At 35.8% G+C, this 72,089-nt stretch overlaps 5 protein-coding genes across 8 annotated transcripts in view; 2 read left to right on the forward strand and 3 right to left on the reverse strand.

The window, feature by feature from the left end:
- Positions 1–9,257: 9,257 nt before the first annotated feature.
- LOC144452722 (protein O-mannosyl-transferase TMTC1-like) lies at positions 9,258–27,243 on the reverse strand. The gene is made up of 18 exons (XM_078143868.1): positions 26,882–27,243; positions 25,823–26,000; positions 24,997–25,070; positions 22,532–22,708; positions 21,919–21,991; positions 21,205–21,308; positions 20,668–20,866; positions 19,346–19,467; positions 18,704–18,874; positions 17,951–18,064; positions 17,319–17,468; positions 15,467–15,681; positions 14,952–15,087; positions 13,922–14,066; positions 13,002–13,139; positions 12,364–12,489; positions 9,723–9,800; positions 9,258–9,549 (listed from the first exon to the last, which is right to left on the reverse strand). Exons 1-18 carry the CDS (start codon positions 27,241–27,243, stop codon positions 9,418–9,420), a joined length of 2,694 nt encoding a protein of 897 aa, XP_077999994.1. The 3' UTR covers positions 9,258–9,417.
- Positions 27,244–28,326: 1,083 nt separating this feature from the next.
- LOC144452723 (uncharacterized) lies at positions 28,327–33,607 on the forward strand. The gene is made up of 6 exons (XM_078143869.1): positions 28,327–28,377; positions 29,535–29,659; positions 30,624–30,758; positions 31,366–31,477; positions 32,174–32,296; positions 32,901–33,607. The coding sequence occupies exons 1-6, from the start codon at positions 28,327–28,329 to the stop codon at positions 33,003–33,005; spliced, it is 651 nt and encodes a 216-aa protein (XP_077999995.1). The 3' UTR covers positions 33,006–33,607.
- Positions 33,608–38,619: 5,012 nt separating this feature from the next.
- On the reverse strand, positions 38,620–47,469 carry LOC144452883 (deformed epidermal autoregulatory factor 1 homolog). Of its 3 annotated transcripts, none has more exons than XM_078144083.1 (8): positions 47,003–47,464; positions 45,786–46,062; positions 45,108–45,313; positions 43,926–44,040; positions 43,109–43,239; positions 42,532–42,663; positions 41,983–42,141; positions 38,620–41,231 (listed from the first exon to the last, which is right to left on the reverse strand). In XM_078144083.1, exons 1-8 carry the CDS (start codon positions 47,201–47,203, stop codon positions 40,995–40,997), a joined length of 1,458 nt encoding a protein of 485 aa, XP_078000209.1. In that variant the 5' UTR covers positions 47,204–47,464; the 3' UTR covers positions 38,620–40,994. The 3 variants fall into 3 exon arrangements, with proteins under 3 accessions (XP_078000209.1, XP_078000208.1, XP_078000210.1); XM_078144082.1 differs by having other exon boundaries at positions 45,099–45,313; positions 47,003–47,462; XM_078144084.1 differs by lacking the exon at positions 42,532–42,663 and having other exon boundaries at positions 45,099–45,313; positions 47,003–47,469.
- Positions 47,470–47,667: 198 nt separating this feature from the next.
- On the forward strand, positions 47,668–60,309 carry LOC144452724 (protein PAT1 homolog 1-like). The gene is made up of 17 exons (XM_078143870.1): positions 47,668–47,706; positions 48,230–48,319; positions 48,809–48,893; positions 49,670–49,803; positions 50,363–50,467; positions 51,081–51,269; positions 52,094–52,390; positions 52,785–53,086; positions 53,424–53,498; positions 53,794–54,013; positions 54,850–55,083; positions 55,470–55,678; positions 56,220–56,376; positions 56,719–56,874; positions 58,128–58,225; positions 58,778–58,927; positions 59,309–60,309. The coding sequence occupies exons 1-17, from the start codon at positions 47,668–47,670 to the stop codon at positions 59,322–59,324; spliced, it is 2,556 nt and encodes an 851-aa protein (XP_077999996.1). The 3' UTR covers positions 59,325–60,309.
- A 4,625-nt stretch (positions 60,310–64,934) lies between these two features.
- LOC144452977 (phosphonoacetaldehyde hydrolase-like) overlaps positions 64,935–72,089 on the reverse strand; it is an 8,068-nt gene continuing 913 nt past the window's right edge. Inside the window, exons 2-7 of one of the 2 annotated variants that reach the window (XR_013482384.1) lie at positions 70,857–71,059; positions 69,455–69,611; positions 66,840–67,072; positions 66,176–66,247; positions 65,508–66,054; positions 64,935–65,256 (exon numbers count right to left, since the gene is read on the reverse strand). Coding sequence is in view for 1 of the 2 variants with exons in the window: in XM_078144223.1 (XP_078000349.1) it covers positions 65,866–66,054; positions 66,176–66,247; positions 66,840–67,072; positions 69,455–69,611; positions 70,857–71,059 (854 nt within the window). In the remaining variant the exon portion in view is untranslated. Of the gene's footprint in view, positions 66,055–66,175; positions 66,248–66,839; positions 67,073–69,454; positions 69,612–70,856; positions 71,060–72,089 lie in introns of both variants that reach the window. The other variant, XM_078144223.1, reaches the window with a different exon arrangement.

Genomic DNA, 72,089 nt, shown 5'->3' on the forward strand with positions numbered 1-72,089 from the left:
ATTACTGTACTACATACACACACCTCTAATTAACATGTACAATGTCAAAAAAATATTCAATGTGTTGGTTGTCGGATCGAAAAAATAACCTCGGTTACAGCTTTTACTAGGTATTGAAAACTATTCTTTAAAAATCAGTTTTATGCGCAATACCACGTGACTTTATCATGATACATTACATTCTACTATTGCCCACACAGGTCGTTGCAACTTGAAGTTACGTTTGTTTCTAGCCCATAACTCGTCTTGAGGAACAACACGCTATCTATTCACTCTTGTTTGCATGAGCTCTTGCTGTCTCATTTGTCTATCTTTTATCGCAGTTTGTTTGTTGTTGAACTCGTTTACGTGTTTGTAAATAAGGCCTACGTCAGCCTAGTATTGTTAGTACGCCAGCTAGAGATTGCAGCAACATTGATTTGGCCCTTCATAATGTTTTTCTCGGTCTGCTAGGGCAGAAAAATAAATCATTGCACAGAGAGAAAAACATTACGTGCCGAGGAGCCACGGGCCGGTGCTTCAAGCATGTAATTGTCCGATTGATCGATCAATCAATTACATCCTATGATTGAGCGGATCGAAATCGCGATTGTGAAGAGATGAAAACAACCCATCTCACTGGTCGGCGAAAATAATTTCGCCATCAATTCTAAGTTTGACAGTAGTTTTGTGGATAAAAAAGTTTTGAAAAGTTTTATGAATAGAAAACAACAAATCCGGAATTTAATAGTTCCTATATCATGTTTGTACTTGTGTGAGATATTCCGTCTAATTTGTTCAACCCAGGTATTTCCGTATACACGTATATGAACTGTTTTCCATTCTTGAACCATTTAAGTCCAGACTACATCATACACTATTTCAAGTCTCTTAAAGGGGAAGGCAACTCTAGGAAATACAGGTATTTTCATAAACTTTGTATTCTTGATAATTATTTCATGATTTCACATTTATTAGGTGAATATATTGCATTTTCATGACAATTTCTCTGAAGGAAATAAGCATATATTTAGGATTCATGAATATTAAATGTTCATCTAATCCATATTCATAACTGCAAAGACCAATGAGTGTACTTCTTCTGAAAGAATAATAACGTTGAAAAGGTGTTCTGTTTGGTGTTTCCTGGCAACCGAATGAAATTTATGTGATGTGAAATTAATGAAATAACTCTCCAGTACCTACAGTTTATGAAAATACCTTTGTTTCAGGCAGGCAGGCAAACCTCACTATCTCAACCTCTTCACTTACGTAATTATGAGCGAAAGGCATCATTTTCTCTTGATTTCTCAATTTGGAGTTGGGAAATAAAGTAAAGAAGAACTTTGTTCAACATAGAACTGTATTAATTCACTTTGGAGAAAATACAAGTAAAGTGCTGGTTATTTTCCTTCAATGTTCACTCTATCCATTGTGTACGTAAAACCATTGAAAGCAAACTCCAAGACGGAACCTCGATATCAAAAAATAGTCTATTTTAGTTCGTTTACTCATGATGAACAAAGATCTGAAGGTCAGAGAACAATACTGCTGAAAGTACAGTACAGTGGCAGGACTACGTTGTCAAGACAACGGAAACTAGATGCCTCTAGCTTTTCTTTAAAGGTTTATTTGACAAAATGCCAACTTCTATTCACCTCGAGCTGTGCATGTAGACATTTGTGATTGTGGAGTACCTTGACTGTGTTTGTGACCTAACAAAAGAGGACAAGGGAACGATTTTTTGTACCCTGGGGATTTCAGTGACAGCTTTATGAAAAAAGTCAACTATTAATCTTGTTTGCAGTAATAGCAGACAGCGGATGAATTACAGAGACTTGTAGCTTTTATGTATCACCTCAAACATTATTGCGTTCGATGAGGTATGTCTCATTAAGAATCAGGAGAGAAGCAAATAATTTACTGGAATTGTAACTAATATTTGTATTTTGGGCCGATAGCTTTCGACTCATAAAAGTGACTTATATGTTGACAGGAAGTATATGTGATGTATGATCCGGGTCTTAAATTGTTGTCGTGAGACAGACACGCTGTAAATAAAGTCATATGGTCCCTCGAATAAACATTTTACTGTATTTCGTAAGTGTAGAAAACACAGAATGCTAAGCCTATTTCTACCGTCCCTGCCTTGCACAGGTGCCTCTAGCTCTGCTAAGCCAAATGTTCACCTGAAAAGTTAAAAACTTAGACTTTCGCTGTAACTTTGTTCCTTTAAAGCTTAAACCTATGGCCAAAAAGAAGAAGAAAAAAGAAGTTTCTTGTCATCGCGCGTCACTTTAAATACCTCGCGTCGGTCTTTTTTTTCGTGTTTGTGCAGTCCAAACAGTCTGCAAATCCGTGGGGAAAAACAAACATAACCTCCCTCCTTCAGTGACAACAACTGCAGAGTCAATCATGAAACAAGCAAAAGACATCTGTCTACATACACACTTACTCTAAAGTACTAAATAAAACGAACAGTCACTGCCATAAATAGTAGATTGAGTGACAAGTTAAGTTTGTAGAGAATAAGAAGAAATCGCGTCGTCGCACCAGAAATAATTCGCCTATTATCAATATATATAATCAGGGGCGACTGTACTTTTTTAGTCGAGGTAAAAGCATACTAGAAGTTAGAGTACAAATGATTTCTTACAATAATACCTTTTATTTTCCTTTAAATATCTGGTTCAGTTTTTGAGTGCCTCAATTGCATATCGTTGTGTTAATAATACAATATACACCATCGCCACCCCTTTGAGGAGTCTTGAAGTTATTCATCCTTCTACCGTCTAGTTTTGCAAATATACGCTCACGAGATCATACCAACAAGTTGGAGTTCTGGCTAGAAGCGCTTATTTCCAGATCTAGCTATTTCATGTAATATATGTTTGTTCCTCTATCTCACCGCAATGTATAACAGGGATACGAACTTAACACAAATGTATTCAACGTCTTGATCAAAAAGTACTGAGAAATCACGCTGTATTTTTTGGTTCTTACTTCCCCATAGAAATGTCTTCTCTGCATTGTAAGCTTAATTTCTATTCCAGTTTATGACCCGTGACCTTATACCAACTATACATACGTCACCATTTCTTTGTGTTTAGCAGTATTGAGCACTTCAAGCTTGCGACCTTGATATTAGTTCCGGCTTCAACTTCCCCTTTTTGGAGAAAGTTTCCCAAGTGAATTATTTGAGATTCTACTAAGGAGAACAACATTAACGAAGAGACATTTTATCCTAGCTCCATTTCCTTAACATGTTCAGGGGATCCGGGACAGTCATTTCGAAGAGCCCTACATGCGCGACCTCTCTAAAATACAATTATGAAAATCTGCAAAAGGTCTACTGTACATGTACACTAGATGTTGGTGTTGGGGTAAGGTGTCGAATCCGCAAAGTTGTTTAGTTAGCGGTTACGTCTCGCCGGGTCGTAGAAAAAAAAGTGTCGAGAAACACCAGAAACCGTTGAGGAAGAAGGGAATCGATAAGTTGACAGAGGTAAAGAGAAGGAACTCGAGAAGAAGAGATATAGATCAAACACTTTTGGAAATATATTGTAATACTACCGTCATACTGGCAAACCAAAGTATTTTTTTTCCACTAACGCGCGACGAAACAAGGTAACAGACAAACTTAGCACGTATGACCGAGTGTTTTTAAAGGAGTAAACGTTACTAGGACCGTAGGAAATAAACTGTAGTTGAATTAAAGTTGTCCGATCCCTAAAAGCAGTGTTAAATGCCAAAGTTTTGAGCGCAATTCGTCTGAATTTCTTTCATTTAATCCTACCCGGGAACACATTTTTAACTGCGTTGTCGGGCTCAGACAAAAGTTTGTCACTGATGCCACGCCTGCAGTTCAATGCAAAGGTATACATCGCGAAAATAGTTTTTCGGGGGAACTACAAAAGACAACTTTTATCTGTCCAAAAACACTATGATTCTACCACATTTCAGTTATTGTGAAAATAAGTTCAACTTTTTTGACAATTTATAACTTTACTCACCTTAGCTTCTCAACGCAGTCGCATACGGAGTCTTACAAAACTGTCTGCGCGACGCACACAAGGAATGTAGGGAGATGGAAAAAAATATATTAATTTGTCTTGTACCCCAACCAATAAAGTTTGACTACGACATTCCGTTGCTAAACTCTGATTGGTCAAAAACTTTAACAAATGTTTATCGCATCCCATAATATGTATAGCAAATAATGAGATGACGAGATGCACAAATATAGTAATTTGTCTTGTACCCCAACCAATAAAGTTTGAATACGACATTCCGTTGCTAAACTCTGATTGGTCAAAAACTTTAACAAATGTTTATTGCATCCCATAATATGTATAGCAAATAATGAGATGACAAATGCGCATGGGCAGATACACTTCAATGCTGTTCTATGTATCGTCGAGACTAGCACCAGTCCCCTGGGAGATTTTTCATTCTTCTTCTTGTATTGAATATTGAAATGTTTTGAATTTGTTATTCATTTCCAATTTTTGAGACGGAAAATGTGAGTAACTATTCATATATTTCCCAGTTCGTTGCTTTGAGTAGTAGTCTTCCATGGGTTTAGTGTTCACCTGGCTGTTAGCAATCAGGTCAGGTCGCTATTTCACACAATAGAGCACTATTGTGTTAAAAAATTGTTCTCACGTAAAGAGTGAAAAAACGCGTAGAGACTTGAGCAAGTCGACCTCTACGACCATCTCTTTCACCCCAATGTGACATATGGTTGTATAATCATTTGCTTTTTACAATAGACGTATGAACTTATCTAGTCTCATTGCATGCAATCAGTCAGTACATGTTTAACACCGAGATGTGTACTGACACACACACACACACACATACATACATACACACATACATACATACATATGCATACACATACACACACACAAACACACACACACACCCTTATAGTGCTAAAATGGCACATATCTCTAAATAAAGCACACTAGACACAATTATAAATAATTATATATTGTGTAATATTTAATACTACGTATTCAGAATAAAGAAAAACAAAAATCCCACTTGCACAATGACAGAATTCCTCCAAGCCACAAAATCTATTGATAAGAAGTGTTAAAAGGGAACAACACTCCAAGGAAACAGAGAAACTTTCATAAAACTTAGGGTTCTGGAGTGTAATTTCATGATTTCACATCACATAATTTTTGCTTGGTTGCCAAGAAATTGAAACTCTCTTGCACCTCTATTGTTCTTTCAGTGAATATCATTACTCATGGATTTTAGCATACATGAATATTCATTAGATGTACACTGAATATTCATGACTATCTGAAAAATAAACTTTTAGTAATTTCATTTTAAGGTAGAATGTACCTCGGGAACCGAAAAATCAAAGTTCCTCAATTCTCTCAAAACTTTACCATAAACCTACTAGTCGTGGTCCTTTTGAAATAAAAATAGAAGAAATTTTGGGTTTTAATGTCTTGTTTTCAAAGAAATCACCAATCATTTATTTCCCACAGAGTTCACACAGTATTTGGTGGCCATATTGGATTAGAGAACAAATTTGGGGTTTCAATGTCTTGTTTTCAGGGAAAATTGCCAATCATTTAATTTCCCACAGAGTTAACACAGCATTCGGCGGCCATATTGGATTAAAAAATGACTAATTTTTTAGGTCATTTTATTGAGAAAATTTGTACGGTAACCCCAGATTTTGAAAATTCATTTTAACTGAGAATGTGCTGGAGTTTTCATGAACACAGTAACAGCAAAAGTTTATTATAGAGTATTTCCGAGGTAACATACTTTTGATAAAATACAAGCTTTGCTACATTTTGTCTCTAGAGGGCATCATTTGTAATAAACGCACAGTCCTGACTTACCAAACACATAATACATGTACACAATTCTCTGATTTTACATTCTTTTAGCTTAGAATGACAGTAAATTTACAGTCCACAATATATATATACTTCAAATTTGTATCTCTATTAAAATTCAATATCAATAATAATTTCGGTTTTTGTGCCATTTTTATTTTTGACACTTATTTAATATTTCACAATAGCTTTATCAATGACACTTAACCTAAGACAAAATTGGGCAATTTATTAAAATTTGTCAATGTATGTTATCCTTGTTTATATTCTCAATATCTTTTAAAGAGGAACACCACTCCATGAAATTAAGTCATGTTAATAAACTATGGGTTCTGGAGAGTCAGTTCATGATTCATCTACAATTGGGAACTTGCAAACCTGCCATGTTGAATGTTGCACCATGGGAAATATGATAATAAATGCTTATCAATTAGTATTATGAACAATATTGTTGTATTGTTTGTAACCACAAATAATCAATTCATAGTCACCCTGACCATTGTGGGAGGTTTATTTTATCGGTAGCTCCAGATTAGGTATTACGATAACCACAGATAATCCCACACTCCTTTGCATCTGAGCATGCTCAGTCTGGATTGCAAGTTCCCTATTGCTTGTAATTTCATAGAAACATCAAATTGATCTTGCACCTTTCTAGGGTATCTTTACCATGGGACATTGCATCATGGGAGTTAGCAGAAATAATATATTCAAGTTGCACACTGAATATTCATGAATCTACAATTCTAGTCTACAACAATTCAAGCAATAAATGAATTATAATATAAACATGATTTTGTGATACACTAAAACTATACTAAACCATTTCAAACATCATAAAGGCAGTGTGTCTGTCGTGTAATATAATATAAGTTAATTATAACTTTTTAATTTTAAAGGGGCACAAGCTGATTCTATACATTTCGGGCGAGATCTACATTTATGTTGTGGAGAATATATTGTTCATGGTTCCGTAGTGGACAGATCGAAACGTCGTATTCGTGACCAATTTACCGTTCCAAAGTAACTATATTGCACTGTCCTACATCTATGCAACATATTTAAAAGTCACACGCAGTATTCTACTTACTGAAGGATACATAACTATCACTTGCAATTGACTGATCTCAAACCAGGTATTAAGAGATAACATATAAACGTTCTGATGACATAATTTTTGATACATACCAAAAAATGTCGAATCCATACTAGGCAATCAACTGTTCTAAGAAAACCAGAAGACAATTGTAATGTCATCGAAGGCATGCATTGACATTAATATTATACTAGAACTGTTTAATCCAGGCAAGTATTTTCACTCGAGTAAAAAGTTTACAAACTCAGCTTGTGCCACTTTAATCTTTTAGCATAATATTAATACTATTATTTGCACAGTAAAGCTTTTAATACATGGGATGGTAACTTTGGCTTTTACAAGTCCAAAACTACCATATAATTTCCCCTACAATAATAACATACGCATTGTACTTAGTATTGTGGGTTGGTGCAGTCAACACAGTGGAAATACTGTATTCAAGAGTTGATTAACAAAATAGAACAAAACTTTGACCTAAACAAAACAATATATTGTTTGGTTCCGGTAACCCGACCCCACCTAGCTTTTCACTGCCAACCCTAAACTTTTTTACGTATTCGAGTTTCGAGAAAAAATAATAAAATCGCAAAGTCTCACAAGAAATAGTGGATGCGGAAACTGCCATAACTTAAAAGGACAATATAAAACTGTTCTTCCAATCTGGGCTGTACATCTGATAGGAAGAACTAAATAACACAGAGACCATTTGGAAAACAATGGAAAACCTGAACTAGACACTCACATAGAAAAAAAAAAAAAAATAAAATAATAATAAAAAAAAAAAATAAATATGAATGAACAGAATAATGTAAAACATAACGATAGATCATCACCCCAATGTATCACAGTATGGAAATGTGGACTCTGTGACTTTGTTGTAAATAAAGAAATAGTTGCAACATATAATGACATGATTTCTTATAAGTTTTTAAAACTATATTCAAGGGGAACACCACTATAGGAAATAAAGGTATTTTTTATAAACTTTGGGCCTTGGAGCACCATTTCATTATTTCACACAAGTTTCGCTTGGTTGCTAAGAAACACCAAATTGAAACGGTTTTTCATCTGTTATGGTTATCGTTCTTTCATTGGAACACCATTGCATCATGGGTCTTAGTATACATGAATATTCATTAGATGAACACTGAATATTCATGACTCCTAAGAGATTATTTCTTTCAGATAAAGTCATGAATTTTCATTGTTCAGCTAATGAATATTCATATATGCTAAGACCCATGATGCAATGGTGTTCCACTGAAAGAACAATGGAGGTCAAAAAGAGTTTCAATTTGGAATTTTGTGGTTACCAAGTGAAAATTATGGGGTGTGAAATCATGAAGTGAAAGAACCCCAAATTCTGAAAATACCCTTATTTTGGTGGAGTGATGTTCCCCGTTAATTTGTGTTCATTAAAGTGTAATGCACAACTTAAAATGTGATTAAATCAATAAAGTTTGGGCAGTACTTTTGCTAAAATAATCTTTAAATCTTGCACTTATTGGATTTAAAATTTATAATAACTTCAGGTAAATATTTATTATCAAGTTGTTGCCCATGGCAACAGACTGCACCTAAGGAACAACTTGGCAATAATTTTATAATCGTCATTGTTTTCATTGCAGTTGTCAAAATATTTTTAAATAAGGCACTCTTTAGTTTTAAGATTCAGGTGGTTTCAAAGATATATATTAGTACTGGACAGACATGCAGACAGACAGACAGACAGATAGGTGAACATATAGATAGACAGGCACACACATATATGTATATATATATATAGAGAGAGAGAGAGAGAGAGAGAGAGAGAGAGAGAGAGAGAGAGAGAGAGAGAGAGAGAGAGAGAGAGAGAGAGAGAGAGAGAGAGAGAGAGAGAGAGAGAGAGAGAGAGAGAGAGAGAGAGAGAGAGAGAGAGAGAGAGAGAGAGAGGAAGGCAGGCAGGCAGGCGGATACAGACATGCTGACAGATCTATTAGATAGACACACACACACACACACACACTAAGGCATTAAACCTCTGAAAAATAGAGTTGCTTGTCATAAAGGCTTCATAATTAACTAACACCTCTCCCACATAAAGCTCTACACCCTCACCTGCATACATGTATACATGTACAAGCTGCTTTGTACTAATTATAATTCCATAAAATTTCCTTCCCCTCAAACTCCCCCCCCCCCCAACCAACCAACCAACCAACCAACCAACCAACCAACAATTCCACTCGTGGAGGTCAATGCCCTCCAAGCAACTTGGAAGACGGTTTTTGGTTATAACTTGGAAGTTGTTCATATTTTGTCATCTCGGAAGTTAAAATCAAAGTCTTTTTTATTTCTTCTTATTTTTCCTCCTCTGTTTCACACATTCCTTGCTTTCTTCATCTCTTTTTCTTCATCTGTTTTCTTGATCTATTTTACGGATTCCTTGTTTTCTTCATCTGTTTTACGGATTCCTTGCTTTCTTCATCTGTTTTATGGATCCCTTGTTTTCTTAACTTGTTTTTCTATATTCGCTAATTTTCTCATGTTTTCTTTTAAAATAGAACTATCTGGATCCAGTTTCAGTGCAGCTTCATAGTACTTTCTGGCAAGGACAACATCATTCTGAAAGAAATGAAAAAGTGAATATGCCTTATTCTGGTTACCAAAGGTCGGGTCATTCCACATGTTATGACCACAAGAGGGCGCCCCCAAATTGCTCCTAGATTCATCTGTGCTACTGCAAACTTAGGATGTTTTCTCACAATGTACTTCTCTCATAAACTATGTATACATACCTTCATGTGATACATTGCGCCTAGATTCATCTGTGCTACTGCATACTTAGGATGTAATTTCACAGCTTCTTGATAGCACTGAAAGTAATCAGGACATAAATGAAATTTAAAATTAAAATATGTTTACAAATAAAAAATTTCACTCAAAAGTCAAAATATTTATTAAGAAGCAAATTCCAAATTTGGCTGACATCCCAGCATCATCAGGGATGTACTACAATAAACCATATTTCGGTTATAGGAAAGGTGAAAGATTTCCTGGTTTGGCCACTAGGAGTGCTGTTCACAAGCCATTTGTTGACAGGAAGTGAGGGCCAGATAAGTAGAGTATTGGATCATAAAGACAGCAGACACTAAATTACCACTCATTCTCTATGTTGTTCCCACAATACTGTTTTAGTAGTGACTACCAGTAATCAACACATGCCTAACTACTACTGTAAACTCTGTTATGTACATTCAGAGTTCTTTTACACACATTTCATTCACTGCTTCATGCAACCAGTGGCCATAGCACAAATTTTAGCCCCCACTTTGCAAAATCTGGTGCGCCCTGTTTTGGTGCTTACCTGAGAAATGGCTGGAACTTCAGTAACCGGAACATGGCATATTCAGAGGTTATTCCCCAACATATTTCTTCATTCAGCCAAGGAAAATACAAGTGACCTAAGGGGTCTTTGTCACTACGAGTCACTAGACGAGTAGTGACAACCCTTACTTAGGTCACAAGTATTTAACTGGCTGAATGAAGAAAAATATTGGAGAATAACATAATTATACCAGCACCAGTAATATCAAAGAAAGATCGGGGAAAGTTTGGCAATTTTGAACGTTTTGACTAATATTTCGAATGCAGCTGAACCAGTGACGTATACACGCATTGCCGTGATATAGATGCACGCTGTCATGACGTAGAACGACCAGAATTTACATTCCATATTTTTTGTTGAACCTGGCTCGAGCATAGTATAATGACTATATAGTCATGTGTCTCAGAAGAGAGTCCCATTGAAATGAGACAAACAGCTGGGATTTTGATGCTGGTATGAAGTAATATCTTGTATAATCTATGACTGTTATATCAAGTGGCAAAATGTTTTGTAAGTTACAATAGCGGAGTAACTTTCTCAAAATAATTACGGCCCTGTTTATACAGTACTAAAACATCTAACTTACCTTAATGGCTTCCTCTTTATCTCCTACATCCCTGTAATTACTGTCCTGTTTATACACTACTAAAACATCTAACTTACCTTAATGGCTTCCTCTTTATCTCCTACATCCCTGTAATTACTGTCCTGTTTATACACTACTAAAACATCTAACTTACCTTAATGGCTTCCTCTTTATCTCCTACATCCCTGTAATTACTGTCCTGTTTATACAGTACTAAAACATCTAACTTACCTTAATGGCTTCCTCTTTATCTCCTACATCCCTGTAATTACTGTCCTGTTTATACAGTACTAAAACATCTAACTTACATTAATAGCTTCCTCTTTACTTCCTACATCCCTGTAATTACTGCCCTGTTTATACAGTACTAAAACATCTAACTTACCTTAATGGCTTCCTCTTTATCTCCTACATCCCTGTAATTACTGCCCTGTTTATACAGTACTAAAACATCTAACTTACCTTAATGGCTTCCTCTTTATCCTCCTACATCCCTGTAATTACTGCCCTGTTTATACAGTACTAAAACATCTAACTTACCTTAATGGCTTCCTCTTTATCTCCTACATCCCTGTAATTACTGCCCTGTTTATACAGTACTAAAACATCTAACTTACCTTAATGGCTTCCTCTTTATCTCCTACATCCCTGTAATTACTGCCCTGTTTATACAGTACTAAAACATCTAACTTACCTTAATGGCTTCCTCTTTATCTCCTACATCCCTGTAATTACTGCCCTGTTTATACAGTACTAAAACATCTAACTTACCTTAATGGCTTCCTCTTTATCCTCCTACATCCCTGTAATTACTGCCCTGTTTATACAGTACTAAAACATCTAACTTACCTTAATGGCTTCCTCTTTATCTCCTACATCCCTGTAATTACTGCCCTGTTTATACAGTACTAAAACATCTAACTTACCTTAATGGCTTCCTCTTTATCCTCCTACATCCCTGTAATTACTGTCCTGTTTATACAGTACTAAATCATCTAACTTACCTTAATAGCTTCCTCTTTACTTCCTACATCCCTGTAATTACTGCCCTGTTTATACAGTACTAAAACATCTAACTTACCTTAATGGCTGCCTCTTTATCCTCCTACATCCCTGTAATTACTGCCCTGTTTATACAGTACTAAAACATCTAACTTACCTTAATGGCTTCCTCTTTATCTCCTTCATCCCTGTAATTACTGCCCTGTTTATACAGTACTAAAACATCTAACTTACCTTAATGGCTTCCTCTTTATCTCCTACATCCCTGTAATTACTGCCCTGTTTATACAGTACTAAAATCTAACTTACCTTAATGGCTTCCTCTTTATCTCCTACATCCCTGTAATTACTGTCCTGTTTATACAGTACTAAATCATCTAACTTACCTTAATAGCTTCCTCTTTACTTCCTACATCCCTGTAATTACTGCCCTGTTTATACAGTACTAAAACATCTAACTTACCTTAATGGCTTCCTCTTTATCTCCTACATCCCTGTAATTACTGCCCTGTTCATAGAGTATTTCTGCTTTACTGACAGGATCAAGGCTGTTATCAAGTTGTAGAAACTTGTCAAGATAATGTGCTGCCTGAAAGACAAAAAGTATTCATTAAAAAAAATTAAAAACCAAGATTGATAGTCATCAAGTATTTGTTTAAAACATTGACTCAAACTTGTCTTTAAGATGTTTTGCTTGGTTTGAGAATTCAAGCAAGAAAATGCCATGGAATTTCCAGTTTTCAAACTTTTCATTGATTGCAAAATGTTGAACTTGAGCGAAATAACATAAAATTAACCTGGTCACGGTTCAATGTCGTATAGTATAACCTGAGAACATAGTACTGGACACTTTGACTTCATCTGTTTATGAGCCTGATAATGCACCACTGGGTGTTTATTTACTAGGGACTATAAAACAATTATCATATAGCAAAACTTGAGAACATAGTACTGGACACTTTGACCTCATCTGTTTATGAGCCTGAAAATGAAGTTCACCAATCGCATTGATGCCAGACCCCCTCCCCTCCCCTCCCCCTAAACAAACAAAGGTCATGTGTTGTGTGACATTGTGCGACAGTCCCTTAGTGTAGGACCTACCTGTCTATGGTTCTTCATCATGGCATATACACCAGCTAAGTGTCGATATGCCAATGTATAGGTAGTATCCGTTTCAATAACACTGTGCAGAATATCTAAGGAATCTTCAAAGTTGTTAAGTCTTGCCAGGACTTGGGCCTAGAAGATAGGTACATACCAAACTTGTTAATATCACTGACATGATTTGGTGTCTAAAATCTTTAGTACAATGATCCTCTAAAATTTCAAGTTTGCCTAACATTTTGAGCAGTAACCATTACTGGGACAAGCCATTAGCCAAGCAAGTGGATTTGTTATCAAAGAGTACCAATATTTACACATGTGATGATGGGCTCTTACATAACACAAGTAAACAGCTGTAAAAGTGTAGTTCACAGCGTAAGATCATTTCTAAGGAGTGAGTCAATTGAGGCAAACCTTATCTCCGTCTTATATCAGTTGTTATCAATTTATTAGGCTATTATAAGTAATGCTACAAAGAGCTTAGAGATGCAAACAACTTTTATGACATCCGTTTTCGCCAGGCAAGCCCGCGGGTTTGTTGCACTTGGACCGCTCATGGTTTGTGACTGTCATGTCTTTATTGATCAACAGCAAAGGTTAAGGTTAGACAGCTAGAAAGGAGGTATGTAAGGATACATAAAATGTCAAACAGAGGCCATGAACTAGTCTCAGTTTGTAAAAAGTGCCATCTGAGACCAGTCTCAGTTTGCCAGTCTCAGATGGTGAATAAACCCATCTAGCTGAGACTAGTCTCAGTTTGCAAAAAATCATGTACAATTTTGCCAGAATAGCAGAGCAACATCCCGTACGAAAGTCACAAGTTTGCTACATGCATGCGAAAGTTTGCTACAAGCTTGTAGACAGCTTGTAGGGTCTAGTTGAAGATTGCACCTTGACATTGGTAGTACACTACTTACATAGTTAGTTTTCATTTCTAGAGATTCTGGTTCTAATGTCAATACTTCTTTAAATACATGTTTAGCTTTGTGTAGTCTCTCTGTGTTATAATACAAAGCACCTAAACTCTTCAGAGTATCAGCTTCATATTTCACTTCCAATGCCCTGAAAAAAAGTGACAAAATGTCAAATTAACCAATCTATGTACGATTGGATAGCAAAATAGGGACTTTGGAATGGTGAGTTAGAAACACATGTGACATTTTGATCTGTCAGCTATATTATATATGTATGTATGTATGTATGTATGTATGTATGTATGTATGTATGTATGTATGTATGTATGTATGTATGTATGTATGTATGTATGTATGTATGTATGTCTGTGTATGTATGTGTGAGTATGTGTATGTATGAGTGTGTGTGTATGTGTATGTTTGTGTGTGAGTGTGTGTGTGTATGTTTGTGTGTTTGTTTGTTTGTTTGTTTGTGTATGTGTAGTGTGTTTGTGTATGTGTGTGAGTGAGTGTATGTATGTATGTGTGTGTGTATGTATGTATGTATGTATGTATGTATGTGTATGTGTATGTATGTGTGTGAGTGTGTGTGTATGTGAGTGCGTGTATGTGTGCATGTATGTGTATGTGTAGGTGTATGTGAGTGTGTATGTATGTGTGTGTATGTGTATGTGGGTGTGTATGTGGGTTTGTGGTGTAGCATAACTCATTGTCACACTTTTCTAATAATTATTACCAATTATTACCTTACTCTAGGTAAAGGTTGGATAAGTTGTGTGTTAGGGGTAGGGGTGGGAGAATGGAAGTGGGGGTGAAATGTAATTCATCACAGTTTACTAATAATCATTAGTGAGTGTGTGGATGGGAGGGGAAAAGGGTTGGGTGTAACATAACTCATTATCACAGGTTTCTATAAATTATTACCTTACTTTCAAGATTAGGTTTTGAAAGTTATTTGTAGTTGTTGTTGTTTTTATACAGCTACAAAGTAACACATTTTCAAAAGAATGGAAAACACAAATAATTTTCTTACCTTTTAAACATATTTTCAGCTTCATTAGTTCTACCTAGTTTCCTTAGCAACCTTGCTGCATTTACCAAGGCAACAGTGTGGTGAGAGTCAAGTTCAAGGCACTTCTGGTATTGCTCAAAGGCTTCTTCACGTTTTTCTGTAAAAAGAATATTCAGACATTTGTGTATTTCTTTCTCTTACATAAATGGTAGATGAGTTACTGGGAAAAGGACAATAATGAGGACATTGAATTAACACTGGTACAAATGCAGAGATTTGATTGGTCAAGAAATAACCATGCTAAATTCATGTTACAGCACAGTTGGCATGAGTCCAAGTGGCCCTGAATGAGAATATTACACAGATATTTGATTCCAATATTCAATTAGAAATGTCTGCAACATTTTCCAACAAACAATCCACTATAGTACATGCAGCCACAAGAGGGCACTATATATTGGAAAGATCTATACCCTGTTTGACAAAAGACATAATTGAGCCACAAGAGGGCGCTATTTATTCAAAAGGTCTGTTACCTCTTCTAACAAACAAGGCACCATAGTTATTATAGGCATTGGCATCATTTGGTGTCATAGTGATAACTTTCTTGTACAATATCTCAGCTTCATCATACTGCCCTCGATCTAGAAGAATACCAGCCAGACTGGTGTAAGCGTCGGCGTAGTTTGGGTCAATTTCTAGTGCTCGCTGAAGTAATCTCATTGCTTCTTCTTTTCGGTTGCCATGTTTACTGTGAAACAAATTTGAACTTTAGTTTTGAAAAATCAGAAACTGCATACATGTGTGTTAAGTATGTGTGAGTGAATGCACATATACACTGTGTATCTAGCCTCACCAGCTGACTGGAAGGTTGACCTGGCAAGAATTCTCTCCATACAGCCTGTGAACTCAGTAATTCAAATTTCCTATCAGACAACATACATGTTCGATCATTTTCTCAATCTTGACTTCCTAGCTGTATGAACTCAGTGCATGTACAGCTGACCTGGTGATACTCTGTTAACATGGCAAAAGCTAGTCAGAATGTTTGGAAACCCTTTGACTTGAGTTTTGTTGAGACCATCCAGTTACGTTTTCATTTGTGATATATGTACAGCATATTTAATTTATTTCATAAGAATAGCGCCCTCAACCATCATTCAACAAAAAAGAGGATAAATAACACAGTAACTTTTGGAACACAATGACAAATAAAATAGATATTACAAAGATAATAGTATCTTCTCTTTGAGTAAAAAGCTTCGAATACAAAAATAGACAAACTAAAAATTGTAAGTTGATTTCTGGTCGAAAGAAAGGTTATTGCTTTTTCTGGTGTTGGGTTCAGTATAAAATAATTTGGTATTAGTTCATTTCTAAGAGACTGATACAGCATACATACATACTTGATACAGCATACATACATACCTGATACAGCATACATACATACCTGATACAGCATACAGCATACATACATACTCGATACAGCATACAGCATACATACATACCTGATACAGCATACATACATACATACCCGATACAGCATACAACATACAGAGGTATGTAATTCGCCCAAAACTGACCAAGTACGGGCAGAGTTACGAGCTCGTAAGTCTCAAGTATGAGTGACGTCTGAACTCGTAATTTCCACATACGGGTGACGTCATACTCTTGCAGTTGGCCTAATTTTCGATGAGTATGCAGAGGACTCACACTTGTCGTATTCTGCGAGTACGTGGCGAATATCCGAATTGATCGGTCATCCGAACTGACTACGTGTCCCCCGAAAAAATGAGATGCAACGCAACCATTGATGATTGACTGTGATACCGAAAAGATGATAGTCGGTCAGAAGTGAAAGGAGTTCCGTTTCTTTTTCCATGGCCCAATAAAGATTTTCAAAGGTGTAAAACCTTTTCAGCTTCGGCCTACCTATAAATCTGCGATGTCTAGGAAGGAATCTTCACTTGATCGTGAAACTTAAGATAAAGTCGAAAACGATGTCCCGTGTGAACCAGTACCATTGCACGGTGAAGCGGCAGCTATACTTTCTCCATGTTTGTTATGGCTAGAGTCGCAGCCTGATTGTGAACCTACCCAGTTGTTATTGCTCCGTAGTTTACACAGAAATGCAGCAGACAGCCGTGCAATGAAACAGGAACCCCTGACGTCACTCGTACTTGAGACTTGCGAGCTCGTAACTCTGCCCGTACTTGGTCAGTTTTGGGCCAATTACTTACATGGCATACATACATACCTGATACAGCATACATACATACCCGATACAGCATACAGCATACATACATACCTGATACAGCATACAGCATACATACATACCTGATACAGCATACAGCATACATACATACCTGATACAGCATACATACATACCTGATGTGATTTGCCAGGTTAAAGTGTGCTCTGACGTGACTTGGTTTGATCTCTATGGCTTTTCTAAACAATTCTTCAGCTTCAATATTTTGAGATTCTTGTAGCAGTGTTCCTAGATTATTACTAGCACTAGCATGTCTTGGGTATAGTCTATAATTCAATGTTATATATGATATCAATAACCCAAAAATAATGATGTGTGGCATCACAGGAAGAAGATATTCTGGAGAGTTTTCCTTTTACTGTAAATTCTTGAAGTTCTATATATACAGTAGTGGATACCAGTGGTCAACTCTGGTAGGGGTGTGCAGCCAATGGCACCTATATATACATTCAAATAGAGGGAGTTGCCACCCCCTCCCTTCCCAGGAGTCTTTGACCCATGTTTTAGTACTAATCATTTAGCAGAATTATGATATTGTAGTTTGGTGTAATCAAAATTCTTTTTGATTGATTGATTGATACATACATACATACATACATACATACATACATACACACTACATACATACATACATACATATACATGTACGTACGTACATACGTACGTACATACATACGTACGCACGCACACACATACACACATAAACACAAACACACACACACACACACACACACACACACACACTTACTGTAAAGTTGTTCTGTAGTGTTTGATAGCATCATGTGACTGTCCTGTATCTTTCAGATAGTTTGCATAGTTGTAATGTGCCTTAGCATTGTGTGGTAATGTATGGACACCAGACCTACAGGCAAAGTGATAAACCAGTTTGAAAATGAAATTTACATAGTATCATGATAATAGTTTACCATAATAAACAGTAGGTCATGAATGAATGCATTACACCCGCAGTAGCTGCAATCGTGAAGTCTTTGAAACTGTTTTGTTACATAAAATACCCTGCACAGTATTGAGTCACATGTCAATAAACTTATTTGTATAGCTGTGCACATAATATGGTTCTTAATCATTAAATCCAATTAAAGTGAATTTTCAGTCTGCACCCAAAACTCAGTGCCCCGGATTCAAGTGCAATTTCAACTAGTTACTGCACTGCTTATCAGTGGATAAAATGAGCCTCTAATAGGGAACTTGCAAACCCGCCATGTTGAATTTTGCATCATGGGAAATGTGGTAATAAATACTAATCAAATAGTATTGTAAACAATACTGTTACATTGTTTTTAACTACAAATAATCAATTCATAGGCACCCCGACCATTGTGGGAGGTTTATTTTATCGGTAGCTCCTGATTAGGTACTACGATAACCACAGATAATCCCATAGTCCTTTGCATCTGAGCATGCTCAGTCTGGATTGTAAGTTCCCTATTAATATGTACAATGTCCTCAACATCTTAAATTCAAAGTTGATACAACTTACTTGAACAATGACTCTCTAGTTAACCATACTGGATTTCTAATGATAGTTCTCCATGTAAACAATACAGCTAATAACAGAACCAGACCTGTACACAACATAGACAGCGCCCTCTTGTGACAAGACTTACATATATTATCGATACCATGGGTGACAAGAATACAGAAGCCAAGACTGAAAAATACAACATGGTCAAATCATTAAACGGTATCCATGGCAACAAATGTAACTTTATCAAATCGTAAAAAAGTGTTCAATATCTCAGAGTGATTGAACTGAATTGACATTTATTTCCCACAAAAAGAGATAAACATACAAGTAAACATTAACATCCAAAAAAGAAAATGATTTAAAGTTGTGGTTGAGAGACTCGAAAATAGTTTTGAGAAAATTATTGACTATATATATAAAAAAGGAATGTCTACGTACAATATTGTTAATTTATAAATCTTGCTGATCATAGACAGTTGAAAATACAAACAGAGTGGTATACAGTACAGGAAGACTATACATATTTGGTTACCAACAATCTCATAGTGATAATTCTAAATAAATTTCACAGCATAATTTTTGTGATAATGTGAAGATTTTATTTCCATGCTCTACTGCAAAAATTAGCATTTTGTAATTTATTTCCTAACTTACCTAGGAATGTAGAGAATTCTCTCTGCAACAACAAAACCCACTCTGATAAATAAATTGGTAGCTGGTAGGAATGGAATGATTAGAAAAGCTAACCCAGTTAAAATAACTTTCAATTGATGTCTCTGAAAATAAAACAAAATATAATATAGAATGAGAGCTTAGCAAAAGTCTGGTTCGGAGTATGTATTTTAGTTATCTTTACAGCCCAGATACTACCAAACTAGAGTGACTATAGAGTTTCAATTAGGCAGCACAGTGTTACTACCAAACCAGAGTGACTATAGAGTTTCAATTAGACAGTACAATGTTACTACCAAACTAGAGTGACTATAGAGTTTCAATTAGACAGCGCAATATTACTACCAAACCAGAGTGACTATAGAGTTTCAATTAGGAAGCATAATGTTACTACCAAACCAGAGTGACTATAGAGTTACAATTAGACAATACAATATTACTACCAAACCAGAGTGACTATAGAGTTTCAATTAGGTAGCATAATGTTTTTGACTACCAAACCAGAGTGACTATAGAGTTTCAATTTTTTGTAGGTAGCATATTTTTACTACCAAACCAGAGTGACTATACAGTTTCAACTAGCTAACACACAGTGTGTTTTGCATCTTGCAGGTTTTTTGTTACAAATGACATAAAACAAAATACAGACACTGATAGCGTGCAATCATATAAAATGATACATTTGATCTCGCTGTGAATACAAATCAAAATCACTGCTAGATCAAACAAGGAAGATTCAAACACACTTGAAACTCTTTATTTGTGTTCACAGGAGATAAAATGTTACATTTTATGTGCATGTGCACTATTTAGTGCCTGTATTTTGTTTGTGTTATTTGTAACAAAAAACTTTATTATGAGATATAAAACCATATATCGTGCCACCCAATAGGGAACTTGTAAACCAGCCATGTTGAATGTTGAATCATGGGAAATGTGATAATAAATACTAATAAATTATCATTGTAAACAATACTGTTACATTGTTTATAACCAGGAATGATCAATTCATAGTCACCCTGATCTTTGTGGGAGGTTTATTTTATCGGTAGCTCCAGATTAGGTATTACGATAACCATAGATAATCCCATAGTCCTTTGTGTCTGAGCATGCTCAGTTTGGATTGTAAGTTCCTTATTGAAACTCTGATAGTAGTATAGTTGTACAGGTGTCATAGTAGAGCCCCCCCCCCCCCCCCCCCCCCATTCCAAAAACTACTTGAACTGCATAATGTAATCTGTGTTTATGAGACGTGATATTTTCCCTGCACTATATATGAATACTGCAATCAAGTTTCATTTTACCTTTTCTTGGAATAAACATCGTAGACAAAATACACAAAGGATCACCATGGTAACAAGAAAGAAGACAGTGGTCATATTTCTTGGATCTGTAAATGACTCCACCAATGGTATACTTCCCATCTGCCAATCATAGCAAAGGATTATGGGAGCTAGTAGTAACCATCCATTGAAGACTAACAGGAAACAGTATGTAAGAAACCTAGAAAAATAGAAAGAAATAGTCAAGAGAGGGCGCTATAGTTTTGTTGCTGGTGATACATTGACATACGGCTAATACAAAGCATTGGAAGAATCCTACTGATTAGCATATACAACTTTACTGTGTTGCAAACATTACTAATACATGCAACTGCAAAGGATGCTGGGTATAGTGTACTGATGCCAGGTGCAAAGCATGTTTGGTAATGGTACCTTGTACTGATGTCACAAGCAAGGGATGCTGGGTAATGGTACCTTGTACTGATGTCACAAGCAAAGGATGGTGGGTAATGTTACCCTGTACTGATATCAGGAGCAAAGGATGTTGGGTAATTTTACCTTGTACTGATGTCAGGAGCAAAGGATGCTGGATTGTCTTGATCTGTGAATCCAGGTAACTGACCATGCATCATTTTGATTCTGAATACCATTAGTACTGCCAACTATGAATAAAAACAATAACAATAACAACAACAATAATAACAACAACAACAACAACAACAACAACAACAACATAATTTAATTACTAAATATTCCATTACTGTGTAGAGTATCATTATACTTGTCCAAAATTGCCAATTATGATGTAGAAACTAACTTAGTCAATTATCAACAACCCTGGTCCCAACAATGTCATCAAGAGTATGCAAGCTTATCTAGACTTTGGGAGTTCTGGCCTTCATCTCAGCTAATTAGGTCCAAATACAGGTATTGATTACTGCACTACCTTCACATAAATTCTCTGTGGTGGTGGTAGTAATGGGAAATAACCATTACCTTTAAAACTATCAACGTGGTGACAGCGGTGGGATCAAGTTCTCACTATTGATCAGTATGATGACATTACAAATGTAGTGGTGCTAATGAGAATGTTTAGTTGACTGACACAGAGGGCGCACTTTTGTCCTGATTCCCAAATTTGATCACTCCCGAAAATTGCACCATAATACCATCTATCCCATCACTTTAAAGTTATTACACAACGCTGTGTCTCATAAACAAGCTGGTAAATAGATGGTGTGAATACATTGTAAATGACTGGATTCAACTCACCAATAGCAGTATTACACCAAGTCTCTTTACCAATGGATAACATGACTTGGTTAACTTCTTACTTTGAATAAACCTAAAAACAGACATGGTAGCATTAGTGAAATTCTTCTTACCATTATTAGTATTCAACACTTTCATTTTTGTTGAAATTCAAGGTGACAATTTTCAAACATTTTCCCCTGGTGATGGTTGCAAGTAGCACATATAGCACATGTGTGTGTGTGTGGGTGTGGGGGGTGTGGTTGTGTGCCGAGTATGTGTGTATATGTGTGTATATGTGTGTGTTGTGTTGTGTCTGTGGGGGGGGGGATGAGTGGTTACATGAGGGTGCATGTGTATATGTGGGTATAAAGTCTACTGACTACGTCTTACTATTGTGGGTTAACAATGGCTAACATAACATGAAATCTGAGAAATACCATGACATTGGACATTACCCTAGGCTATATCATAACAGTTTCAACAACTTCCCCTACATCTGTTTTCAATAACCACTCATTTAGATAAAACGTACGGCAATTAATATTCACTTAGAGTCTATATCTATACACTTACCTTTGAATTCCAGTTCTACACACCACCAGTAAATCATATACCATATAATATATCTTACCTTTGCATTCCAGTTCTACACACCACCAGTATATCATATACCATACATACACCAAGGACTGTTATGCCATGTTCTTTGATCAACATATTACAGGCACCCAGTATAAGTGATAACCCGAATAAATACGGTGATGTAGTACTTGGGAAGTCTGTAGACGGATTGGGCTGTTGTATACTCCTAGATCAACAACACAGAAGATAATATTAATTAAGAGAAAATACTCTGAGCAAAACGGCATATTACAGTTGCCGAGGTTCTGACCATTTTACACATATGGATCACAAGAGGGCACCCAAGATTTGTGAGGACTAAAATTTGGTCATGGCCACTAAAAATATGGCGATGATGAAGTCATGAACAAAATGTGTATAAAAGAACTCTGAGTGTTCTGAAAATAGCATTACAGGAGTGGTTAGATATGTTTTAATTACGGGTAGTCACTAATAAAACAGAGTGACTGGTTATTTGAGATACAGACCCTGAAATCAATTTGATTGGATTTATTTACCATGTATTGCTACATGTACACAAATATGTTTATCAACAAGTGATATAACGAACTAATTATAATCTACCTATTTATATATACTGGTATCTATATATAATCTAACCGGTGATATAATTTGCCCACTGATTAGCTCTGTGTTTGCTATTTGCCAGCCCCAACTCCCCCAGATTTCAAAACTTAACTTGCGTCTTTTTGTTCCATTTTCATTTTTATTGATGTATGAATTTTTTTTTCTAGTGATGTAAGTGTATTCCTTTGAGTGTGTGACATATAAATAAAACAATACTGTGAAGGGTGTACAATATGCCAATTAAGTCAATTATATCTAACAAAACAGTTTCAAACAAGTCATTGAGAATGACATAGTCCCCGCTATGATTGGGTTTTAAGGAATTATCACTACTCTGATCACGCAACAACACTTGTGAACCTAAATCAAACAGACTTAGATATGTTGTGTCTGCTTGTTGGACATGGAAAATTCGCAAACAAAATGGTTGCCAGGCAGCCATATTGGATCGTATCGTGATGAAAATGGATATGCACATGTATGTCATAGAACACTGTCCTAATACCAACTTTGAATGAGATCTGTTCAAGCATGTCTGAGTTATGGCATTGGACATGGAAAATTCGCAAACAAAATGGCTGCCAGGCAGCCATATTGGATCGTATCATGATGAAAATGGATATGCACATGTATGTCATAGAACACTGTCCTAATACCAACTTTGAATGAGATCTGTTCAAGCATGTCTGAGTTATGGCTTTGCATGGACATGGAAAATTCACAAACAAAATGGCTGCTAGGAGGCCATATTGGATCATATCACGATGAAAATGGATATGCACATGTATGTCATAGAACACTGTCCTAATACCAACTTTGAATGAGATCTGTTCAAGCATGTCTGAGTTATGGCTTTAGACAGGGAAAATTTGCAAACAAAATGGCTGCTAGGTGGCCATATTGAATCGTATCATGAAACAAATTGACGTGCATATGTATGACATTGTATTGTTACCCCTGTACCAAGTTTGAAAAAAATCGGTCCAGGCATCTCCAAGAAACAGCTGCAGACGGACGGATGGACGGACGGATAGACGCACGGACGGATGGACAGACGGAACCCAATCCATAAGTCCCCATCACGGACTTCGTCCGGCGGGGACTAAAAACATTCCAGTTACAGCAAGTACAGGAAACAAGTTCAAATATATATATTAATTGAGAAAAGAAAAGTGACACCGTGTACCGGTAGGATTTGAACCCACATCCCCTGAATACTAGTCAGAGTGCTCTAACCAGCTAGGCTAACATGTCAACTGGTAGATTTCTGTGTGTACTTTTCTATTCTGCAAGGCAAGTGAGAACCTGTACGCATTAACTTATATATAGTTCTTACACATAATGGAATGGAATAGGAAAAGAAGAAAAAACAGACAATACTGTTGCCATAGAAACATACAAGTCAGAAATGATAGAACATTACTAGAAAATTAATGTAGAGAAAAGATAAGTTAAGTTTATGCAAATTAACTTACAGGTAAACTAATGTTAAATTAAAGTCAGTCAGTCAGTGAACACTTAAATGTAATTCCCCAATATTTTTCTTCGTTCAGCCAAGGAAAATATGAGTGACCTAAGGGGTCTTAGGGAACTCCCCTTAGGTTATGAGTATTTTCAGGTTGAATGAATTCAAAGAAAAATATTGGAGAGTAACATAATTATACCAGCGCCAGTAATATTTTTAAAAAATCAGGGAAAGTAATGGCAATTTTGAATGTTTTGACTCATATTTTGAACACAGCAGAACCAGTGATGTAGACATGCATTGTTATGACATGGACGCGTGTTGTCGTAACGTTGAACGACCCGCATACATAGTGCATAGTTTTTTTTCAACTTTTCTCGTGCATGGTGTAATGATTTTAGTCTGCTTTGTTTGGCTCCTACCTTAAAAATGCTATAAATGAAAGTAGAAACAATAAACATGCCATGACATCAGCTCTACCAACGATGCCTGTCACCTAACAAAGTAAATCACAAATGACAACATAAAATTACAAATTAATTACAACATAAATTAAAAATTAATCTAAGCATTAATTAAAAATTAATTACAACATAAATTAAAAATTAATTAAAGCATTAATTACAACATAAATTAAAAATTATTTACAACATAAATTAACAATTAATTAAAGCATTAATTAAAAATTAAAGCATTAAATAATTAAAATTAATTACAACATAAATTAAAAATTAAACATAAATTAAACAATTATTTTATGTAAACATAATTTGTAGTAACTGTTACATAAATTAAAAATAATTTATAAAATAAATTATACACAAATCACATAAACTATATTCAAATGAAACAAATTCCAAAAACTAAAAAATTGTAAAAAAAATTTCATTGTACATACAATAAACATTCTACACAATTTTTTTTAGGTTTTTGTAATTTATTGAGTTACAAACAAGGACTAGGCATGTTGTTTCACATTGATTTTTCAAAGTGAGAAGCCATGATATTATATTTTATAACTTAAAAATAAAAAATAAATACCAAATCCTCACAGACCTGTACAATGTCCCTGTACAATCAATGAAGTATTGTGTATTCACATTTGTATTCACATTCATATTCATATTCGTATTTGTTATCATATATTCATATTGATATACATAAAATCAAGGATGTTATTAAAGGGTGCTGTCTACGTATATATTTCCATGAAACCGCTAACACTGAGGGCGCTGTTTTAATACTTACAGCCTCTGTATGGACTGGATGTGTAGTAAACATCAACGCAGCAAGAAAAGCAGGTCTTATATCCAGAAATATGAATCGATGACAGACGTGAAGAAATAACATAGATACCAGTGTATGCAGGACTACATTCACAACATGATAACCATAGGGATCTAATTCACCAAAATAATAGTTCCATCTGTTGTATAAAGAGAACCAAAGCAAACACCATCAAACATCGTCGTAAACCACAGCACCGTCTAAGGTGCACGGAATTCATTATTTTACAGTGTCGCGGAAGAAATAACAGCTCTGGTTTACAAGAACACATTAAAAAATACAAAATACTTTATTCCCAATTTTCTTAGTTAATCAAGGAAAATATCGGTTACACTGTCTCCACAAGTCAAAACTGACATAGCGTTAATTCACAAATAATTTCATATTTGTAGGGAATATGATTACATCTTCAAGTAATAAAGTAAACAGGGAAAATAATGACAAATCTGTTCTGCTATTTTTTTTCTCAATTGCCAAAAAACAAGTATGTTATGATACAGTCTAAATTTCTTAAAACTGAGAACTGAGATCAAACATTGTATTTTCTGTTGAACAAAACCATGGCATAGGACAAGATCTCTTTATACAATTATATGAATGATATGAATATAGGTAGAACTAGACACAGGATCAATATTTTGTTGCTAGTTTCATGGTAGTAAAATACAGCATAGCCGGCCAGGAAATTACAATTATAGTTGAGTTTCACATGGACACTGTCACTATTCTAAACATAGACTATCTCACCAGTCTTCAGGAACACCGATATTAGCTGTTTTGTATGTACCAATGTCTATTGAATAATTGTACTAGAATATCCTTGTGCCCTCATTGACTACATAGGGTGGATCGCAGTAACACGTCAACAAATGATTAGCTCTATGTAGTCTACGAGGGTCCACAGCACAAGGATATTCGAGTACAATTATGCAGTAGCTATCAGTACATACAAAACAGCCCTTTTAGTGCGGTGTGATGCTCCGAGGACTGTGAGAGGGTCTGTTCTATACACTATCTTACCTGAATGTCAGAACACACAGGGGTCTGTAGGATTTATGACTGGTGTTATCAGACATCCGTTTCCCCCAGAAATCATTGAGGAATATTTCTGTCAGTGGTGTACTTGGTCTCAAGTCCTGGTTATCTTTCAATGCCATGATATCATCATGCACAAATTCACCAGGTAGACTGTTCCAGTAACATAGTAAACTGACTGCAGCAATAATAACACAGTATATCAACTCGCTTAGTTGTGGTAACTCAACACCAGAGTTTCTCTGTTTTTGTATTTTAGTCGGCAATGTACTGTCATTCAACTTTACAGGATTGTTGTTGAGAGTTGATTCAAGTGATGCCTTTGTTTTTCTTTTCATGGCTGCCATGATACTTTTCAACACACAAATATTCACTGAATGTACACTAACATATATAGTGATTGCCCTGGAAGAGTCAAACCTAATGAATGCAATTTAGTCCAATTTTGTCATCGCAAGACCAGGTCATAATATTAAAACTGTCTCTGTATCTAGTAAAGTCATTCCAAAATTGTGAAATGTTATCAATATTATCAAGATTTTGTAACTTGTTCACTTTGTAATATTTGTATGTTTTCCTGTATCGTTACAGTGTATACTGTCTGATGGGCTGAGGTCTAGTACTGGAATAAAATGAACTTGAACATGGTTGCACTTGTACAAAAATAACTCATTTGAGGTTTATAATTAACTGAAACGACCCAGTTGGATTAGGGTTAAAGATTGAGGTATAAATTATTGTTATTGTGCAAAACGGATGTCTGGCACAGCTATAATAGAACAAGTTTGCCAGGAATAAATGAATTTTCCTGTGTAATTGTAATCTTTACGACTCCATCGACAACTTCAAGACACTATACTAATGCGAGAACCTGGGATTGAAACCCTGGCCGTAATCACAGTAGTGCCATCCTAACGAATTCCAAACATGGGGTGCGGTTCAGCCAGTCCGTTACAGCAGACGACCACAGTTCACAAGTTGTCAGGCGTGACTTATCTTCAACTTGTACTTGCAGGCAAATAGCTACATATGGCAAATCCAAGGTTGCATAAGGGTTAATTATGTGTTATTTAGGTCAATCATTCCACGGAATGTAAACAATTAACTCTCTGTCAGACACTCGTACTCATGGTGCCAGACACGTAAAGTAGTGCAAATAAGTTCACTGACTTCAACTTCCGTTACCTCGGGATAGCCATCCATTATTCGGTGTTAATTTACCGTGTAATAATATCCGACTAATTTACATAAACAATAAACGCATGGACCCATCTGCTTCCATGAAACTGCTGAACACTTTGAACTCAGGCGAAATGTTGTCAAAATTCTGGAAACAAGCCCATGCTGCTAGCTGCTGTTATCAATCAACAGAGCCGTTCCATACTTGCCTACTGAGCATGATATTCGCGCATAATGACGTCATTTTGAAAATGGCTGCGCCCATGACCCTGGCGACCGCGTCGGCCAACGGTGATATTAACGTAAGTACAATACACAATTTATAGTCACGCGATTACAACAACAGCCGTGCACAGTAAGAACTGTGTCACTTAGGCTCAAGTACGTAATGTAACGCATGTTTATAACGTTTTCGATGAACCTAAATTCGACTTTTATTTGCATGAATGGCCACTGAAGACTCCGAGCAATTGTTAGATGTAAACAAAGGATAGACAACTAAACAGAGTTACGTTGTAACTTGTCGACAGCAACTGTTTATGTACTTTTGATGTTTGTAAACATGAATTCTTGGCTTCAACCACATTGGTGTTTACCCATTTACTAGCTGCAGTGGCAGCATGTTACTATAGCAATGCCACAGAAAATATAATTTTGAAATTATTGGTGTTACCTACTGTAAATATTGATGAATTTTCACTGGCTTGCTAATAATTGATTATCTTAAATTCCATTTACTAGTATTATACAATACAATACAATACAATACATACAGCATCATAAAACACAAACCATTACAGCACACTACACTACACTATGATACATGTACATCGCAATACACTGAATACAACACAATACAATGCTATACAATACAATACAATGCAATGCTATACAATACAATACATTGCTATACAATACAACATAATACAATACAATGCTATACAATGCAATACAACACAATACAATGCCATACAATACAATACAATGCTATACAATACAATACAGCATCATAAAATACAAACAATTACAGCACACTACACTATACTATGATACATGTACATCGCAATACAATACAACACAATACAATACAGTACAATACAATACAATACACACCAATATTATAAACCTATAAATGTTAAATTACAGACAGTGAAAGCTCTCATCCATGAAGGTACAATACAATACAATACAATACAGAGCTATACAATAAAATACAGCATCATAAAAATACAAATCATTACAGCACACTACACTATACTATGATACATGTACATCGCAATACAATACAATACAACACAATACAATACAGTACAATACAGTACAATACAATACAATACAATACAACACAATACAATACAATACAATACAATACAGTACAATACACTACAACACAATACAATACAATACAATACAATACAATACACACCAATATTATAAACCTATAAATGTTAAATTACAGACAGTGAAAGCTCTCATCCATGAAGGTGCAAATGTCAATCAAAGATCACATGATGGATTTATACCTCTGTGTGTAGCAGCTTTCTGGGGTTATAGTGAAATTGTAGAGTATTTATTAAGACACAGGTAAGTTACTTACACTACGCAATAATACACTTGTCGTAGACTACACAATAATACACTTGTCACAGACTACACAATAATACACTTGTCATAGACTACACAATAATACACTTGTCATAAACTACACAATAATACACTTGTCATAGACTACACAATAATACACTTGTCATACACTACACAATAATACACTTGTCATACACTACACAATAATACACTTGTCATAGACTACGCAATAATAGACTTGTCATAGACTACACAATAATACACTTGTCATACACTACACAATAATGCACTTGTCATACACTACACAGTAATGCACTTGTCATACACTACACAATAATGCACTTGTCATACACTACACAATAATACACTTGCCATACACTACACAATAATACACTTGTCATAGACTACACAATAATGCACTTGTCATACACTACACAATAATACACTTGTCATAGACTACACAATGATATACTTGTCATAGACTACACAATAATACACTTGTCATACACTACACAATAATACACTTGTCCTTCACTACACAATAGTACACTTGTCATAGACTACACAATAATACACTTGCCATAGACTACACAATAATACACTTGTCATACACTACACAATAATACACTTGTCATAGACTACACAATAATACACTTGTCATAGACTACACAATAATACACTTGCCATAGACTTAAGCAATAATACACTTGTCATACACTACACAATAACACACTTGTCATACACTACACAATAATACACTTGTCATACACTACACAATAATACACTTGTTGTACTTGTCATACACTACACAATAATACACTTGTCATACACTACACAATAATACACTTGTCATAGACTATACATGTAAAGTGAAGCCCACTCAATAGTGCAATGTCATCACAGATTAGATACTACATGGTGTCTGTGTATACTGTGCTGACTCCATATTTGATATTTACTCTAGGGCTGATGTCAATGGTTGTAACAGTGGTACAGGATGGACAGCTCTACACTGTGCAGCTTTTCAAGGTCATGGCAAGGTCATCATGAAATTAATGGAACACAATCCGAATTTGAATATCAGAGATGATAAAGGAAGGTAAAGGAAATATGATGCTTACACTCACCCTGCAACCCAACCCCTCCCCCAACCCCTCCCCTCCCCAACCCCTCCCCTTATCGAAAGATGGAAACAATGTGTAAATATCAGCCATAGAACCAACTACTCTCTCTTCACCTTGAAAGAAACCATTATGTCATCACAAGGGGAATAACAACACTCCCTGTTAGTCTAGGAGCTCCTTAAAGTTGAAAGTTGATTATGAACTAGCATTGTTGTAAACCACAGCCTCTTTTATGGAACCATCCAAAACGCATCGCTGTTATTTCGCTGTGGTGTGGAAGAAATAACAGTTCTGGTTTGCGAGAATGTGAACTAGAAGAAATGAAAGTATCATTACAGTCACTCCATTCCGGAGAAAAATCTTGATTACAATTACAAGGTGTAATCACAGACTTTACAATAACTTTAAAAAAAAACCTTGATAGAACCCATAACTATTTGATAGCCTGTGCAGAATCCTGCATTGTTAGTCTCTTTCCAAACTTTTGTTTGAATCTCTGTAAATGTTGTCAGGTATACTTCCTCTCTATGAATCTAGTAAAATCATACCCAAGTTTTCTCTTTTAAAATGTATCTTCACCAGGACCTCATCAGATTTTGCATCAGCAATGGATGCAATCTGGCCAATCTTTGCTGCAGCTGGCTGTAGAAGAACCCCAAAATATGAACTCATTAGACTAGATATCATTAAAAAGGTAAGTAAGATGTCAAGCTACTAAATTAGTACATTGATAAATATAAATGCTGCACGTATTTTCTCTCTATATCTTTACCATTTAATAACTCTGACAATAATGTAGTCTAGATCCCATACATGCTACAATCACCTTGATCATCTCCATCATATAGTCAAATGGCTTTCTGTAAATTGTATCCAGGTAGAAGACAGTTTAGACAGTTGAGATGTACATTACTGTCATTTGCACATGTGTACATCTGGCTACAAGTGAATCATGTAACTAGATGGTTAGACCACATATATACAACTGCTACAAGCCAATCATGTAGGTAGACAGATGTACGTCTGACTACAAGTCAGTCATATATTTAGACAGTTTAGATGTACATGCCTGTATTTCTGACTAATACGTCATATGGGATGTGGTCGTCCTAAAAGAATGAAAATTTAAACTGTCAAAAATATCATCAAATACACACTAATAACACATTATTGTGACCTCTGAGGATAGAGGTTATGTATGTCAAAATATTTAACCCAAATGTGCCTATAACATATTGTAAGTTCCTCAAGGAGTTCAGGAAGCATAAAGATACAAGATGGTCCTACCTCATCAAGGTCTGAATTCACTAGGCAATTATTTGTAAGCATATAGGAAGTGAAACTATTTCAAACTTGGAACAAATGTAAATTTCTCTTATACCCTGTATAGGTACAAGATGACCCTACCGTCCCAAAGTCAGATTATAGCTTTTACTCAAGACCTGGGTCAGCTTATGTCATGCAATCACAACCACTCAGAGGTCAGGTCAGAGGTCAACGAGATGAAAAGATGGTGAGTCAGTTTCACTGTTTTTAGCACAATTGAACTGGTGGTATAGGTATGGTGAAATGTGTGTGCATGTGTTTGTGTCTGTATATGTGTCTGTGTCTGTACATGCAGAGTGTGTAAACGTGGATGTGAATGACTTAAAGTCAAAAACTGCCTGACTGATTACTTCGGTGGGGGGGGGGGGGGGCATTACTTAGGGTGGCAAGATTGGACATCAGTCTATAACCGGTGTGTGTTTACATTATAATAAGATATATAAGGTATACTATGTTGCCCCTGACAACCAATCAATGTGATCCGGTTTGAGTGAATGCAGGTGTACATGCGAAAATGAAAATGGAGATACAGTCGTATAATGAATATCATTAAGTCATCACCACAAAAGGAGCCAAGGTATTAGTACGATATACAACTCAGTGCTAACATGCCTTGGTTATCCTTTACTAATATACTGTATACATCTTATCACAGTAGTCTTAAACTCATGCCAGTCATTCAACTGTTTGTACATCGACACACAATGTGAACATTTTTATAAAAAGACAAACCGAATACAATTATTTTGTCTGTGTTACCTGTTAATCACTTTTCTGTTATTCTTATACAGGATTATGCTGCAGCCACTGGTGACGTACTGGCACTACACGGTGAAGGAATGCAATCAACATCAGTCAATAGTTCTAACCCATCATTTAATATCTGGAGGAACTGACAATATTACATCTATCACGAAAAAACGAAATAGTCAAATATTTTAAATTCATCATTTTGAGGAGTTGAATATATTCCTCTATTGGCATAGCAACAACTAGTCCATCCAACAGAAATACCAAATTTGCTAAATGGTCTATATTTATTATATTGTACTCAAACCAAGTTATTGTCTTTGAACAGAAAATATGGATTATATACCCTGGTCGTTCCACGTCATGACAACCTGTGTCTACGTCAATGTTTTTGTGTTGCTCAATTATGAGTCAGAAAACATTCCAAATCACCGTTATATTTCCCGATTTTCACATGTTATGCTTGAGGAGGTGTAATTATATTATTTTATTCCGCAATATTTTACTTCATTCGGCCAGAAAATACTCATGACCTAAGGGGTTTGTCAGTACTCATTGAGTTACTCGTAGTGATAAGGCCCCTTAGGTCATTCATATTTTCCTCAGCTGAAGGAAGAAACATATTGAAGAATAATATCTAATTATCAAATCTGAAGAACTAAATATATTCCATCCATTAGACATAAACTAATTTTCAGTGTCTACTTATATCATGTAATGTTTTGAATGAAAAGCAACAGAAAATACAAACTTACTAAAATGATTCAATATCATGAAGACTCAAATCATTCCATTCATATATTTTTTAAAAAAAACCACCTAAATCAAGTGTCTGAGAGACCTGAAAATATTCCATCCATAAGAAAAAAGTGATCATCTAGTCAATGTCATGTGACTTGCTGTGGACCAGTCACTAGACAGCTTTAGACTTGCATAATTCATATTAAATGTCGTAATTTTGATGGTTTTGCTGTGTATTTAAACCATTCAGAATATCTTTTGTTTTGAATTCCTTGTCCAGAAATGTTGGCAATGAGACACTTTAGTACAAGACATGACTGGATAGTATATAGTGAACACTGAAGTCATTGAGTTCTACTTGGACAGATGAGTAGTGGGTGTTTGTATAATTGTCAGTTATCACATAGAGTACAATTTAAGGATTGTTAATGTCACACTCATTTTACACACAAGATACACAGACAGACAGACAGACAGACAGACAGACAGACAGACAGATAGACAGACAGATAGACAGATAGACAGGGACCCATCCATCCATCCAGACATACATAATGATGCATGCATACATACATACCTACATACGGTACATATGTACATACATACATACACACATACATACATACATACATACATACATACATACATACATACATACATACATACATACATACATACGTACATACATACATACATACATACATACATACATACATACATACATACATAAATACATACATACATACATACATACATACATACATACATACATACATACATACATACATACATACATACATACATACATACATACATACATACATACATACATACGTACGTACATACATACATACATAAATACATACATACATACATACATACATACATACATACATGCATACATACATGGATACATACGTACGTACGTACGTACATACATACATACATACATAAATAAATACATACATACATACATACATACATATATTCTTACATACATACATACATACATACATACATACATACATACATGCATACATGCATACATACATACATACATACATACATACATAAATACATACATACATACATACATACATACATACATACATACATACATACATACATACATACATACATACATACACACACACACACACATACATACATACACACATACATACATACATACATACATACACACACACACACATACATACATACATACATACATACATACACATACATACATACATACATACATACATACATACATACATACATACATACATACCTCCTAACATACACACACACAATACACACATGTGCTAATCTTTGCTTTTCAAGAAGAATCACTGAAAATCTACCTAAATCATGTTTTACTTCTCTTTCCTCCCACAAACCAGTCTTTTGATGAAAATACTTAAAATTTAAAGTACATAGAAATATTTTTTCAAGAACTGATATTTGTATCACTGATTATACATTTTATAACAACTCTTGAATTATAGGTATATGGCACAAATATTGTATGTTGCTATGGCAATATTTTATCAACATCCTGTACTTAATCTAGAGATTTTTGTGTGTTTGATAATATGAAGTGAAATGTATTGTGTGTTCCAATAGTGTTTTATCACCACTGCCCACCAGCACTTCCCACTATGTACTAATAACCAATGTTTACAATCAGGTAAAATGGTGTTTTGGAGTTACATACACTGATAGATTTACCATTTTTTCACTTTTGTAACTACAAGCTCCAATCCATGACTGAAAAATGGCTGGTAGCTTGTGGTAACTTAAATACAAAGAAACAATGACTAATTTTTCAGTGTAGAAGTTACCATGCACGTTTCATTAACAGCGCCCTCTTTTGACACAAAAGGAAAAGAGAGCTACCGGTACTAGTTTTGGTCAGAACCTACACGTAACTCATAAGGGTATTTTTTACGAGTCTGAGAAATGTCAAAATTATTGAAAAAATTATCTCTTTACGATTCAGTTCAGACGTGAATTTCATGATAAAATTATGATTGACAAACTTACTGTATTTATCAATGTAGCAGTTTGGGACAAAATTACTGTATTTATGAATGTAGCAGTTCAGGAAACAAAAGTTTCAATATTTCCCATGATTCTTTTGTGTTTTAGAGTAATATTTGCACAAGTCTTAAATGAAAGGATAAAGTTGTTGAAGCGGATAGAGACTGTCATTTTTCGTTGTTTACGGATATCAAATATGATTGACTTGCAAGATATAATAAGAATGGCAGATGAACAGTCAACAAACACAAACTAAAACTAATATTGCAACGTGTTGATATACATGTAGACTATGATGTAATTACACTCACTGTACGGGGGTGTTTACGATAACAAGTTTGACTGAAGTGTCTGTATATTCACCCTCATTACATAATCGTGTTTACAGGAAGACTATAAAATTATTCACATAAGGGACGATCACACATTGTCACACAAGCGAACTTCCTTCGTTTAGGGGGTCTGGCATCAATGCGATTGCTGAATTTCATTTTCACACTTCTAACCAGTTTTGAAAATGTTCATGCCTTCAATGATAAAAGCTTCTGTATTTACTAGTGAGATGTTGATAAGTTGACAAAAATGTACTTCTAATGTGAGATACAGTGCTGGGTTGAAGGTAGTACTTAGTATTTATTAGGGGGAGGGTTTTTTGTCCTAAACGAACAATGTTCACTTATTGAGCTTGTGCGACATTGTGCGATCATCCCAAACCAAGGCACCACTTTCACCCACTTGTGTAATCTACCACACACAACAATAGTTTACCGATAGCACATTTTCCACAGTAGTATTTACCACATCATGTATATATTAAGATGTTGTACCACTATAATTTATGCAATAAACACGCAGAGAATATCATATTTTTACAACTTGTGGATTTTTATTCAATTAATCTTCTGTAATGCTAGTCAAGTAAAAAGTTTCGTGTTGTAACGATAGGGAACTTGCAATCCAGACTGAGCATGCTCAGACGCAAAGGACTATGGGATTATCTGTGGTTATCGTTTATAACTTATCTTGAGCTAACAATAAAATAAACCTCCCACACTGCTCAGGGTAAATATGAATTGATTATTGGTGGTTATAAACAATAACAAATCACATTTCCCATGATGCAACATTCAAAATGGCAGGTTTGCAAGTTCCCTATTGCCGCAGCATCAGCACGGCGCCCTCTGGAGAGGCAAGCAAGGATGATGTGAAGTTCCTAGTTTTGGTCATTTCCCAGAATGCCTCATCCTGGTATACAGTAGGTCAGATTTTAGAGAGGTCATGTGATGTAGAATTGAAGATGACATCGTCATAAGCATAAAATCAGCCTCACCTTTGTTCCCTTGTGTGAACATAATTCAGTGACATCATCAAATTGTGTGAACATAATACCATGACATCATCAAATCATGTGACCACATTGCTATGACATCATATGATAATCAAATTGGTTTTTATCAACAAACTGCCATTATTATTAATTTTCCATCAAACAGAATTGAAAGTTTTAATTCAAGCAAACCCTTCTACAGCAATATTACACTTTACATTTGATACAGTGACTGAAAACACTATGTACAGATACCCATCATGGTAGTCTGTAAGGTACGCCATGATGGGGCGCCCTCACACATCGGCCAACCCCTCCAAGAGGAGGCAGGTGAGGGCAGAACGTCACGACGTATCTTACAGTCTACCATCACAGCAGACAGAACATGAATAACCCAATTGAATTGTGATGATTCTGTTCCTTATTACAGCAGACAAGACAGACACTGAATGATTCAACGTCACAATCTTGTGCTCTTTCACAGCTCATTCTCGATAACAGAAAACAAATATGGCTTAATGTAACAAATAGGCAGACATATTTTCATGAATATATTAGTTTAGTTACATGTTATTGCCAATAGACCTGTTGCCAGTTCCAAGATGCATTGCGCATCTCTCCATACAATGCCATGTATTGTGTACACGCTAAGGGGTTTACACGCATTACTCGGGGGAATGGTTGTCGCGTGACCGTACCCTGGGTTCACCCGTAAAATCCCTCTCTATCATTGATGGTGTTTAGTTCTATAAAATCACTCATAATCAAAGAGGTCAACATGTGTTTCCATAATTTCCTAATGAAAATTTTATTTCAAATGTAATAAAGACAAAACGAGACTAAATCATAAATGTAACAACATTTAGCGCAATGCATCTTGGAACCGAAACCTTGACTATTATAAATGGATACACATGATATCAATTTGTCCCGTTCATGGAATGCATGATTGGTGGCAGTGTTTATGAATACTGTAGATAAGGGATCATCTTACACATGAGTAACAGTTTCGTTAGGTTAGAATCCAGGCGAATGGGGATTTTGAATTCTGATTTTCCCATTAATGGGCCGGGGAAATAATTTCAAAACTATTCATATGCATTCCAGGCTACTGTGTTGTAGGGTCATACTGTTTATGCTAGCACTTTATATATATTGTCATAATTGTTGCAACAAACTTCATGTAAACCTACAACAAACAAAGTTATGATAACATCAACATCAAAACAGTTGTGGTACAAAAAATCACAGAATAAATCTCCTGATATCATTGCAATGAAATAACATCAAATAGGCACTATTCCATTTACAGAGATGATATGGCCGTTTCATATGTTAGCATTGTAAAGGAGGTGCCTCAATTTTTTGGCAAAGTGAGGGTTAAAATGTTTTGTTTTTTTCAGGAATGCTGATTTCTGGTTATATACAAAACTGTAAATAAACTGTGGTTTCATTACATCTAGAAGCATTGCAGTAATGGTAGACTGTCGACAGTCGCTCACGCCTTTTTTCACCTATGTTTTATCTAAACTTAAGTCGTCGCTGTGCTCCGATCCGGCGCAATACTACTATAATCACATACTGATATCGAGGGCCGTAGGCCTTCGGCCCTCGATATCAGTATTTGATTATATAGTAGTGTTGCGCCAAATCGGAGTGTGGTGACGACTTAAGTTTAGATAAAAGGTGGGAAAAAAAAGGCATGAGCGACTGTCGACAGTCTACAGTAATGGTTACACAGTTACACATGATTTGATTACTGGTACCAGTATTTAAAAATAGTACAGCAAGAACAACATAGAACACAAGTCATGTCTGCTGTTTTTATGCTACAATACTCAATAATTCTGACCCTCACTTCCTGCCCCAAAACCGCTTGTGAACAGCGCCCCTAGTGGCCAAACTATGAACAGCACTCCTCGTGGGCAAACAGTGTGCCCTATAAGCCAATTTCATGTGCCACTGATACACACACATTATAGTGATGCACAAAAATCTGGTGTTCCCCTATTTCTTACTATGTGATGACTCACAAGAAATCAGAGTTTTTATCATACTGACCCACAACAACAAAATATGTCTATCATTAGATGGCATACTGTGGAAAAAGCATGAAATCTTTAATCTCTCTGATAACCGGAATATCAATGCACAGTTCATAGTGTTAAAAGAACAATTGAATGTATAAAGTTGCACACCAAACATCATGAAAGAAATATGCCTGAGCAATTTTAATGCCCAATTAATGCTGATTAAGTGCCTATCAATACTTCTTAATTGTAATAATGCCCCTAAATGATCTTCATAATTATACCATGCACGAGTCAAGTTGACAAAAAATATGGCATACGTACTCTGGTTGTTCTTCATCACAACAATGCACGTCTATGTCACGATAACACGTGTCTACGTCACTGGTTCGGCTGTGTTTGAAATATGAGTCAACATGTTCAAAATTGCCATACCTTTTCACTGATTTTTTTTTGATATTACTGGTGCTGGTATAATTATGCTATTCTCCAATATTTGTGTTCATTCAGCCAGAAAATACTTGTCTAGCGACTCATAGTGACAAAGCCCCCTTAGGTCACTCATATTTTCCTTGGCTAAATGAAGAAAAATATTGGCTAATCTAATTATGCCTCACGTACATTCATATACATACAGTGCAAGTCATTTTTACAATTTCAAATTTCAGATATACACCAAAGACAAAGCTTTTAAAACAAAACTATTTACATAAATGCATACATTTACATAAATTGATGAGGTTGTGAACAGAGTTCTTATGGTATAGCACCTACAACTAAACAGAACATATTAAAATAATTTAAAAGTTGAAACAAGTTACAGCAACTGTGTAGGTTAGTTAGTGATCAAGTTCTACAAGAAGAGATTTGTAATTGCAGTTTGTTGACCATATCCAAAAGTACAAAATACATCAGATGAAAGCACAAGTTATAAATAGAACATCAAAACCTCGCAACGATGGAAAACATGAATCATTTTTACACAACAATGAGATATTTCCATCCCAAATGACACACAGAATCAGATATCTCCATTTCAAAATCACATACAAACACACATTTCAGTCTTAAAATCACTCACAAAATCCAAAACTTTTTCCATCCCATACACAAAGTGCTCTCAAAGTCATACACAAAATCAGATGTTTCTATCTCAAAATCAGCCTTTTCCCCATTAAAACATGATATCAAATTCACTGAAATACTTCAACCATTCTTCAGTTTTGTAATGAATAGCTTCCTTCGTCACCATTCCATACAATAATACAATTATTTACACAATTCTGCTCTCTTTCACAAATATCAAGAGAGTTCTGTGGACATGTGACTGTTACAGCTATGGAAAGTTAACTGTGGACATGTGACTGTTACACTGGAAAGCTTACTGAGAAAGTGACTGTTACAGCTATGGAAAGCTTACTGTGGACATGTGACTGTTACAGCTATGGAAAGCTTACTGAGAAAGTGACTGTTACAGCTATGAAAAGCTTACTGTGGACATGTGACTGTTACAGCCATGGAAAGCTCTATGTGAACACACTGTAAATATCACAGCTTCAGAAAACTTATGCATTGTAACTTTGCCAACAATAGAAAACTCTTTTTGTGCACACTCTAACACTGTAACAGTCAGTCACTGATAGAAGCACTGTGAGCAGGTATCATGGCTGTTAGTAATACAAGCACTGTGACAGTCAGTCATGTAATCAATGAGAGTATGTCATCCATCCAGGCAATGTGTGACAGTCAGCCATCAATACAGGCACATGACTCAGCTAGCCATACAGGCACATGACTCAGCTATCCATACAAACACATGACTCGGCCATCCACACAGGCACATGACTCAGCTAGCCGTACATGTACAAGCACATGACTCAGCTGTCCATACAGGCACAAGTCAGCTGTCCATACAGGCACAAGTCAGCTATCCATACAGGCACTGCGTTAGTCATTCATTCATACAAACACCATACATTCACATTCCTCATCTATTCATCATCATCTTTTTCTGTTTCCTCAATCACTTCTTCTTCCTCCTCTTCTGATGGTGGTTCATTTGCTTCTGTAACAATAGCTGTTAAGGGTGATGAGGCACATAGACTATTCTGGCCACATGCATTTTGATGAGATGCCCAGTCTTTTCTTTGACAGAAACTACTGCAGTAACTAACTCTGTGACAACCAGTACATTCACTCAGTGCTTCACGTCCACAGTTCACACACGTCTGTAATGGATGGGAAAAAAATAATACATTTTGTGAAGATGCCGTGGACAAATATTATTATTTATGCATTTTATGTGAAAGGTGTTGAGGACCCTCTGATGATCATGTTATGTTACATATCAAGTTCTGGTAACCAACAAAACTAAATTCGAATTTCAACTAAGAAGGTGATGGATTGTGCCAAGAAGATGGGTGAGTTCTGCAAGTTAAAGAAAATTCTGGCAGATTTTGTGATATCATACATTGTAGAGGAAAGATAAGAAGAATGGTTCCTTTGGTTGACACAGAGAGGAGAGCCAAGTGATCACAAGTTATCTATTGATATCTTACTCACTCACAGACAGACAGAGACAGACAGCCAGCCAGCCAGACAGCCAGCCAGCCAGACAGACAGACAGACAGACAGACTGAATAACTCACATCACAGCAATTACTACTGGAGCCAGTGAAGACTGAATTGTGTATATGTTTCATCCATAGCCAAAAATCGTAAACAATAAAAGAGATAGCTACCAGAAGAATTCCAATCAAAATAGCTAGATATTACTGCCTGTTTCATGTTTGAGTTTCTGGATCTGTTCGATACAACCTTACAGAAATCAGTAAGAAAGTGCACATGCTACATTTTAAGATAGCGAGACTGAATGAATATAGTTTTTTGAGACATTTTGTCATAATGTCAAAGTTCAACTGTAGATCTCACTATAAAAATAACCAAGAAAGAACACATTGTTAGACTATTTAAAATTACCTTTATAAGTTGTTCTGACTTTGCTTGTTCCACTGCTTCAAGTTTATCAGCTCTGGCCTGAGCTAATGCTTGTGCTACAGCTGTGTCTTTCTCTGCCCTAGATTCCATCAAAGCTCTGGATAACTGCATTTGGGCTTCAAGGCGAGATTGGGTTAATGCCTACAGATTAAGAATGTAATAATAAGGGATTTTAAGTCTCATTGCAGATATCGTGAGATATGCAAATATGCCTAGCAACAACGGTTGTCACACATGTGATCGTGGTCAAGCTTTCACCATAGCCATGTGCAATGATGTTGAGAACAATAGTGTTGCTAAGCATTTGATACATTCAGCTTGACCACCCTTGTGTGTGGTTGCTATGGATGCCATGGTTCATGTATGTGGGATCTCGTGAGATCTGCTGCAAGACGAAAAACTGCTAATAGAGGTTATACAGAGAGAATGATTTTATCAAATCTGAAGAAACATATATACAACTGTTGAAAATGAACACATCATTTTGAAAGTACACCACTAGAGGGAGCTATTTGATGTACATATACTTACCTCTTTCTTTTCTGTTTCAAACTGTAATTTAGCCTGTGCAATTGCTGCATCTTTTGCTGCCTGTGACTGGGCTTTAGCCTGCTCTATCATAGCTTTCAATTGCTGTGCTTGCTGTATTAATGAATTTGCCATCTACCAAAAACAGAAAACATACAAAATCAATCTCATTACTGGGGTTCTTAGACCTTTTTTATAATCCCTGTCCCCCCTCACACACGCACACACACACACACTGTTTCTGGTAATCAAACCCCAAAACTAACTTTTGACGTACCTCCCACCCCAATCTGTTATTAGGGTTTTTATAATCTTGTTCCAATCCCCCTTACCCCCTCTGTGTCTGGTATTAAAATCCCCAAACTTAGATCCCTGTCCCTGTTAATAGTCTTCTTAAACGTTGTTCCAATTTCCAAATCCTGTTTCTGGTATTCAAACCTCAAAACTTAAGACTCCCCCCCCCCATCCCCACCCCACACGCATACCCAATCATTTTTTTTTTAAACTTGTACACCCTTTTCCCCTGTGTGACTGGATTTCTAAAATCTAAGCAACCCAAAATCATAGATGTATAATTGACCTCTTCTAGGTGCCACCAGGCTTGGTCAGTTTCTGATGGTTTAGGTGTAGCTGGTGTCAGAGGAGGTACAATTGCTGTAGTGGTTTCTGTCACTTGGATTTCACCATTACGTTCATCTACACTAAATGATCCTGAAAAGAGATGAACAATTATGATCAATCAATCAATCAATCAATCAATCAAATTTCTATAGCGCCGATTTCCGGAGCAATGTTCTGTTCAGTAGCACTAAAACTTGTTAAATCTACAGTTAGACAGGATCCTAAGAAATATTTCTTCTTCTGGAGTGACATATGAGAATGAGAGACCTCCATAGGTGACTTGTCTGTAAATACTGAATATTGACTAACATTTCTAAGGAGGAAAGAGATCAAATATTTCCTGTTCATTCCATGCAGGTTCTGAAAGTAGGAGTGATTTTCATTGATTCTTGTTTTATTACAGGAACTCTGATACTGAAACTGAAACTCAAATTCCTCTTCAGGGGGTTTAACCCTAGCGTATTGGGCAGTTATATCATAAATAACTCAAATTCCTTTTCAGGGGGTTTAACCCTAGCGTATTGGGCAGTTATATCATCAATAACTCAAATTCCTTTCAGGGGGTTTAACCCTAGCGTATTGGGCAGTTATATCATCAATAACTCTAATTCCTTTCAGGGGGTTTAACCCTAGCGTATTGGGCAGTTATATCATCAATAACTCAAATTCCTTTTTAGGTTTAACCCTAGTATATTGGACAGTAATTTCATTAATAACTTGAATTCATTTTTGAGTTTGTTTTCAGGGAGGAAATGATGTGTACAGGAGTAACTTACTTTCTTTTGTTTTGACAGATGCACTTCTTGCTGTTTTCCTCGGCGGTGTTGACCCACTTTCACTTTCTCCCCTTTTCCTTCTTTTGTACGGAACAAAGAGTCTGACTGGTCCAGACTAAAGAAAAGAATCAATCAAAGAAACCATGAAGTTTTTCTTCAAATTCAGACATTTTCATCTTCCAAGAAGTTGGTCATATTCTGAACTGAAATGTCTTTGAAAGGTCACTTTGTATGTGTGCCTTCAATTTCAAAGTCAATCCTGACTGTCACTACATTGTAAATAAAACACATAGGTTTTGGTGGTCATCTGTTCCTCACTATGTGTTGAATATTTACTCAATGTTTATGTTTACGTAACTGAAAGAGAACTTTATCAAATGAGAGTAACAACTTGTAGTGTGTGCTCATAACTGTTACTACTCTACACAGACTTTCATATCTTAATTTTAACAAACTTGAGCAGTGATTGTCCCCCCCCCCCCACCACACACACACATTATTTGATTTGGCCTCTAATCAAAAACTTATAGTGAAAACCATACCTACTGAGAGGAAGGGATTATTAAATTAATAACAGCTACAAGCCATAATTATTGGTTAAATATTCACACAGTATAAATTATACAACTCATAATATCAAGATACACAATGTTGTGTTAGTGAGAGATTAGGACATTGACATCTCATATCTAATATTATGTATACATCCATAACCATATCAATTATCATATATCATATCATATTATACCCTATCATATCATAATATATCATATCATTTTATATCGTATCATACCCTATCATATCATATAGTATTATATCATATCATATTGTATTGTATCATATCATTTCATATCGCATCTTATCATACCCTATCATATCGTATCATATTGTATTTTATCATATCATTTCATATTCTATTGTATCATACCCTATCATATCGTATCATATAGTATTGTATCGTATCATATCATATCATACCCTATCATATCATATCATATTGTAATGTATCATATCATATATCATTTTATATCATACCCTATTATATCATATCATATCATATACAATTTTATGTCGTGTCGTATCCTATCATATCACAACAACGTGACACTAACTAAACTCAAAGGTTATAATATCATGTCTGTGAGTGCAAGACACAACAAAATTTTACTTAACTGTACTCACCACGGCTTCATCATCACAACAAGCAGCACATGTACAAGAGGTGGCGTGTGGTTGTAAAATTCCTTCCTCTATAAGACATTGTAGTGTTCGGCCACCGTACCGAATACTACGTTTCCAATCTTTGCTATTACCACGCCCACAGAGTGATTCAAACTCTGTGGGTGTGTACCATTGTTCAGCCATTTTGATACATCTCCCTCGGCCACCTGTATTTACAAATAACACTTTTAGTCTAAATCTGTAATCATCTGTCACAACCAACTCAACCAAGTTCAATTACAACATTATTCGGCCACCATTACTATGCCCTCTAGTGGCAGCAAGTGAACAGACTAGGAAGCTCTAGTCAAAAGCATACCCGGCTATCAAATATTAGCAATCGATCAAATATGTACTCATTTTACATCTCTTTGATGATAGTAGTTGCCGGTAAGATCACAAAAAGTGTCGGAATCATGCAAATGTTCAATTTGACAAAATTTATTAATCAGAAGACGCAAAACATTGCATGCAGATGTACATAATAATTTCTCAATGTATGCAAGTGAAGCCCGTACAATGTAGGTATAGAAGTTGCAGTTAAGTATTCTACCTATGTGGGCTTCACATATGTACAGAGATATTTGCAAAAGATGTCTGATATCTTGGTTGTACAATCAGTTGTTAAAAATAACTTACCTGAGCCAAGTTTAGATTTGTGGAGTTCAGCCGCTTGGTTCCTGCATCTTACAGGTAATATTGGTAGATGTACGGAATCATCCCAGTTATACTTAGATGCCTTGTCTTTCCCTGAATGTGGTGTTGCTGGCGTAGCAGGTGTAGCTGGTGTAATTGGGGTCTGAGGCGTATGTGGTGCTTTCAATGCATCAAGTGCGACGGTAGCGACAGCATTGTTATCTTGTACGACTGTAACTATATGAGTGGTTTTCAATGCTGGGTGATTATTATGGTGGACCTAATGTAGATAGGAAACATGACAACATTCAGAAAGATTGTAGAATGATGGACTTACAGTATAATGTTCAGTTCTATTATGCTAGGGAGTTGCAGTAATGTTGGCTTAGGGATAGGAATATGATTAGACTCCCTAGCAAAATGCTGATTTGCACTGAACTATGGTCAGACATACTGCACAAGCACAGTTCAAATTTCATAAGCAGTGAGCTTTCTGCCTTTGTGTCAATAGCATGACAATTTATAATATCTGTACTGTCTGCAATGGAAAGGCACTGTCATGCACAGTTTCATTTAGTTTCTCGGTCAACATTTATCTTGCAATGATAATGGGTTGTACATGTATATTTAGGAAATCTAAATGAAAACAACAGCAAATAACCGACAAATTTACCATTATGTTATGTTTATCACTCAAAATGTTATAGTAAAATATTTACAGGGGGCAAAGAAGTGATTTGGGAGCTAAGGGAGATTTTACAAACTTGCTCGTTACCACCCTCGACTAAAAACACTGCACTGTTTGCATCCGAGGTTTACATTTTCTGAATTTCAAATCAAGTGTTCTTGTTACTAATACTACTACTAGTAGTAGTACCAAATAAGTTGTATATATAGTAGACTAAATAATTTCATTTTTAGTTGACTGCATGTCAATACACGTTTATCATTTTTGATAATAACAACATCCTGCTTCGATATTTTGTGAACGGTTTGTTATCATATTAATAGTAACACTGCACTGATTTAAAATGAAAACATCGGTTGTAAACAACGTAACACTCGTTGTAGCATTGCTATATATGGAAGCCCTAGATTGATAAACAAGAAATGTATCAGTATGCAAACACTGCGTCACCTCCCAGGTCTTGCCAAAGCTGTTGTAAATTACCTTGATATTTGGAGTTACTATCATAACAAAATAAAAGCTCGTTTCTCACCTGAAGAGCTTCTGTAAGAATTGCTGGCGTTGTGGCAGTGAATACTTGATCTGTGCTGGCTGTCTGCTCTGTGCTGGTGTAAACAGCATGGACCGTGTCATCGCTATTCGGCAGTTCTTCGGAGATGTCGATCCCAGCTTCCGACATTACGGCCACTTCCGTCACTTCGTTAGTTTCCATATCTTCGGGCTTTTCGTCCATCCAAACTCGGAGGAAATACTTTAGAGGCGATGAAAAATCGCCCAAATCAAACTTGCAGAAATATTATCTAATATGCGAAAGAAAAACTGATAGTTTTGTCTTCGGAAAATTTCGTCAAATTTTCGATTTCGTGGTCCGATTGTGAAGCCAGCCTCGTTTTCAATTTTCAATTGCGCAAGCGTAGAGTCTATAACGGTCATTATTTTACGTGGTCCTCGCAGACACCGTAGTGTCAATAATAAATACAAGTTATGGATTTTTCTCGTATTGAACCAGTTTATGGAACTAAAATGATTAGAATACTGAACGAATTTTTTATTACAGATTTTCTTTGGCTCTATTATCAAAGATAGTTAACATATCTTATTTTACAAAGAAGTTACACCCCTAATAAAATATGGACTAATCCGTGACCTTGTTATTTGTCTGTGTGTCGTCATTACTCGAAGATGTGAAGGATTGAAATGAGTGATAGTTTCTTTGGGTTCGACGCATCCCTTCCCGTAAGTTTAAGAAAAACCTATGTTATTTAGTAATGTCCGATGAGTAAACCAGATGTAGCGCCTTCTTGTGACCGATTAATATCTCTTGACCTTTTGGACGTTTGATATTTACGCAGTGAAATGGACGGAAGGATGACACGGTCATACCACTTCCTGTTCGCTTTGTTGGGTCAAGTGTAATAAGCATGCATGTTCCTGTTTTTGGTTATTAGCGTTCGAGAAGATTTCCTGTTGTTATTTTCTCGCAACGTAAACAGCAACTATATATGATATAACAGTCATGCGTAGTTTCATTTTGTGAAGGCCATTCACCCAATAAGTGTTAACTTATAGTTAATTTACAAAGCCATCAATCAAACCCTGGGAATTACCCATGCCGCCATTTTTCAAACTGCGAATCGCATTCGTAGATTACATGGCTGTCTGTGTTACAGTTTTCATACACTCTACTGCGTAATGATGGTGATACTGTATTATACAAGATCTATTAGTATTTGTATACCCAGGTTCTGATCGCCTTTAGGCTTTCAGACTTTGTGATTTACATGTTCAGAGAAACTTCACTGAAAATAGTGAAGCATCTGGTGTTGGTTTTGAGATGAAGGAACAGAAAGTGAAATAGTGCTAATGGGCAATGTGAAATTTATAGCTGTAAGAAAACTCGGCCTGCTTAGGAGAACCTGGCCAGTTACAATTTCAAACACTGCCAACTATAATACCTGAGCAGTATTATTTATAGTTGAACATGTAAATAATTATATTAATTCCGTTTACCCAGAATGTATGGAATTAGCCATATCAAATGTGTATTATTTATCACTTGGTTAAATTGTCACTACTTATAGACCATACCTAAGTCTTGCGCTTTGTGTGGAATGTTCTGATGATATGTCAAGCTTTTTAAATTTGCCAATTAATGTTCGAATCAAGAATCTGTGGGATCTAATAGTAATACACTAGATTTGTAATGGTCAAAGGGTTGGTTCATAATCTCTATACTGCTCTGGTCCTCACAACAGTGTTTCTGACTTGCTTTGCCAAGATTTGAACAACTGTTGTACCTCTGTCATGAGATTTATTAACATAGAATTCTCTGTTGCAGCCCACAGGGGTAGGCGGTATAGAGGAAAATTTTGAAGACGCGTATGATGCACTGAATGAAGATACATTTGGTGCAGGTGCTACAGGTAAATGTGACTTACAGTATCAGTGAAAGCAAGATAATAAAATCAAACACTTGTATCAGAGATGTCGCTATTTTAAAAGTAGCTGGTCAAATGTGAAAAGTAGGAAGTAATAGCTAGCAATGAGACCCATTAATCTACCTACCAATGGAAATATACTTGTTGAAACAAAGAATTTTGAAAATAAATTCCTGAAAAAGTAGCCAGCAAAACATTGTTAAGTAGTCAGGTTGTGTTTGCCTGGTTACTGACTCTTACATGTATGTATATCAAATGTGTATGAAATAAGTATAATTTCATACTTACATTTTTTCTTAAATTTTTAAATCTTTCATATACAGACACCATTTCAGTGCATTAGTACTGTTCTCCCAATGGAACCTGCTGCAAGATTATGTACATAGAAAAACAAATAGTAGGGACAAACTAGGAAATTGTAACTTATTTCTCTAGTACTCTGATGTCTGGATTCCCTGGTGATACTTGATCAAATTATAGTTACCAATGCCTCCGGTTATCACAGTGTATTTAGTTCCCAGAAGATAAACAAAATGGGTTGTATCTGCCAAGTAAAACAGCAGGGGCAACTGTGATAGTAAATGATTGTTGCATATAGTCGTCTGATGAGCTATTCTGTTTGAACTACAGTATCTTACTTGATGCAACTACTGTACATTGGTAGCTGGTATACACACAACATACTATCCAGGTACATTTTCCTTTCTTGTGAGATATCGTTCTATCAACTTAATATTGAATACCTGTATTTTATGTAACAGATAGTAATTGGGAGGCCAGTCATGAAAAGTTTGCTTTGGAACAGAGTGGACATAGTTTTGATGAAGATGACAAGAAACCAAATAGAAGTCTTGACTCTGGATTCCATACAGGTGAAAGACCAACATCTCCACAGGTATGTACGGTAGTAATCAAACAAAAATTGGTCATTTTGAATTTGCTGTTGTTTCTGCCAATGAAACAAAAATTGGTCATTTTGAATTTGCTGTTGTTTCTGCCAATGAAACAAAAATTGGTCATTTTGAATTTGCTGTTGTTTCTGCCAATGAAACAAAAATTGGTCATTTTGAATTTGCTGTTGTTTCTGCCAATGAAACAAAAATTGGTCATTTTGAATTTGCTGTTGTTTCTGCCAATGAAAGTTAGAATGTGATTTTGGTGTGATAAGAAGTTCTCAAATGAAGGCATGTCACAAAGTGGTGACTTATGTAGTAAAAGGTCAAGTTCAAAGTCAACATATGTTCAAATAATTGTTTCTCAACAGTGAATAAAGTTTACACCACTAACTTATATACGTTTTCTTAAAGGGCTTCTTCTGTTGTATTTGTCTTTGTCAGTATGTCTGAAAGTGAAAGTGAGAATGTCCTGAACATTTTTGCAGATCATTTTACTGTATACTGTAATCAAATCAGTGTTTATTTACATGTTATTGTATTATTGGATATTATGTACAGGATGACTACATGGAACAGAGTATCTCACAATTGGTGTTAGATGATGAACTTGATGATCCAGCCATTATGGTTTCCTCCAAAGCTAAACCCATCAATATGCCAAGGGTAGGTTAATCAATTTGTTATTATGTAAATGCTTAGCTGGCTAGACCCTTGGACAAATCTACTAACTTTAAAGTGGCCATATGGATGAGAATTTGGTATTTATTCTGGATTTTTATTTGATAAAACAGCTTCACTATGTTTTTCTACTTGAAAAAATAATGCGAAAGAACATATACCAAGCCCATGTTCATAACTCAATGCATTGCAAAATGATGCAAAAAGTGTAAAAAGTTTGTTATTGTACGTACAATAACAAACATTTTACACATTGTTTAATGTTTTGCCGTTTATTGAGATGTGAACATGGACTTGGTATATGTTATTTCACATTATTTTTTCAAGTAGAAAAACATAGTGAAGCTGTTTTATCAAACAAAAATCCAAAATAAATACCAAATTCTCATCCATATGGCCACTTTAAAAGTAACCATAGGTCGCCAAAGGAGGTGTCAAGGGCTTGTCTGAGTGTAGACTACTTGGATCTGATCTGAGCACCAGAAATGCTGTCATCCTCGGTTTTCGTTCAGTAGGATTATGTTCAGTTACACGAACTCATACACAAGACAAAGTAATTCCAGCTTAATACTTACATGATCAAGTGTTTTATTCATAGACGCCATCAAGTGGTTACAGTCGGAGTATATTCAGTCCATCACCACCAACTTTACTGGATCCAAAAACTCTGATGTCTCCCCAACAAACCAACATTTGGAGTTCACCGAGAGTGCCCTCACCAGATGAAAAACTGAAATCTCTCTTGAATATAAGCCAACAATCGTCTTCTCTACCACCATCACTTGTGGTAAGTAAGCTTATCAGTGTTCTCCCCACTATAGAGAAATCACAGTGCAAACACTGTCCTTGCCATCTAGGTCTCCATGCTTGGCAGGTTTTTTACCGTACTTCAAAAGTGTTCTACCATCCTTGAGCTTTAGTAATCCTTGAATGACAAAATCATTATAATACTTTTACATGAAGAGAAATGGCTGATTCCAATGTACATGTGCTTATGTGTTAAAATAAACATGTCAGTCAGAGTTTGTTCCAGTGTTGAAGACATGCATAGTATATGCTGATCATTATGCAAACCAATATGCAAATTACCATTACCGTAGAGAGATTTTCATACACTATGGGTTTTCGAGAGTCATTTCATGATTTTACCTCACAATTACTTGTGATTTCAGAAAACTGTCAAGTTGATGTTGTACCTTTGAAGGGTATATTTGCTGTTGGTCAGTGAATGACTATTTGTGAGAGATGTTTTACACTGAAGGGAATATGTACACAGGAGTCATGAATATTCATTGTTCAAACATGAATATATTATTTCTGCTGACTCCTGTGATACAATAGCTAATAGCAAAGATACCCTGTAAAAGCACAAGATCAACTTGATGTTTCTCTGAAATCGCAAGTAATTGTAGGTGATATAAAATCATGAAATTACTTTCCAGGACCCATAGTTTATGAAAATGACTCTATTTCTACAGTGGTGTTCCCCTTTAAAGTGGGAGTCCCAAACGACAAGAGGCTGAGTTGCTGAGAGTATAACTAATTGACTGCCAATTTCATATGAGAATGAGGCTATGACCTTTCACCTCTAACTCTTCTCTTTTACACGAGGACTCGGCAATAGTGACGGCCATTGGTGATACATCAACACGTATTCCAAGTCCAACTAGTTTCCAGTCACCAGTAGGAAGTGGTTTAGACAGACTACAAGGAACGCCAAGTTCTACCAGGAGTATACCCATGGTTATGACTGCCGAAGAACTGGAGAGAAATTTAAGAAGTCGAGCACCGCCTCCAAGAACTGTGTCCCCAGTGTTTGGTTCACCACCAAGTACAGCTTTACCTATTGGTACACCTCCTAAACCTCAGTTCTTTCAACAAGCCATGCAACAACACACTCCACATCAGGTGAGTTAACTCTCTGCTTGCCCTCAAGTTTATTAGTACATGTACACCTCCTAAACTTCGATTCTTTCAACAACAAGCTATGCAACAATGCACTCCACATCAGGGATGTTGACTCTTTGCTGCTTCTCTACTGTCAGGTGACTCCACAAGGGGTCACCTGATCAGCTGACTTACCATCACTATGTTGATGACATATAAGCTAGTAATGGTTTGTTCTACCATACTGTGGTGATACAGAAGACAAATTTACACAACTTCAAAAGAAACACGATACCTGAACAAAATTTACTTTAAAAATACATAGAAAAAAACATGCAATAACTGATAAAAGTATTGATAATATTGCAAATATTAGAAATGTAATTGTTTAAAAAAAAACTGTTTTTGTCTTCAGAACACTGGAACAATACCACCACATGTCATACATCAAATGCAACAACAGATAGCTAGATCTGGCGGTAAAATATCACCTACACAACTCAACCAGATGATTCAGGAAGGACGGGCTTCTCCTCTCAAATCACACCCTCTGGCATACCAACACATGTCGCCAGGAATCCCACCCCCACCCCAGGGTAGTCTCTTCTCCCATGGTCATATACCACCCAATATGGCAGCCCAGATGTCTCCAGGTATGCGAGGAAGATCATCACCTCCTCAGTATTCACCCATGGGTCCAAATCCACACCTTAATAGGTAGGTTTATAATTTATAGTTACTCTTAGAGTCAGTGGTCAGATTTGGATTACAATGTAGGGATGAAAACCAGTTTTAGTGCAGAGGTACGGAACATATGAATGATATTATGTAATCATTATGACAAACTATGCATGTTCATATATCAAGATTTGAGAGGAATGCACCCTTAGAAAAGTCATTTCAATGATGACTTGTGTGTGTATATGTTATGACATAGTGGGAACTGCGACCACTAAGTTCTGTTAGCAGGACCACTGGATTTTTGTAAGGCACTGGTCCGGGGACCACCAGTTCACAAAATGATTTGTTCACCTCTGCTGTGATTATTTTACAGAATGCCAGGACAGGGTGGTGGAGGAGATGCAACACCATATAATAGACACCAATACTACAATCAGAGATCTCCCTAGTAAGTAAATCTACTTAGAATTTACATATGAAATGAAGAACCGTGGAATCACTGTACAGTGTATATTTACTTGTCAAGCTAGGGGGTAATGATGTGGAGTTGGACCCCCTAACTTCATCCTGGTTTGAGTCATCCAGGTGGAACAGACTGTGATATTTTGTCTACGCTTATCATCAGTAAAGTGTAACCCAGTGATGATCAGTGTAATGGTATCAATTGACAGGAATTCACTATTGAAATCAATGCGTAATTATGGTATGGCCCTAACCCTATCAAATATATGTTGTATTTACAGTAACAGTCCAAATCCAAACTACGATGGTAGATATAATCGATATGATAATCGTAACCGTTACAACAACAGATACCACAATCAACAGGATCGTAGCAACGGTAACGGTGTACGGGATGAATATGCTAATTTGATGACACAGAAAGAAAAAGATTGGATCATAAAAATACAAATGATGCAGCTGCAAAGTAACAATCCATATCTGGATGACTACTATTACCAGGTAAACATTACAATTGTATCATTCTACACCCTCACACTACACACAGAGACACATGCACATACGCACACTCTCACTCACATACATATATACATACACACACACACACACACACACACATACATACATACATACATACATACATACATACATACATACATACATACATACATACATACATATACACACAATCTCATAGACATACACACACATACACACTCTCACACATAGACACACACACACACACACACACACACTCTCTCTCTCTCTCTCTCTCTCACTCATAGATTTATAGTTTATAGATGTGCATATTATGACAAAACCCCATGACATGCTAGTGTAAGTGTAGCATACTTGCATACTTGAGGTATTTGCTCAAGTGTTTGCAGTGTTCTCTGTAGCTTTACTTCATGAGTGTAGCAAGTGAAATTGCAGCAGAAAACTCTGCAAATATCCAGATTCCCACACTGGCGTTCACACCGCAATACGGCATGGGGATCTCTTATTACACTATTGGAAAGGGTAAATTTCTGCAAAAATGATACTGTGCGATCACATGCTTTCATGTACAACAAATGACTGTGTCCTCATTTCATATCATTTGCATGCAGGTATGCAATAAATGTTTTGGTATTGCACTGCAGTGCAAATACCACTAGTATAAGTACACACTGGTGTAAGTTGAACTAATCTCTGGTATATATGTAATAATGTATGTACAGAGCACTTATTGTATACATACATGTACTGTGAGTAAAAGCCATCATATTGCTGACTATGAGAAAGCCAAAAATGATATTGACTTATAAGATGCAAAATTATATTGTTTTATCTTCTAGACGTATGTACTACGTAAGAGAGCTAAGGACAGACAGAGTAGTAGTGAAGGTGTACAGAGTGAGGAAAAAAATAGTGATCCTAAAATCATTATGCCACAAGCTAAACAGACAGAGGCAAGACAGTACAAACCAGCTCATTTTGAAGGAACTCTAGGTACAGTGACTGTTGCTAGTGTTAACAATCCTAGGAAAATGATTGATGTGGGATTACCAGCTGTACATGAAGATGAACAGGTATGAAACATTTTTCTGTATATCTCAATGTTTTCATTCTCGCAAACCAGAGCTGTTATTTCTTCCGCGACACAGCGAAATAACAGCGAATGTTATGTATGTTTGATGAAGTTTGATTATATGTGTTCTCAGCGGCCATGAGTAGCACATGTTCTGTAGAAATGTGCAATGTTCGTTGTATTACATTGCATGTTATAGGTTGCATAATTAGTAATAAATAAAATATTTCTGAAGATTTTCTTAGGAATATGACAAAATATACTCCGCTTCTTACCACAGGACTAGATAAAACCTTGGATCTGCAGTACTGTATGATTTCAGATTTGCATGCCAATAGCTTGATCATATGAAGTAATAATATTGTATTTTTTTCTGCCTTGTTACAGAGTCTAGGCAGTAAGGAGCTGTCAGTACGTAAGAGAGCACATCTATTGTTAGGCATTGAGAAAGTCTACAGTTTGTTACTTGACTTGGAAGATTTAGAGAAGAAAGCTTTAGCTCTTCCAGAAGATGACAGCGAGATAGAACAAGAAAGACAACGACTTGTCAACCAGATTTATAATAATCTAAATGTTCCAAGTAAACCACAGTCAGGGTAAGTGTTACTGTACTTTGACCAGATTTATACAACTTGTAACAGTCAAGTACTATACATTGGCATATTTGCCACATGTTATAGCAGTGAATATCGTTTATAGCATTCATAACAAGTGTACTGTTTCATTTGCTTTAATTGTCAGCCTAGTATACCGTATCTCTCAATGTAATCAATCTGTAAACAATCTTTGGAGTGTAAAGTAAGTAAATACTAGTCAATGACGAGAGTGTAAACAATCGTTGCAGTGCAAAGTAAGTTACAGGTTGTACTTTTACACTTGAGATGAATGCTATAAAGATGAGTGTGACAAATACAGAGTGCTTTACTTGTATGTTACAGGTTGTACCTTTACACTTGATATGAATGATGTATAAATGAGTGTGACAAAAACTTTACTTGCATGTTACAGGTTGTACATTTACACTTGATATGAATGCTATGACATACAGAAAGTGCTTTACTTGCATGTTACAGGTTGTAAAATGTTGCATCATTAGCTAACTTATAACCATGTTTTTAATCTTTTTATCTTATATAGGTTGGATTGTTACTTTGTACAAATGCTGGGAATAAGTAAAGGTAGAAAACTCATTGCCCGCATATTACCAGTACTCAATCGTCAGCAGGCCTTAGCTATAGTTCATATTATACTCTATAATTTGAACTATGTCATCAAAAAAGACAGCCAAGATAATGTAAGTAGTTTTCATACTATTAACTCTCATGTACGATATGTAGATTCATAGTTAATCACATTTCCCATGATGCAACATTCAGGATATTCAAAATGGCGGGCTTGCAAGTTCCCTATTGGGTCTAGTCTGAAAATATGAAATCACCTTGGCTGTATTGTATAAGATGTAGGCATTAATAGATGGAGAAAAAATGATCATATCACAAAGTCTCATCAGTTTTGACTACACTTTGTACCCCTCTAACTCTAAATGTAGTTAAAACTTGTAAGTTTTAGACCATATTCCTAATAACAGCTGATACAATTGTTAATAATTTCATAATTATATTTTCTTTCCTTGCAGAGTTTATCATTAGTGTATCCATCTGTATCTTCATTTATGAAAACTTGTGATTTAGAAACACTTGTCACACTCATGAACAGTCTTACCTCAGGTACAAGTGCTGTATCACCAATGCATCATGGGAATTCATCAGTTTTAGCAACTGTGCAGAATAAGGTAAGCTGTCTTGTCATTTGTTCTGTTGTTCTGTTCTGGTGTTCTCCAGTATTTCTTGTTGACTCAGAGAGAGATTTATGTCCAAAATACAACCCAGGAAAAGTCACCGGTGTGTTTTCTTGAATGAAGTGAGCCAAGGAAAGACTTCATGTAAAAACAATAATACAACTGACATAAAAACAGCACTGGATGCCTTTGATGTAGGTTCACATGATGCTTTTATCAGTTTGTTTATATCTATGGACGTAATAATGTCACGGTAACAGTGATACTTCCATCATTATAATGTGTAGCATTCTAATCAGTAAATAGAGTTATGGGCTTCAGGGCTCATGAGGTGTTTATACTTTCACATGACACTTTTATCAGTTTGTTTATAATAAAAACAATGTTGGGTTCTTATATAGCGCTTTCCCACGCCGTGCGCAAAATGCTTTACAATTATTACCCCTGGCTCGGATCACAATGGCCCAACAGCCCTTTAGTCTTCCTCAACTCCCCGGGGAGCATACAATCCATTGCAGCCATTTCAGCGCATAGGATTAAAGCCTTCACATTGCAACCTACATCCTACCAGGTCCCCAATTATACAGCTGGGTTGACTGAAGCACAGTCGTGGTTCAAATCTTGCCCAAGGACTTTAGCCACTCAGAAACAAACAGCAGGCAGCGACAGGGCTCTGTGGAAGTTATAATGTAACAGTAACAGTTGTACTCAATTGTTCTAATGTGTAGTGTTCTAATAGTAGACAGAGTAATGGGATCTGGAGCTTCTGTAGTGTTTATACTTTGATAAGTTTAACGCTAATTACATTGTATGTCTTTGTATGAAACTTGTCTCATTCTTGCTTACCATAAGCAAGTAAATGCACGACTACAGGTGTTTTTTTTGTGGGTTGTTGCAAATTGGTCTCAGTATACAGTCAGTGTTAGTAATCTCTCTGCTCTGGAAGTGCTCTGATTGGATGGCCAAAACTGTGTACTAAAAACCTTCCAATGGGGAGTGGGATATCAAATCAAATTTACATACAAGGTAAACTGATCTGGATTTGCAGGAACATTGACGAACTTGCCATACCTTACAACATTACTGAAAGATGGAAACCTGGTAAAATGAGGGGGAAACTCACAAAGATTGATACATGTACTCTATTGCACAAGCCAAGTTTGGCTGTCACTAGAGGGCGCATGCCCATCATATTTGACCTTTGACCTCTACATATCTAACTTGGATAATAATATTTTCTATTCCAGTTTGGGGTATCAATGATATGCGTACTGTTGGCAAGAGGTGAAGATATTTTATCGACGCAATCACCAGTTGATATAAATCCTGACACAGAGAGTGATTGGTAAGTTTTGAGTGCACCCAAAAATTAAAATTCCTAACGCAGAGATTGAATTTCTATAAGTCTATAACTAAGGCAAAAAAAAGAGGATCGTTTCTGGTCAGCGCACATCACTTAAATACCTTTTTTTGCATGTTTGTCCAGCCCATACAGTCTGCAGATCTGGGGTAAACACAAAAATACCCCCCCCCCCCCCTTAGGTGAAGACAACTGCAGAGCCAATCATGAACAAGCTAATGACATCAGCCCCACATACACACTTGCTGTAAAGTAGTGAATAAAAAGAACAGTAAATTACTGCCTGCCATAGTACATTGATTGACAGGTATGAGATTTTTTTAAAAAAAATTGTGTCGTCGCACCACCTTTAGACAAAATGTCCTGACTAGAAATAATTCTTTTGTTTTTTGGCCTAAGTCTACAACTTAAGTCTCATGCCCAGGATAATGAGACACATACCCTCTATGTAATACTCATATACGAACTCATGACTAGTAATAGCCATGACTAAGTAAAGCACATCAAGATGATTTTTTTCTATGTTGTGTTTTGCAGGACTGATGTTGTGTTAAAGATTGGTAAAGAATTGATTAATGTAGCAGTTGACAGCCTAGCAATACCCATAGAATCTAATCCTAAAGTTTTGGAACAGTTTGCCAGATATGTAGATAAACAAACATTCCTAGCTCTACAACATCGTATCAAGTAAGTATCGGAATAACTCATTTGACTAACACTAATATCAGGGTATGCAAATGATGTGATTAGTATGCAAAGAACCATGCAAGTAGCACATCTCAGTCAGAAGGAAGACTTGGTAAAAGTCACTGATATCATGGTATGCAAATGATGTGATTAGTATGCAAAGAACCACACAAGTAGAACATCTCAAATCAGAACCAAGACTTGGTAAAAGTCATTGATATGGTATGCAAATTATGTTATTAGTATGCAAAGAACCATGCAAGTAGCACATCTCAAATCAGAACCAAGGCTTAATAAAAGTCACCACCCTTTACAAAACACACTCTCTAATGCAGTGCATTCTTCATACTTATCTAGAAATTATCTTGCTTCCATTCCCAGAACACATTCAACGTAGATGCTAGCTTCAAGGAGTCAGCTAGTGCAAGTCAGCAGTCTAATGGACAAGTTGTACCAATGACTATCATCTGAAAACTGTATTAAAGTCAGCTGCCAAATGGACAGGGATATTGAAGATGCTGTCTTCAAAGAGATGAAAATTGTAAGTCAGCTGCCTGATAGACAAGTGTATATGGCACTATCATATGATGGTTGTTACAAGTTATTCAAGACTGGACAACTGTATGATAAATCATCAATCGACAATTACGTCACTAAATTTACTGATAAGAATGAAAAGTACAGAAATAGTAGAGCCACTGTTGATTTTACAAGGTAGTTGGCAATATAAGAAAAGTAACATGTTGCTTCTTCATTGTGGCAGGTGTTTCGTCTAAGACTAGTATAACTTACATTTACCTGTTACTAGATCCGTCGTGCTGGCGGATTTCGACTCACATCTGTTCGCAGACACTTAGCCCTGTGCTGATAGTTTTGTATTCAAGCCTCAAATTGGATTACAAATCGACAGTGACAGTTCAACTCTCGTTGAAGTCCATCACAAAGTCTACCTCTCTGTGATTGGCAGATCCTGTCTAACAACTATGACAATGTCGCAGAACTCCACCCCCTTGTTGATTCTGATCACATGATGACTCTACTGACCTCCCCTGACACACTTTGTAGATTCAAAAAAACTAAGAATTGCGACTCATTTTCTGGTTGAGGCTTCAAGAAAGTAAACTATTGAAAGCACAAGACTAAGCAGAGATAGATGTTACATATGCAAATTACCCCATGATGTAACATGGTGATGGAGGTACATTAGTGTTACGTTACCATCTCCACTAACAGTACACTAGTGTTGAACACCACTAATGTACCACTGTATGACTCTGCTGCTGGTACATAGTGTAGACTTTGCAGTATACTGCCAGTTTTAGTGTACTGTTAGTGGTACTAATAGCTCACCAACAGTGGTACACTAGTGTACTGCTGCATAACTCCCTAGCTGCATTGTATGTAATACATTGAGTAACTCAGCTGGCAGTACCGCTAAAAAACCTAGGTACCGGTATATTGATGTTGCTCCAAGGAGAATAAAGTAACACCATAGTACATAGTTACACTCATGGAGAATGTGTGTGTGTGTAGTTGACATCTGCCAGCACGAAAGATGTAGGCTAGCTTTGTCTTTTACTATTACTAGAAATCATGTTTTCATTGGGACCAGTAGATATACATGAGATTGTTTTTTGTTGGCATTATATTTATAACAAGTGAGATTATCTTGATTAAATTTAAAGATTCAATGTTAAGCCTTCAAGTGACTGCAGTGTGGAAAACCCACAACAACAAGTCTTTCAGAATAGAGATAAACAGAAGAACACAATTTAGAGTATGGTCTTTAAGTTAATTATGTCCAATCAGTGGACAGTATTTGTTCATTTATGTCCAATCAGTGGACAGTATTTGTTCATTTATGTCCAATCAGTGGACAGATTGAAAACAATATTAAGATGTATGACATGTGTATCTGATTCAGTGATTCCTTGCACCAGTGCATGTGCATACTAGTGATAGATTTTGTTGCACTGCCGTGCAATTATAACATTATAGTGTATGCTAAAGAGTGCATGATCTTCCTTTTGTGTGTGAAATCATGTGATCGTACAGTATAATTTTTACGAAATGTTAGTTGTTTCGGATAAACATATGTAATAAATAAGCGGGGCCCCATGATATGTGAATGCCAATGTGGGGTACATGTGCTTGGGAGTAATTACCCCTTCAGATGCTTGTTGTGTTTTCTTCTGCACTTTCATGGAATCACTCACAAAAATATAACTACAGAGAACACTGCAAGTGTTTGTGCGAGTACCCTGGGTTTGCCACACATACATTCATGAATCTTGTGCTCCTTTATACTATCTGTGTATGGAATATAGTACTACGTACAAGTCATGTAACTTTAAGACTAAAACTCCGAGAACCGTCAGCTGTGTTAGTCTTCACTACAACAATGTGTGTTGTACATTCTATGGTTTAACATATATATACTTCACTTATTGAATATTTACGTCATATTTCTTAAACTTGGCTCGCACAAAAATCATTCCACTTATATTTTTCTTCATTCAATTTGGAATATATGTGAGTGAACTAGGGGGCATTTCACTGCATGTTTTCAACCTGTGTTGATAAGGCCTCCTATGTGACTCATCGTTTTCTGGATAAGACCCCTTATGTAACCCTTCCACCCCATCATATTAACAAATTAACACTGAACCCATGAGGGATGGCCCTCACTGGACTTCTTGGGAGGCAAGTGTTTATATGCTTAAAGAACTATCCAGTATAAATAAAGATTATTATTGAAATAAATAAAAATATAGATGATGATTATTATTATTATTAACAAGCCTGAAGGCCACTCAATTACTCATTTTTCTGAATAAGACGTTCTCTAAGTTTGATTTGAATGGCTCCCTGGTATCTCTCATTCAACTATTTGTATTAATAAGCCCTCCATGTCACTCACATTTTTTAATATGTATAAACTGTCCCCCTTAAGTGACTTATAATTCAGAAATTGTGTAATTTACAACAGAATAATACATTATATTTCCTGGCAGCGAGATACAATTTATTTCCTCGATTTTAATGCCAGGTCCTTTAAGTCACTTATAATTCCCAAACGTGTTACCAGATCAGAAAGGCCCTTTATGTTACCTTTAATTCACATACTTGCATTGAAAAAGTTCCTTGTGTCACTCATACAGCTAAAACAGGGAATGTTCACCACAATGATCAACGTCGATCATTTGACCAGTTTTGATTGTTGTTTTACTCACTAGCACTTTTATTGCTGAACTTAGCAAGATTGTGATTGAAGAGAAGAGTTTTGTTCACATTAATTCATCTTTTTTTTCAGACTCCCCTTCAATACCATACTGTGTTAAGCATTAACAGTGTCATTATCTATCAAGTAAAACACAACCGAAATTTGTAAAACGATCAACTTTGATGATAAATGTATCTAGTAAACATTTTCTGTTTTTAATAGCTGTATTTCTCTTCATTGAATAAAGAAAAATTTAAGGGAATGGAATCTATTTACCTGAGCATTGTAATATCATAAAGTCATTGTATTTATAAATAATATAGAAATCTGAATTATTGTATTATTTGTTTAGATAAACAGCAACAGAAAATATATCCTGTATATGTAATTCTTTATTGATAAGAGTCCATTTTTGAAAATTTTAGCTTTGTCAACAAATTTTGTACCTAGAAAAAAAGTCATTTTGATGGAAAGTTGAGTACATTTTGATGTTATTTGACTCTAGAAAGTATTTTTCAGTCATATACGTTTCCGTGGCAATCATGCAGCTTTCTTTATATGTGGCTTTTTGATTCAAAAAAGTTAGCAACAGAAAAGTAAAAGATTTTTGACAGTTCTATTTTACGTGGACATTAAGTACTGATATGTGACATGGGGTAAAAACCAAGTTTCTTATTGCAAACTATCTTCCTTTGTTGAAGCCTTTTTCCATCGAATGTTTCAAGTAACGTTGCAATCGGTAATGGCCATGTTTGATTTGTCACTGCTGTCAAAAAGGACAACGTAAAAAATGCATATTTACATTTTTGGAATAATCTACAAGATATATTCATTTGACACGTTTTATTTGTTCAGTTCGCTCATCATCTCTGGTAACAATAAAATATGAGTTGATGGAGAAAAAGAAGTTCTACCCATGTCTACACTATGTAGTTAGACTGAGAATTATGCCTCCATCTTGTTTACAAGTTGTCACGAGCAACCGATCAGAAATCAAATATGGCCGCCATTGATGGCAGCGATACTTATGGGTATCGATGCACAGGATCTTAGGAGATAAAATCATTTTATGTGAAACTGCTGTGCTTCAGTCACTGACCTGAAATTGTTTTTGATTATATTCATTTGAAGTGTGTATTTCAGCAATCGAATCAATCTTTCATTGTGAATTATAACATCAAATAAGCAAAATTCGGTAACTTTTCTTTGAATTTCAAAGTCCTTCTATATCTTACCATATCTCGTTAAATTTATAGTCCACATGTCTTTAAATTTATAGTACATATATCTATTGAAATATGAAATAGAATATACCACTGCTCTTGTTATTAATTCATGAAGTGTTCCTTGTCTGGGTGCACTTATACATCGGCCAAGAGAAAAACCAACGATGGCAGCACAGCACAATGTATTTGTTTGTTTGTTTGTTTGGTTGTAAGGAAATAGTCTTTCAAAGAATCTCACATCGTGGAGTTTTTGCAAGTTTGCTTATATCCTATGAAACAATATTGTATGTGTTATTTCATACTATTTCTTGATGATATGTCAAATATAGTAAAAAAAACATTGAAGCAAAAAAAGGGAGAAAGTACTCTCCGTTTGTTTTCGAGAAAAAAAATGGCAGCATAGAGCATTAGAGGACCCACATTCAGTAGTGTCGGTCGATTTCTTCTTCAAAGAGAAACTAAATGTGTTTTCTGGTGAATATTTTGAACAAAACTGAGACTGTTTTCTTTAGTGACCCATACTAAATTGGTATATGTTGCCTTCATGGTGCAAAAAAATGAAAAATTTATTTATAATGTATCAAAAATTTGGAACGAATAAAAGACAAGTTCCAATTCACAGATTTTCATTTGATTTTCAAAAAAAAAAATGTCTATAAAAAAGATTGTTTTTTTCCAGCAGTTCTTCACCAAATACATTTGTTTCCATGGTGATAGATGACTGGTTATTGTTTTTCTTCTAGTTGATAATTATAGCGTATAAAGATTTGGAAGGCTTTTTTTGTACAATTTCTTATATTAAGTATTTGTAATGACTTGTGAACCATGTACCAAACACATATGTTCCTAGGTACTGGTGATCTATAGTAATTTCAATAAATGCACATAAATAGCATCAATTTTTGGCTGACTTTCTTACTTTGATTAAAATCTGATCGTGTGAAGGTGACTAGATTTCTTTATTTACCTCTATTTCCATTATTTTGTGTCGTTTATTTTGTTCCAGGTGATTGCCACCTGCTCACATCTGACCCTGCGTAATAGAAAATCGCGTTTAAATCTCGCACTTTTTGAGAAGCCAATCAGGATCCATGTTACGTTGGCAGCTGCGCACACTGGAGAAATTGAAAAAACAAACAAACAAACGTACACACAGAGGATTGTCTTGAGACGACACAACCTGTCGGTGGTGGCACCATCTCTCTGAATGATTTTGAAAGAAGCATGCTGATTGGTTGAAGAAACCTTTCAAGATCCTTGAGATTAAAACGAGATTTTCTATTACATAATGTCAGATGTGGGAAGGCAGCTATCAACCGGAACAAAACAAACGACACAAAACGATTGAAATAGAGGTATATAAAGACATCTAGCCACTTTCATCACATTAGATTTTAATCAGATTGTATCAACTCCACTGGATTTGTTTTTTATCCTACATTGAACTGTCATTGATATAGCTCGTAAGTTTTGCGGATCACCCATTTTCAATTGTCATACGTACGCCAACAATACACATGATATATGGGATTACATTACAACATTTTATTTAACCGAATCTAAGATAACATATCAGTCAAGTTCTGCTTTTATTTAATTTATAACACAACTCTTGACTATTGAAATTGAAAGATTTCAGGCATTATGTACTCTCAATTAGCATAGCAATTCAACAACCTGCTACATAACAGCTGTTTTTCATTGAAGTATTTTGTACTCATGCATATTCAGTGTTCAACCATTGAATAATGTATTTCTGCAGACTCCCATCATGCAATAGTCCATAGCAAAGATACCCTATAAAGGCAGAAGATTAACTTGATGTTTCTCTGATATCACAAGTAATTGTAGGTGATGTAAAATCATGAAAATTAATTGACCTATAAGTTACCGTGACAACATACCGAGTGCCAACAGCGTCTTACTAATCAATCTGATTCAAATCTGATGTGGTGAAAGCAGCTAGATGTCTTTATTTACCTCTATTTCCATCATTTTAAGTCATTTGTTTTGGAATAGAGGTTAATAAAGATATCTCGCTGCTTTCACCACATCAGATTTGAATCAGATTGGTTACTAAGATACCTGCTAGCTTATAGTGACAGAACATACAATATTATTATCAATAGACCTACAAGTTACTGTGATGGTAGTTTATTGTTTCTCTCCTCTAGTAATCCTATGATGTCATCAGTAATCATGCTGTCAATCATGTATTGGTTGTTTATGGTTTCTCTCCTCTAACAAACCTACAACTGATGTCATTGATAACTGCTGGTAAATTAACCATGCTGTCAATCATGTATTGGTTGTTTATGGTTTCTTTCCTCTACTAAGTCTCATTGATGTCATCAATAACTGCCTGTAAATCAACCACGTTGTCAATCATATATTGGTTGTTTATGGTTTCTCTCCTCTACTGAGCCTGTAATTGATGTCATCAATAACTGCCTGTAAATCAACCTCGTTGTCAATCATGTATTGGTTGTTTATGGTTTCTCTCCTCTACTAAGTCGATAATTGATGTCATCGATAACTGCAGGTAAATCAACCACGCTGTCAATCACGTAATGAGCACCTGAATCAATCAGAATATCGTACGCTCGTTTCATTTTTTTCTCCAACTCTGCAGAACTCATTTCTTTTAACTGGTCCTCTGATGCAGCAACATAATTTCCCTAAAAAGAAAAAAGTATAGAAAAATTACTTACTCAGATTTATACAACTACTGAATATGACATACTGAACAATGTTACTTTGGAAATTGGATAATATCAGAACCACATATTGATTACTTACTGTTTTAGCAACGCCAACACTCCAGCATCCAGCTGATAACCCTTCCTTAACTCCATCTATGGTATCATCAACCTGAAGACAAGAACATAACATATCATGATGGAACATATCTGTAATGTTAGGAGATAACTATTAACATGAAGCAACATAAAGGACCACATGACAACATAAGATAACATCAGGACACATAACATCACATGACAACATCAGGAAACATCATCACATGACAACAGGCAACATAACATCACATGACAACATAAGGAAACATCACATTATAACATCAGGAAACAACATCACATAACAAGAATCATGACATGACAACATAGGAACACAACATCACATGACAACATAAGAATCATGACCACATGACAACATAGAAACACATGACATCACATCACAACATAAGCACACATAACATCACATGACAGGTCAACTTGAACACTAGAAAACAAAAGATCAGGAAACATGCGATCACATGACAGCACTTTGGAACAGTAACACTTTATAATATAATCAAAACACCACATGACACAATAAATAGATTACATCCACCAATACACTTAAACAATACAGGTCACATGGTACAACAAAGCTACAATACATCCATATATGGACATTGTTTGCTTGCCTTATCAATCTTTAGAATGCTGTCATAGCAACTAACCTTGACAATGGCTTCAATTGGATGAACATCTAACTTGATACCATTTAACCATACCATATATGGGCATGGCCTAGCTTGAGGTACTTCATCACCAGCCACATAGCAGTCTGGGATGTAGCCTTGTTCAGCAGCAATTGGTTTAAGAACATCAACAATTGGGGTTGGATATCCAGTGGTAGAACCAATTCTAAGATTGTAGTCACTCCTTAGTTTATTAACTGTGTCAGTAACACCTGGAGGGATAGACAACTATTAATATTAGGAAGTCAAATGCCAGAATGATCCAGGCATTCGTTCTCCTTATATAATGCATGCTCCACTGGTGGTAGTGAGTGGTTACATAAGTGGACCAACCATTGGACCTTCCAGACTATCAATGATAGTGAGTTTGTGTTGACAGTTTGATACAATGATTCATTATATCAAACTGTCAACGCAAACTCATTTACATTTCTCACTGGGTGCACACATTGTTAGGTCATTAAAGGCAGATGTCCCTATATAAAGGGGATTATGGGTAATGTATGCATATGCGGGGAAATTCAAACTGCTGTAAGGAGCACTGACTTTGCTCTCATATCTTCATCCCATTTTGCACTGAAAAAGTTTCACATGGCTCTCATATTTCACATATACTGTTTGTAAATATATAGTGATTACAACTGGGTACCATCAAACTGACGTAAAATTTATCTATTAAAAACCATTGGCCCAGTTGTCAATTAGGCTTACAAGTTACACAAAGCATGATAAGACACTGTGAATGGTGCAAATAAACAATGTGCCAAATATTTTATCCCAGTAGATTCATTAAAACCGAAACTATTCATTTCAAAAACAACTTTCATTCAACTACTCTTCATATCCTAAATGAGCCACAATGTTCAATGACCTTGTGGTTTGTTTTTAAAACAACATTTTTGTACCCTAGCTGTAACTGATGTATTTTTTCGGCGATCATGCAACAAACAATATTTCACTGACAAATATTATGATATCAATAATTAGACATTTCACATGTTAATTATCAGCCCCCAGTGAGCACTGCCACAGAGGGGGCTATTGGAATGATCGATGTCTGTTTGTCTGTCTGTAGGTCCACAAGCTATTGATAGATTAGATGCTATTGATAACAAATTACAGGTAGATAGCATTTATACAGACTTCAGTAAAGCTTTTGACACTGTATCACATACTTTACTGTCACACAAACTGAGCGCATATGGTTTCTCTGGCAATGTTATGTCCTGGCTTTCATCTTACCTCCAAAATAGAACACAACGTGTAGTTATAAATGGTCACATGTCATCACCTTGTGACGTCACTTCAGGTGTGCCTCAAGGTTCCCTGATTGGGCCACTTTTGTTTATTCTGTTCGTCAATGATATGCCAGACATTGTCAACAGTCATGGGTCATCATTGTGCTCAATGTATGCTGACGATGCCAAAATATATCGCATAGTTAGAACACAAGATGATTGTATTTCTCTTCAAACAGACATTAATAATGTCTACAAATGGTGTAATACATGGAAATTGAAGCTCAATGTGGGGAAGTGTAATGTAATTACATTTGGTAACAAAAAGAAACTGATTACATACAATTACAGTATTGCTGATAGTCCCCTTGTTCGTGTTCATAATATCAAAGATCTTGGTATTCTACTTTCTTCACAGATGTCTTTTAGCACCCGTATTGATAGTATTGTCAGGAAAGCTTTTAGAATGATGGGTTTTATCAAACGTACATGTGCCAATTTTTCCAACATTTCTACATTAAGATCTTTATATGTGAGCCATGTTAGAAGCCATCTTGAGTACTGCAGTGTAATTTGGTCACCATGGCAAGTAACTCAAATTGATAAAATCGACATGTACAGCAGAAATTTATTCAATTTTTATGTTTTAAATCAAATGTGCAATATACTTCAACAGATTACGATTCGCTATATGCTAGGTTTAAGCTTCCCCCACTGGTGAGGAGGCGAAAGTTTTTAGTTGCTATTTTTGTCAATTCATACTCTAATTGTCCATCCATTTTGTACAAGGTTTGTTTTAATGTACAGAGCAGACAGCTACGTAATAACCATATCTTTCGCATCAGTGCCTCCAGAGTAAATCTGAGAAAATATTCCCCAATTTTAAGATGTTTAACCACTTGTAATGACGTTTTTGAAGCAAATCCAAACACAGATTTATTTAGTCCTGTTTCCGCCTTTCGGCGTGTGCTTCAGGCTGCGTGTTTTTAATAATTTTACCTGTTTTGTTGTTTTTATTTCTGTGTTTGCCTTTTATGTCATGTCACTTCTTTCTGTTATTGCTACTTTTATGTCATGTCACTTCTTTCTGTTATTGCTACTTTTATGTCATGTCACTTCTTTCTGTTATTGCTACACCTTGTTTTTATATGTTTAGTGCTTGTTTTTCCTTATTTGTTTCTAAAGGTGCCTGTAAATGGGCTTTATGCCCGTTGGTTTACCTGAATAAATAAATAAATAAAAAATAAATATCATATCTCTGACACCCACAACTCAAATTCAACTATAACACTAGAGTATTGTTTAAGACATGATAATTACTGAGATTTAGCTGAGATGATAATTGTTGAGATTTACCTGAGATAACATTAGAGTACTGTTTTAGACATGATAATTGTTGTGGTATAAACTCATTATACATTCTATCTACATCTTCGTCTGTAGGTGCTCTGTCATATTTCGCTCTCCATCTACTCAGAACTCCTTCATTCTCTAAAACTTTCTGTATATGAACCTGAAAAATATCAAGTATATGAAAATTAATGAAATAATTAATTATTCAATTAAATAAATTAATTAACATCAAATCAAAGAATCAATCTATTCAATAGATCAATAAATCAATAAACTTAGGAATCATTTATACTATCATATCATATCAATCAATCAATCAATCAACCAATCAATCAATCAATCATTCAATCAATCAATCAATCAATCAATAAATCCTTTCATTCCCATGTTTATGAGATAAATTCTGATTAAGGTTCGTCATAGGTTAGACACACTCACAGCCTCGCTAGTTTTGCCTAAAATTGTTTGTATTTCATTCACTAGTACATATATTTTGGCCTAGACTGACAAATCAGCCGTTGTGGGCAGGCACAGTCTTATCTCCCTTTCCCTGACAATAAGCTCAGAACGATGACGTCATTACAGACTAACTTTGGCTGAGAAGTTTGGCCAATCTCCTTGTAAGTTGTATGTGTACTCATATTGGTTACATAAGACACACCACTCAGTGTATTTAGTGAGCTGGCAATACCATATATGGACATGGCAGTACCATATATGGATATGGCAAAATCATATATGGACATGGCAAACCCATATATGGACATGGCAGTACCATATATGGACATGTCATAACAGTCACATTGACTGGCCTCACCAGCTTTTATTAAATGCCACCTCATCCAATCCAGTAGGAGGGAGTCTACTACTACAGGTTATGCCACAACACTATGCCATATCAGGACACCCTCTCACATCAACCGACTCCTTGATAGAGCAGATCATTGAAGGCCTATTACAACTAGACTCTCTCACCAGTCCTGGGGAGTATACTATTAGCAGTTTTGTATGTATTGATATCTACCACATATTTACACGCTATCTAATATCTTTGTATTGTGCGCCCTCATGGACTTAGTAGGGCTAATCATTTGTTAACATGTTACTTTGATGCTCCGTGTTATTGCGATGTTGGGGCATGATTAGCCCTATGTATTCAATGAGGGCCCTCAGTACAAAGATATCTGAGTACAATTATGCAGTAGATATCAATACATACAAAACAGCCCTTTTAGTAATGCGATGCTCCGAGGACTGTGAGAGAGTCTATGTAACAACATGACATATATTATTATTACAGTCCAATTATGGTAATAGTACACAATGTAACTTGTACCAGATTTCTCATACTATATATTTCCATAGTGGACTTTAAGACAAAAATAGTAGTATTTCTAAAACTTACTCTCTTATGGGTGCCCATAGGCCCCCTAGCTTCTTCATTAGTTATTGGTACCCCTTCATTTGCGAATATCTTAACAAATGTGAGAGTCGGAGCAAATACACCACAGTCCACCACTGTACCAGCCCAGTCAAAAATCACAGCTTTGATTTTACCTGTGTATTTACGCTCACAGCGGTTGATCATTCTTGTATTGGACCACATTGCTGAAAATAAAAATGTACACTGATTTTAGGATGTTGACTGAAAAATCAATTTGATTGGACCATATTGCACCATACTATGTGTACAGGTACATAAATATATTTACCCACAGTGTTAAAATCAATCCTGTTTTACCCAACTTGTAACTTTTTGTGACAGAGTACAAACAAATATTCTAAATCTTGATATTTTCACCACTACAAAATATTGCAATATTACAATCTCCAGCAAGTTCTCAAAACTATTTTTTACCGATTATCAGACTGGTACATTGTGTTCAAGTAAAGACATTTTAGTCACTACTTATTTTTACTAATTACCAGACTGGTATATTGTGTTCATGTAGAAGAAGGCATTTTTGGCACTACTTATTTTTACTAATTACCAGACTGGTATATTGTGTTCATGTACAAGAAGGTATTTTAGTCACTACTTATTTTTACTAATTACCAGACTGGTACGTTGTGTTCATGTACAAGAAGGCATTTTTGGCACTACTTATTTTTACTAATTACCAGACTGGTACATTGTGTTCATGTACAAGAAGGCATTTTTGGCACTACTTATTTTTACTAATTACCAGACTGGTACATTGTGTTCATGTACAAGAAGGTATTTTAGTCACTACTTACTTTTACTAATTACCAGACTGGTACACTGTGTTCATGTACAAGAAGGTATTTTAGTCACTACTTACTTTTACTAATTACCAGACTGGTACGTTGTGTTAATGTACAAGAAGACATTTTAGTCACTACTTATTTTTACTAATTACCAGACTGGTACATTGTGTTCATGTACAAGAAGGTATTTTAGTCACTACTCATTTTTACTAATTACCAGACTGGTACACTGTGTTCAAGTACAAGAAGACATTTTCGTCACTACTTATTTTGGCATTTTTGTATTTTTTTCCAGCGAAATAAACAAAAACAAGTCTTTACCAATAATGTCCAGGTTTACAGTATTCGCTGGTAGAAGGAAGAAGACATACCTTGCAGCTTCACAAAGGGGGAGGATAAATGGGTGAAT

The sequence above is a fragment of the Glandiceps talaboti genome, chromosome 23, assembly GCF_964340395.1.
Source record: "Glandiceps talaboti chromosome 23, keGlaTala1.1, whole genome shotgun sequence".
Classification (NCBI taxonomy): domain Eukaryota; kingdom Metazoa; phylum Hemichordata; class Enteropneusta; family Spengelidae; genus Glandiceps; species Glandiceps talaboti.

What these genes read in the sequence shown, in the direction of transcription:
- LOC144452723 (XM_078143869.1), top strand. Translation starts at nt 28,327, where the DNA reads ATGGCTGCGCCCATGACCCTGGCGACCGCGTCGGCCAACGGTGATATT. An exon ending in GAGTATTTATTAAGACACAG is followed by an intron (nt 29,660 to 30,623) that starts GTAAGTTACTTA and finishes TATTTACTCTAG; the next exon opens with GGCTGATGTCAATGGTTGTA. An exon ending in GTCAACGAGATGAAAAGATG is followed by an intron (nt 32,297 to 32,900) that starts GTGAGTCAGTTT and finishes ATTCTTATACAG; the next exon opens with GATTATGCTGCAGCCACTGG.
- LOC144452724 (XM_078143870.1), top strand. Translation starts at nt 47,668, where the DNA reads ATGAGTGATAGTTTCTTTGGGTTCGACGCATCCCTTCCC. An exon ending in AACCCATCAATATGCCAAGG is followed by an intron (nt 50,468 to 51,080) that starts GTAGGTTAATCA and finishes TTTTATTCATAG; the next exon opens with ACGCCATCAAGTGGTTACAG. An exon ending in AAAAAGACAGCCAAGATAAT is followed by an intron (nt 56,377 to 56,718) that starts GTAAGTAGTTTT and finishes CTTTCCTTGCAG; the next exon opens with AGTTTATCATTAGTGTATCC.
- LOC144452722 (XM_078143868.1), bottom strand. Translation starts at nt 27,243, where the DNA reads ATGGCAGCCATGAAAAGAAAAACAAAGGCATCACTTGAATCAACTCTC. An exon ending in ACTAGAGAGTCATTGTTCAA is followed by an intron (nt 18,065 to 18,703) that starts GTAAGTTGTATC and finishes CTTTGCCTGTAG; the next exon opens with GTCTGGTGTCCATACATTAC. An exon ending in TGATGAAGAACCATAGACAG is followed by an intron (nt 12,490 to 13,001) that starts GTAGGTCCTACA and finishes TTTGTCTTTCAG; the next exon opens with GCAGCACATTATCTTGACAA.
- LOC144452883 (XM_078144082.1), bottom strand. Translation starts at nt 47,203, where the DNA reads ATGGACGAAAAGCCCGAAGATATGGAAACTAACGAAGTGACGGAAGTG. An exon ending in TTCTTACAGAAGCTCTTCAG is followed by an intron (nt 46,063 to 47,002) that starts GTGAGAAACGAG and finishes TATCTACATTAG; the next exon opens with GTCCACCATAATAATCACCC. An exon ending in TTGAAACAGAAAAGAAAGAG is followed by an intron (nt 42,142 to 42,531) that starts GTAAGTATATGT and finishes CTTAATCTGTAG; the next exon opens with GCATTAACCCAATCTCGCCT.